This window comes from Diceros bicornis, chromosome 28 (genome assembly GCF_020826845.1).
Source record: "Diceros bicornis minor isolate mBicDic1 chromosome 28, mDicBic1.mat.cur, whole genome shotgun sequence".
NCBI lineage: Eukaryota > Metazoa > Chordata > Mammalia > Perissodactyla > Rhinocerotidae > Diceros > Diceros bicornis.
In genome coordinates, this window is record NC_080767.1 from 29,233,569 (window position 1) to 29,303,792 (window position 70,224).

Here is a 70,224-nt window from a genome sequence, read left to right on the forward strand (position 1 = left end):
AGGAAATCTATTTGTCTGAGATGTCGGATGGGGAAGAGAGTTGAGACTTCAACATATGTCAACAGACACACCCAAGGAGCTGTCTCAGGTAACAAAGCCTTTCCTCTACACCATCACTTCTCCCTGATCTTACGTGGCTCCCCTGCCACACTGGTGAATGGCTTCTTAGAGAGAGAGGAAGAGGCAGGACCACAAGAAGAAAAAGCCAAGGAAAGTCATCTTTAGAGGCCAAAGGTTATATAAAACATAATAAAATACAACTGTTTCCTTTAAAATTTTTAATGGCCAGGAAATGGTATAGAATAACTGCCAAGTCACATAAATTAACTTTTTTGTTAATGTTTGTGATCCAGGAAAGAACACTCTATCGGTCGATGCAAACTGCGTGGGAGCTTTCAGTCGTCGTTGTCTGGGCGCATGACTGAGCGTGGGCCACAGACCCATCTTTACTGGGTCCAGAAAAAAAGGCGGCTGCCATGTTTGGCAGGCTTCAGGTCTCCTTCCACCTCAGGGTTGGGCTCTGGTCTTGGTCTTGAGTGATAGGGATTCTCCGGTAAAGGTCGATCTGTTTTCACTTTGGTGACCTGTGAGGGGTGGAGAGGAAAGAGGCACAGATGAATATGAGGTGGAGTAGTTGTGACCATAAACCCACTTCCCAGCGTTTCCTCTCCTGCTGCCCCAACTACCCTCTTCTTTAAAGCCCCCGCAAATCACATTTAGACTCAGTTAACCCTTGAATACACATTTCAGAAAGCAGACTTTGTGTCATTCCACGTGGCAGAAGTTAGAGATACAGAAGGGAATAAGACAGGCACTGTCCTCAAGGGGCTCACAGTCTAGTGAGGGAGCCAGACAAGAAAATCAACCAAGACTTCTTATTGGAATTACCAAAATGAGGCAGGAACCGAGCGCCAGGGGAACAATGACTCTGCCCACCTAACCCACCCTGAAGGCCAGGGGCCTGGGCTATTTCTGAGGGGGGTAACATTTAGCTTAATCTTGAAGGATGATCAGGAGCCAGCTGGAAGATTAGGGAGGGAAAGACATTCCAAGTAAACGGTACGTATGAAGACAGAGAGGCACGTCTTTAGAATGGCTGAGGCAAAGGCTGCCTGAATAGTGGAGGGAGATGAAGCACCTAACCAGGCACGATGCTGAGCACATTATTCCATTTCATTCTCACATTCCCAGGAGGTCATTTTGCAGGGGTTCACTGAGGCCACCAAGCTAAGGGGAAGACCTAGTTCTCAAAGCCAGATCTGCCCAGTCCAAAGCCTGAGCTTTTAAATAACATGCTACACTGGTAGGCAGGGGTCGGATGACAAAGCATACTGAATGATATGCAGAGGTGTTTGAGTTTTAACAAAGCAGGGAAGTAACTCAATCACATCTGCAGGCTGGAAGGTGCAAACTAGACTGGAGAGGGGCAAGACCAGGAGTGGCGAGTAGAGCCAACAGGCCAGGTGAGATGGTGGAGCACTGAACTACAGTACCAAGGAGAGAGACGGAAGGTGTTTAATCCCACATTAACCCCCGATGGTACAAAAATCTCCATCAGAAACCCAGCAGAAATTATTCTCATTTTAAAGATGAGGAAACAGGCCCACAAAAGTAGAAAGACATAAGGCCATAGTTATTAACAGTCTGGTTATTTAGTGATCTGAACTCTAAGCCACTCCATGTAATATGACCAGATTAGTCTTCCCATATGTACAAATTCAAAAACCATTTATTGTCAACAGAGCTTTTGTGTACACAATCGCACAATTACTACTACAACCACACTGTGAGGCATTACTATCTCTAGTTCATAGATGAGGACCACGGAGGCTGACTTGTCTAAGACAAAGATACTGGTAAATGTCAGAGCTGGAGCCCGAACCCAAGTTTTCTGACTACAAGTCCAGAGTAGTCTTTTGTTTGTTTTTACAACAGTGTTCTCATCTCTCTGCTATAATTAGAGATCACTAATGGTTCCTTATTGCTTGATAGAGTAGTTCCAAATGCCTCCAGCAGGTATTTGAAGCTCCTTTAAGGAAGTGAAGATGTCTATGAAATAAACCTAGAAAAATGGGGTTTCTCAAACTTAAAGTAATAAAAAGACCCCTTTAAAAGACAAATTTTTGTGGAAAGAACAATAAGAAAAACTTCTTCTTCTGCACCACACTCAAAGAGAAAAAGAACAGAAGCATGTGGTCAAACTAATTGCTGGGTAAATGACCCTGGGCAGCTTGCTTGACCTTCAATCTCCCACCTCTAAAATGGGGCTATTAACTCACAGGTTATTAGGATAATATCCACAAAGTGCCTGACGCATAGCAGGTGCTCCGTAAGTTATCTTCAATATTAGTATTATCAGGATGATGGGATTACAGGTGAGAGGGAGTATTCTGCCTAGGAAAATCAGAAACCTCAAAGAAGAACATGACATCTGAACTGAGACTAGACGAGGGAGTAGGAATTCACTAGCGGATGCAGAAGGGAGGGCAATTCATTGAAAACAGGACGCAAAAGTGAATGACACTAAAATGTAGGCTGTATCCAGCTGGTATCACCTTCCTAGAAAGAGACTGGATGCTGATTTTAAGTATAACTAAAACTGATAATCTTCTTAAAGAAATACACTTTTGGAAAGAGTTAAGGCAACAATACTTTTTTTATTTTATAGGTTTTTAAATGTTAATACAAAGATTCAGGTATAAATATGCTTTCTTAACAGCATGATTTGTTAATATTCCTTTCATGAGAGATAGAAATGAGGAAAGGTAGTTTTAGTTATTAAATGTATAAGTTCCACCACTTTCCAATTTAGAATTATCAACTATTTAAAATAATTTGTTCACTGCAGCAAAAGAAGGTATCTGAAATAATCAAGCCAGATACAAAAAACAAACAAAAATCACTGCTGGGCCATTCATCCACTTATGACACCAAGCTTAAGACCCAACAGTCCACAGACACTATACACAAAGGGAAGGGAACGAAGGTTAATTGCAGACCTATGTGCCAGGCACTAGGCTGGAGATGCACATAGGCTCTCTAGATCCATCCTCACAGAAAACTAAGGATTAATCCCAGTCTCACTTTGTAGATGTGCTGGGATAGGAAATATTAAGCAATTTGCTCAGGATCCCATAGCAATTAAGTAGTGGAACCAAGATTCAAATCTACTGTCGGTCTCCATTCAAAACCTGCGTTTTTTCCTTCATGCCTTGCTACCTATGTTGTCCCAGACGGAATGGAGGGTGATGAGGCTCAAGAAGCAGGGATGGGTCAGATCCTAAGGGGCCTTGTATGCCAGGATATGGAGAGGATGCTTTATCTTGTGGGGAGCCTCTGAAAGGTTTTTAAAAACAAAGTGATATTTGATTTATATTCCACGCAGATCATGCCTATAGTGAAGATGTAATTATATCTTAAATTCTTCAATTTCAGAGGATGCACTGCCTTCTAAAATCCAAATTGATCCCCACCCCCGTCCCAGAAATTCATGTGGCCCAGGTTAAGTACTCCTGTCCAAGAAGTGGGGACAGTGAGAGCACTGAAAAAATATTCCAGGGGCCAGCCCCGTGGCGTAGTGGTTAAGTCCGGCATGATTTGCTTTGGTGCCCCGGGTTAGCAGGTTCAGATCCTGGGCGTGAACCTACACCACTCATCAACCCATGCTATGGAGGCATCCCACACACAAAATAGAGGAAGACTGGCAACAGATGCTAGCTCAGAGCACATCTTCCTCACTAACAATAACAACAACAAAATATTCCAGGAGATGCTGATCTAGAGGAACTGATGACTGTATAAAAGAAGAAAGGGTGGGAAGTGAAGAAAAAAGACATTCAGGTTTCTAGCTCTGATGTTTCAACAGACGGTGGTGTCACAACTGAAATAGGAAATACAGGAGAAAGAGTAAGAAAACATTCTTTTTAAACTACAGGCATGTACTTTTTTATCTTAAGCATGTTCCTGAGAAACCTGGCATAACTCTAATCCTGTTTCCCACCGGATTCCACAATAACCTCAATGTTTTCACCAACAGTGTCCCCTAACATTTTCTTATCCTCATCTATTCCTTTCTGTTCTTCTATTAGCTAATGAACCAAAACCAAATCTGCACATGCCAAAAGATCTATTTAAAAGAATATTTCTATTAAATAAATTCCCTTCTGGATTGTGTGCAGTTACTCTAATTAACCTGTTTGTAAACGTGGATTTCTCACATCATCCTGTACTCACAGAAGACCCTTTTCTGCTGCCACCTGCCTTTACCCCACCTTAGTGAGAGAGGGAGACCACCAGCAGGAAGCCTCTGTTACCTTCGACAGCTCCCCCAGGTCAGGCCGCACCCAGCCCAGCTTGTCCAGCACACACTCGTCAAACTTGGCCTGCTGCTTGCGGCAGTGACGGAATAACTGCAGGCTGGAGTAATCGAGGCAGGTCCAGTACTCGGTAAAGGGCTCCGCACAGTGCAGCTTTATCTGCCTGGAAAAGAGGGCGGGTTTAGGGGCAGCTCTGTGCAAAACAACGAAAACCAGAGAAGTGGGGGAAAAAATAGGTACAGACCTCAAACACACAGCCCCGCTTTCTGAAAGGTATGGGGGTAAATACTCTTACCTCACTTACAAGACAACCTGCACATCCTCAGGTTGAGAACCAATAAGTAAATCAAGATTTCCGAGGAAGATGACCTAATTTCTTTGAGGAAGATGACCTAATTTCTTTATGTAGCAAAAATAAATGAAAAGAAATGCCAAAAGATTGTGGTCTAAGGTGCATACATTTTACTCAGAGGAGAACTCCTCACTTGGGGCCTTTTCTTTTCTTTAGATCCAATTCTAAACATTATCAGCTTAGCAAATTTAGAAGAAAAGGAGACGTAATCAGAGATGGGCATGCTGACAGAAGTCACAGGTGACAGACAATGGCAAAGGAGGAGACAGAAGTATAAAAAGCAAATACACAAACTAACAAGCAGAAGATGCTGGGTCATTCAGGGGAGAGGCAAACTGCCCTACACTCCTCAAAGCTCAAGGTCCTCCTTCTATTAATGCAGTCAAGAAACCAGAGGCTAATCCTTGTCATTAAGAAAGTTAAATTATATTTGGTGCTCTCTGTTAAGAAGCAAGGTAGGATATAATCCACTTTGTGACCACCAAAAATGGTTAAAGAAAAAGTAGCTTTTGTGCATAAAAAGCATAAACCTCAACTATTTTGCAAAATTCCCCTTCTTACCATTCAACCTTGCTAGTAATCAAATATACGCAAGAATAAAATACGATTATTTTATGTACAAGCCATATCTGAGGCAGTGGAAGAACTGCAGAGCACCTCTACTCCCCAGTGGAATAATAATTATGAAGTGCTTGCTTGTCACACTCCAAGAATCTAGCTACACTCAGCACAGGAATCTTACTTAACCTGGCGCAGGAAGAACCTCCGAGATGTCAAAGGAAATACATAGTGAAAACTCTGCTTTCCATTCCTGCTCAGTTCCTCTCCTGGGAGGCAACCAATGTTACCAGTTTCTTACATACCCTTCCAGGTATTCTGAATATAACCCTAGGGTTGGCGGGGTGTGCAACACGACCGAAGAAGGACTCGCAAAGCCTTCAAGAGCTTTTCTGAATCACCTCCAGCCTCACTGAGCTGGATTTCCATGGTACAAAATCACACCCACCTAACCTCCACTTGAGAATTGCTCTGTAGTGAGCTACCGTTTCCAAACGGAGTCTTGTGTTCCTTCAATGTGCTGCGGCAGAAGAAGGGCTGCAAACCACGCTTCTAGTACTTGGTCTCTGTTCTGGAGCCTGTTACCCTGGCACCTACACCCAATGGACAATGATCTACCAATGCCAACAAGGAGCAATGGCAGCAGTGAGAAATTCCTCTCATGAAGGCAGTTAGGTACCTGGGGAGCTTGTGAAATCCAAACATTTCCCACTTAAACATACCACCTCTGGACCAAAGCAGAAAGGCTTTGCCAAAGTTCTCTTAGAAAATAAAAAATTTTTAAATAAACACACATTCAAGCTTGTTAACAATCAAATCAATGCAAATTCAAGCAAGAATAAAATACGATTTTGTACCTATCAAATATTTAAATAACATGCAATGCTGGTGAGGTATACCAAGATACAGTGCTTAGGACAGACTAAACTGACCCAACTTTAAACAAAACAGCAACTATAGTTCAAGAGCCATTAAATAATGTTCAAAGCCTTTTATGGAATAATCCCAACGCTGGGAAATTTATGCCAAGGAATTAATTAAAAAATGAAAAAGATCTACATACAAAAGTAATCACTGCAGATTTATCCAAAACTGGAATCAACAACGATGTTTAATAACAGGAATGGGTCAGGTACATTATGGCTGGTTTATCTACTGATGGAATTTTATATAGCCATTAAAAATGATTATCATGAAGACAACATAGCAACTTGAAAGAATGTTCCCAACAATTTCAAGCGAAAAATGAATTTTAAAATGTATACACACTACGACTTTAACCACAAAAATATCTTTGCATGTGGACAAAGACAGAAGCAAGAAAGAAGGAAAGCAGCTATCATGCGAAGGAATTTGATTTTTCCCTCTAATGTCACTGTAGTGGACATCTGTGGGTTTTACCTAGCCAGCAGTCATTCCCCATTCTTCTGTAATATCCTTCTAACTCTCCTTTGGGGAATAACCCCTCCCTATCTTTCAGCAATGTGGTTTAGATGAATCTAAGTCTACTCCCACTTCACGCCTGACCAATCACAGCATCTTATCTCCCAAAACACAACGGATTCAAACATACGTATATGAAATTTACCAGCCAGGCCAATCAGACTCAGTCCCGGGACCTCTGCTCACACTCCTGGAGAACTGGCCCTCTTGGTCTATGTCTGCTAAGCAAGCTGCACACCAGCTTGGAGCAAGTGGTGGCCATTTTTGCTACAGCAAGGAAAGAGTCTCTCTGAAAATGAGACTAAGAGAAATAAGCAGAACTAAGAGACTACGGGGAGAAAAGGAGAGGAAAAAGATACTGAGTAGTTGTGAAATTATTTAAGCCCTTGAATCCAGGCCTGCCTGAAGCTAGGCCTATATCTGGACTTTACAGTTACATGAGCCAATTCCCCTTGAGTTGAGTTTCTGTCCCTTTTAATAGAGTTCTGATTAATGTGGTTGTTAAAACATTTTTCTACAATTACAATTTAGATTTTTTACTTAGAGCACCAAGCACAGTGACCTACCTAAAACTTGACTCTCAACATACTTTTCCTTCCATCCTAATTGTGTGTTCTGCAGTAATGATAAGGGTAACAATCTACTGAATACCTGCTAGCAAGCACCGTGCTGTGTTGTCTCTATGCGCCTTTTCAAATTTTCATAACAATCTTGTATAAGATTGGCATTAGTCTACAATTTGGAGATCGAGATTCATGGAGATTAAAGAACTTGCCAAACAATAAAAAAAACAACAAAAATAACTATCATTTCTTGTGTGCTTACTTTGGTCTATCTGATTTCAAAGCCTTGCATTTCCTACTAAAATTATCCTTCCATTTAATTAGTTGGATGTTTACCAAGATACATATACCTCGATGTTTCAACCAAACAGGCACTGATGTGAAAAGATTTTTACCTAAAGAAGTCCAGAGCACACTTGTTGACGAGCTTGCCTTCCTCTAAACAACGCCTCGGGTCTTTCTCTTCCCAGCGGCAGAGCATGAACTCTTTGTTGGGCTTGTCACACTGTGCTCCATAGTGATGGGCTGCGGCCTTCAGCACAGAAGAACTGACCTTCACCTGGGGAAAGGAACAGTGGGAGAGAGACCAGACTGATGACCAGGACAGCACTTCCCAACTTTACCTCATGCTGGTCAAAACAGAGGGAACACAAAAGGAGCACTGTTCTCACTTTGCCAAGAAAATTAAAGACAGGGACTGCCACAATAATCCCTTATGGTCTATAGTGCTTTAGAGATGACACGTGATTTTCTACACCTTCATAGTAATTTCATTAGGTTGATATTACTATCTCCATCTTAGACATAAGGAAACAGCAGTCCTAACAGAATCCTTAGATTTTTACAACAGAGAAAGTGGAGCTCTGAAGGAAGACGGAGGTTTCTGGGATGTAAGGGGAGGACCCAACTCTGGGGAGCTTGGATGAGTCTCCTATCCAGGAAAAAAAGAGTAGACAGAATTCCCAAAAGACTACAGAATCAAAGAGGATGAGAGACTGGAAGGGATCAGTAAGAGCATCTGTCCAGCAACTTATTACTCATAATAAAGTAGTAAAATTTGTGAATTTTTTAAAATTAGAGAGTATATCCCAGGTAGCCATCCCTGAACTATGTCAGTCTCACTCACTTGCATTCCAGTACATTTTCTTAAGAAACGAAGCATAGTTAGAGCTAGCTCACAGGGAACGGCACACAGTCCAGGGCCTACCTCATAGCTGCTGGTGCGAGGGTCCTACTGGCTGCTTTCCGTACCACCCTTTTCTGAGCCAATATCACAATGTTTTAATTACGGTAACTTAACAGACCATTTTGTTATCTGGGAAGACCATCCTCGTTATTCTTTCTTTTCAAAATCATCTCGGCTATTTTTCCAGATGAATACCCCTCCCCCCCAATAATTCACATTGGAATTGCATCAAGTTTAGTTATATTGAATTTGGAGGGAATGGGCACTTTTACAACACTGGGTCTCTGCTCAAATTTTATCTCCTCAGAGAGTCTCTCCATAACCATCTTACATAAGCAAGCATCAGTGGTCAGCCTTTGTGTGACCACTAGAACGTAAGCTCCAAGAGGGTAGGGATTTTGTTTTCAACAGAGATCCACCACTGTAAAGATGTCAATTCTCCTTAAATAAAAGCATGATTAAATGTAACGTTTACTATGGTTCACCAAGCACCCAAAATAGTGTCTAGTACAAGCAGCTGTTGAGCACTCACTCTGGGCAGGTACTGGGATACAACAGTTACAAAAGAGAGAAGCATGACATGAATTATGCCTTCTCATCCAGAACACAGTCTCTCTCTCCATTTATTCAGGTCATTCTTAGGTCCTTCAGTTACAGTTTCCTTCATATAGGAACCTTGCATATTTCTGGTTTATTCCTCAATATTTTAACATTTCTGATACCATCTAAACAGGATATTTTTTCTATTAGATTTTTAAATTGGTTACACTGTATCTTCTCTCTAGCCACCGTAGTGAACACTTGTCAGTTGCTACAAAACTCAAGACGATTAATGGAAAAACTCTATTTACAAATAAAAACTGCCTCCCTTCCTTTCTGATATTTGTATCTTTTTTTCATCTTTTTCTTTTTTCCTCTCTTATTGCTCTGACCAAAACCTCCAGGATAACACAGATGAACAGCGATGGCAGCAGGCATCCTTGTCTTTTCCTAAACTTTAAAGCACCATTTGGTATGCTATTTGCTGTTGGTGTCTGGGATACAGTTGTTTAGATATTCCTCATTAAGGAAGTTTCTTTCTAATCCTAACTGGCTTTGTTTTACTGTTGTTTTCTCCAGGAAAGACTGAAATTTTCAGGTTTCTTTTTCATTAATCTATAAATGTAATGAAGAGCACTAACAGATTTTCTAAAATGGACCCATTGTATCTAGAATAAAATCTAGTCTGTCATAGCGTATTACACTTTAAGATACCACTGGATATGATTTGCAAATATTTTATTAAGGATTTTTAAGTGAGAATAATTTTATAATTATTTTTATAATAATAAAAATTTTATAATTTTGTTTTTTTATGAATTTCACACAGCTTAGGTTAAATTATTATGAAGATAAAAGGCAAGGAAAGGGCCGGCCCCGTGGCTTAGCGGTTGAGTGCGTGCGCTCCGCTGCTGGCGGCCCGGGTTCGGATCCCGGGTGCGCACTGACGCACCGCTTCTCTGGCCATGCTGAGGCCGCGTCCCACATACAGCAACTAGAAGGATGTGCAACTATGACATACAACTATCTACTGGGGCTTTGGAGAGAAAAAAAAAAAAAAAAGGAGGAGGATTGACAATAGATATTAGCTCAGAGCCAGTCTTCCTCAGCAAAAAGAGGAGGATTAGCACGGATGTTAGCTCAGGGCTGATCTTCCTCACACACACAAAAAAAAAGGCAAGGAAAGATGAAGAGAATAATTCATCTACACAATACAGGAAGAAGAGAATAAACTGTTAGAATTACCAAAGCAAAGGTGGACTTATGATGTAACTGATATTTGCCATGACAATTCTAATAAATTTGTTAAAAAAAATCAATAAAATTTTATATTACAGTTTTTGATAATAAGAGTTTATTTATGTTAATTGAGTGGTACATGCTTGCTATATTACCTATAAAGAACTCGGAGAATAAAAATCAAGATTTGAATTTTTTTTAAAGCTTAATATAGTTTAAAAATTAACTTTGCTATATTTACTTCCATGTCAAATGCCTTAAAATATCTTTAAGTGGTTGATTTAATTACTCAAAGGCCTTCATAGCTATTATGCCCAAAAGACCCTATGGCATTCTTTGCTTTACTTTCCTACAAATGTAGAGGTCTTATCAAAACCTAGGTACACCTACGTTGTTGAGCATGTAAAATATGCTCGTCACAGGGAAATAAAGGATGAGAACCACTCACTGAATCTATTTCCTGAGGAAAAAGAGAGATGTGCTCAAGATCCCACAGCAGGTCAGAACTGGAATCCAGACTGACCTCCAATCAGACCTCTTCCCATCACATCACCATCGCTGAAGTGGCAAAGGACTTCCGATGTCACCATTGCCCCTCATCTGCTTCTTCTCTAAGACTGATGAGACTCAGCAGCAACAACATCCTCTCACAGCTGCTTACTGTGAATACCCTCCCAAATCCATTCAGCTCCCTTTGTCCCAAAGAACACAGGCTTTCAACGTCCTTCCTCACTTATCCTCACAACAGCCTCAGTGCACAGCACGTTTATACAGTCTGCAGGTGTGGAAAGGGAGGCAGAAAAAGTCTTACAATCTACAACCAATCTTCCAGTCTGTTCCTCTTCCTTAAACCACGTCTGCACTTATTAGAGTACTCAATTTATACCACACCTTATATTTTACTTAATTTATATAAAATGAAGGATAATGATACTTATTTGATAGACCTGTTATGAGGATTAAATGAGTTAATACATATAAAAATATTAGGAACAGTGCCTAACACATAGAAAGCACATCATAAATATTAGCTATTATTTTTACTCAAAATTGTCCATGTGCACAGGAGTTTCCAGCCCAAAGCTTCTGACTTTTTCCACAGGGATGTGTCATAATTCCAAAGTCAATGAGGTCCAAAATATGTCTAACTGCTCCTTCTGGCTTCCCCAGTCCTACTTCAGATTGCAAATCTGACATTGATTCCTCAACCTTTCCTGCCTCTGATATCCAACTCGTTGCTAAGTCTGATCGATTCCAGATAAATTTGTTCTTTCCTCTCTGTAAGCATAGTCACCAATTATGTTGTGGTTATTAATATCTTCCACAATTATTTCAACAGCCACCAAGGCTAGTCTCCCTGCTTTTCTTTTCCTCTCTTCAATCCACTGTTCACAGAGCTGCTGGAGTGATCTTCCTAAAAGACGATTCCTATTTCACTCTGCTATTAAAACAAATTAGCAACAAAACCTTCGAAGGATTCAGCCTTCACAGCAGAATAAAGCCTAAACTTCTTACTGGGTATTGAAATCCTTTTGAATCCAAACTCTTTCCAGCCTTCTCACCCATGACCTTTCAAAAAGGGACTATCTGCTCTTCTCTCAGAACAGTGAACTCATGTTCCCAGAACTCATTTTTGGCCTGCTGTATTTTCCCATTTCCTTACCTTTGCTCAGATTCTACCCTTACTTAGAAAGTTCTCTCCATCTCTGCCTACAAAGGCCATTTTTTTTTTTTTTTGTGAGGAAGACTAGCCCTGAGCTAACATCCAATGCCAATCCTCCTCTTTTCTGCTGAGGAAGATTGACCCTGGGCTAACATCCGTGCCCATCTTCCTCCACTTTATATGGGACGCCGCCACAGCATGGCTTGACAGGTGGTGCATCTGTGCGCACCTGGGATCCAAACCTGCGAACCCCGGGCCACCACAGCGGAGCGCGCACACTTGACCGCTGCGCCACCAGGCCGGCCCCTAAAGGCCATTCTTCAAATGCCATGTAGCCAAGTCTTACATTATGCCCAAGTGCATTCTCTGTTCCCTTTATAGCCTCAGAGAATTATACAGCTGGAATCACTTCATCTTACAAATAAAATAAATGTGTCTGCAAATGCTAAAAGTGACTAATCAAGGTAACCAAGCAGTTAGGCCTAGAATTTAGATCCAACTTCAAATCCTACTTTCTTTTCTTAAACCATGTGTGCCCCTCTTCCATAGCGTCTAATCATACTTTGTGTTGTATTTTAGTTATTTATGTAATTATCTGTTTCTCAATTCAACTGTGTGAACCCTCAGGGCAAATTTATTCCAGATATAGAATACTTGCGGTAAGCAGAACCTCAGATGTTCGTTGAACCAAATTAAAGTTCCAATGAAAAAGACAACAACTCAAGAGTAACCCAGCTTCACAGTGGAGCAAGCAACAAAAAACTTGACTGTTGGCAGCAGCCCCCAACTCTTAGTAAATGTCACTTTATTATAAAGTCCCTGAACCACCTAAAAATGTCTTCATCTGAGAAAAATAATACTTGTCATTCTCACAGGCATCTAAGAAGATTAAGTGAAGTAATGCAGATAAAACAACACAGTGCCAGGGATATAATTTCTGGCATAATTTTTAGTCTTGCCCGCCCTCTCCTCCAATCTAGCCTGATCTTTCTACCATTCAGTCCTGCCGTGCCACTCCTCTGCCTTAAAATTTCCACTTCTCCCCACCACCTCACTTACAGGATAAAGTCTGACCTTGTGGAATGTGCTCCCCAGTCCTGTCTAGGCCTTCCCACCAATAGTAGAGTCACGTCAAACAGCACCTTCTCCCTAAACACAAATTTTCTGCTAAGCCTTCTCACTCTTTTAAGCTTTTGCCCATAATACAGTAGTTTAAAAGCCTGGGTTTTAAACTCAGACCTGGATTCACACTCCCTCTCTACCACTTAACTAGGGATGCGACCTTGGGCAAATCGCTTCTACTCTCAGGACCTGTTTCCTTATCTAGAACATGGAGAGACCAGTTATATCCTTCCTTATAGTGGTGCTGGCAGGATTTGACGAATTAATGCATGCAATTAGCATCCTGCCTGACATCCAGAAAAGGCCTGACCGTGTTTGCTATAATTAGTATTAATCTGTCTTCACTTCACTTCTCATACTACTCACCACACTGCACTGTAACTACCTCTTTATAGGTCTCCTCCCCATGAGATTACAAACTCTATGAGGGCAAGAACTACATCTCTTATTTTCCAGTGTATGTGCCTGTGGTCATTATTCAAGTGGTATCTCTTGAATAAATGAATGCTTTAAATGTCTAATAACCAAACACCTTCCCAGGGCTGACAGCAACGTCACTCTCCAATATCAGCTCCCTTTTCTGCGGTTTCCTAGCCCGCCTGTAACGTACTTTGCACCGATGATGCTACTTTAAGGTCACTGTCTCTCTCCCTGGACTGGGAGCACCGGGGGTTGCATACTCACTTCGCAGGGAGGTTTGAGTATTAAGTGACTTTTAATAAAGTAAGTACAGTGGCCCTGGCTGGTGCTTAATAAAAAGTACCACTAATATTCACGTAAAGAAGCTGATCGCTCTGGGTGAGGGGGGAAGGAGAGGAGAGTTCTAGAGCCACTGCAGGATGGGGTGGGAGGGAGGCGATTCCTGGAGCTGAGAAGGGGGCGTCCAGGGACCGACCTGTGCACGTATTGGGGTGCATGGGGTGGAGTGCGGGCCCGGGGCCCAGGGTCCACTGAGTCGAAGCAGGGCTGGGCCCAGGCCAGGGAAGCTGCAGCCCTATGTCCCGCTTGCCTGTCCTCCGGACGAGCCTCACCTCCTGCACTTTCAGATCCTCCAGAGTGGGCAGCTCAACTATCCCCGGCATGATGGCGGTAGCCCCGACCCGGAGGAGGCGACAGCAGCCCCGTCGCCCCCGTCTCCTTGAACTCCCCTTTCGACCGCCGAGGGCCGCCTAGTGCCTGCGCATGCGCAGCAGGCAGCACGCAGGCGCACTACTCTGCCCAAACGCGAGCCACGGAGCGTGCGCAAGGCCAGGAAGTCCTGCGGTCTCTGGGGGCGGGGCTTCGCGTCAGCTCCGCCCATCCTTCCTGGTTGTCATAGTGAGGCGAGATACACTGAGACTCCGGGACCCAAAGGCTGAAGCTAGAGGCGGGTGTCATGGAGTACACGGGGAGCCAATATATTGGGGAATATATAGATGGGAGGTAAGGCCTCATTTGACCCACTATGTCTTGAGCATCTGTGACTGGGAAAGACGGCCGTCTTTTTGCCTTTGCAAAGGACCTTGTACCAGACAGTTTCACAAACTTTATCCATTTTAACCTTCAGGACAACCCTTTCGGGTAGGATTGTTTGTTGCCATTTTACAGTTCAGGAAAATGAGACCCAGAGAAGTAAAGTAACTTGCTCAAGAACACATGCCTAATAAGCGGCAGAGCCGAGATACGTTCATTCCGTATATGTATTTGTGTGTGTGTGTTTGCTATCGGCCAGTTTTAGACATGGGGATAAGAATATAAAAAATGTCAAGATTCTTGCTTTCATGGAGCTTATAGTCTATTTGGTGTATTGCCAATAAACAAATAAATGAGAAGATAATTTCAAATAGTGGCTTTGCCTGAATCTTCCCATCTTCACAGCAGCACTGTGAAATAGATATCATTATCGCCATTTTACAGATGGAAAAAGTGAGGCTCAGAGTGATTACATAACTTGCCCAGAGTCACCTAGTGACATTCGGCAGAGCAGAGATCAAAACCTAGGTCTGACCTCAAAGCCCGCGTGCTTTCTACTATAGAGCCATGCTGCTGGGCACCCACAGAGGAGGCGTCCAGTCAGGGCAGTCCTTGCAGGCTTTATGGAGGAGGTAATATTTGAAACGGGCCCTGAAGGTTGGGTAGGATTTAGGTGGGTGGAGAAGCAAGGTGAAGAATGTTTCCAGGCAGAGGGAACAACACGAGCAATAGCTAAGAGGGCTTATAAGGGGAGGAGCAGGCGGTTCAGTTTGGCTGGAGTGTAGGATGTGCCTAGAGAGGGAGCGGGGAAGCTAGAAATGTGGGTCTGTGCTCTGCAGTAGAGAGATTTGAATACTGTGCACAATTCTGTGGGCAAAAGGAGCCACTGATAGATTCTTGGTAGGGCTGGGCATTAGGAAATCTAATTTATTTCATCTCTGTATCCCTCCTCATAGGGCATATGCCTGGTAGGCACTCGGTAAATATTGGCTGAATGAATGAATGATATTTGAGATATGGTAATTATATCCTCATTATGGATTGAAACCTTCATTATAAAGTAGCTTTCTTTGTTCTTTTTAACTTACTTTTAATTTAGGATGAAGGCTTTCTCCTTGAATGAATAGAAGAAGAATAGAAGGGAAGGACAGAGGGCTGAAGGGAAGGAGGGAAAGAGGGAGGGAGACTGAGTGGACATGGGGAGATCAAGTCAGAGCCCATTGCAGGTGTCCCATTAAGAGGCAACAGGACCCTGCGCCAAGGCAGAGGCAGTGGGGCTGCAGGAAAGAGGAAAATGTAGGCGAAGTTTGGAGATTTCATTGCCAGGACTTGGCAGCTGATTGGCTCCTGGTCCCACTCAGAGACTGGCTGGGTACCCAGCCCAGTACCCAATGCCAGGCTTTCAACCTGGAGGACTCTGATACCACTCATGGAAATTGAGAACTCTGAGCAGGGGCTCCTTTGGAGGAGGAGAGGATGAGTTCCATTTTGGGTGAGCTGGACATGTCTGTAGAAGGTCTGAACAATGATGTACAGTTTGCAGTTTAAAAAAAGAGGGCTGAGTCTAATCTCGAAGAAGGGTTTAGATGGAAACTGTTCTTAGAAATGATAGATGTGATCTCAAGAAAGAGGTGGAGGAAAGAAGAAGAGGAGTTCTGTCTCCTCCCACGTCTTGCAGTAGAATAGAAGCAAAATAGTTTTTGAGCTCTTACTATAAGCCAGGCATTCTGCTATTGTTTCATAGCCATTATTTCATTCAATTATCTCAACAACTTTGGGGGGATGTTGTCATTATCCCCATTTTACAGATGAGAAAGGCTCAGAGAGGTGAAGGAGCTTGCCCAAGTTCACACAGGCACAGAGAGGTGGAGCCAGGTCTGGACACCAGATCTGCATGGTTCAGAAGCTGCGCCTTCAGCACAGCGCTCCCCTGCTCGAGGCCTGTGCCACAGTGTCATCTTCTGTCATCCATCCAGTCAGTTCACTGGCCCTTCTGTTTCCTTCCTTCCTTATTCAGTAGATGTTGATGGAGCACCTGTTTAAGAAGAGATGTGATTCTAAGAGTGAAGATTCCAAGGTCTTCCTCTCAAGAAGCTTTGATTAAATAAGGGATATGAGGTATACAGTTCAATGCAAGGCAGAAAGTGCTAGCGTCCAACAGAGGTACAAGCAAAAGCCTAAAGAATTTCAGAGTTGGGAGCAGTGACTTCCAGCTAGTGGGAAGAATGGAGAAGGAATAAAGGATTGAAGCAGTGAATGAAAGCATATTTCATAAGCACTCCCTATATGTCAGCTCCTTTACTAGGAAAACTGTTATACGTTATCTGGGTTAATCTTGGGCATTAATCTCAGCCATTTCACACATGAAGTAAATGGTTGAGCTGGGTGTCCCTGCCCTGTGCTCCTGTAGGGCCCTGTCTTCCCCCTGCTGGCACTTACCACACATTATATAATTGTTTAACTGTGTCCCCCCCAGACTGTGAGCCCCCTTGAGGGCAGGACTGCATCTGCCTTGAGCACTGTTGTGTCCTTGTCGTATCCAGCAGAGCAGACGCAGCACATGTGGTAGTGCTGATATATTGTAGGTGTTCTGTAAATATTTGATGGAAAAAAGGAAGGAAGGAAGGAAGGAAGGAAAATGAAGGAAGGAAGGAAGGGAGGAAGGAAGGGAGGGAGGCAGGAAGGAAGGAAAACAGACAAAGAGGTTTACGGAAGTCTCCAAGATGATACATCTAGGAAATGGTGAAGTAAGATTTAAACCCATGTCTCCTGTCAAAATTTCATATTTTGCCAAATTTCCTGCTTGTGGTGTAAAGGGCAGGGGTGGGCTGGTCTGGAAGACAGGGAAGATGCAGAACTAGCTGCCAGGAAATCTGGCCCTAGTCTCTTCACAGTGCTTACTGTGTGGCTTTGGGCACATCCCTCCCCTCTCTGGGCCCACCAAGGGGTGTTTCCGGGGACAACGTGAACTCCAGGACAGCCTCTAGGTGAGGGGGAGGACAAACAGACCAAACTCTGCCCCCCACCACCTTCAACAACACAGACCCTCTCATTTTTGAACCTGTGAGGGAAACAAAACAAAAATTTTGTTTTTCAAGAGAGTATTGCTGAGACAGTAATGTCTGAGGACCCTGAGGATGAGGTTCCCACTCTTGACCTGCGCCTGCCAGCTCTATCCTCCAGCAGCCATATGGCGCTTAATGATCTCCCTTTGTTCTTACAGGATGGAGGGCGAAGCTGAATACATCCTCCCTACGGAAACAAGATATGTTGGGGAAATGAAGGACGGCATGTTTCATGGCCAAGGAACCCTGTACTTCCCCAACGGGAGTCGATACGATGCCGTTTGGGAAAAGGGATTGGTCGTAAAGGTAATCAGCCTGGGGAGGGGGGCTGCAGAGGGGAAAGCCTGGGACAGGAAGAGCCCTGCTGAGCCCCTGCCCTCCCTGTCTGGTGCCCTCTTCTCCCCTCCTCTTGATCTCCCAGGACTCTGGATCTCTCCCCCTTCTCTTCCTCTAGAGAGGCCATGATGCATTTGAATCCTATTATGCCACTAACTGTGTGACCTTGGGCCCGTGACTTCCCCTTTCTGAGATTGAAGTTTCTTGTCTATAAACTGGGGACGATAGTTGTATTAGTTTCATATTGCTGCTATAACAAATGACTATAAACTCAGAGCCTTAAAACAACAGAAACTTATTATCTTACAGTTCTGGAAGTCGGAAGTCTAAAATAGGTCAGCAGTGCTGCGTTCCTCTCAGAGGCTCTATGGGAGGATCCATTTCCTTGCCTTCTCCAGCTTCTAGAAGCTGCCTACATTCTTGGCTCGTGGCCACACATCACTCTGACCTCCGCTTCCATCATCACATCTCCTCCTCTCCTTCTGCTTCTGTCATCACTTCGTCTTCCATCACTGTGACCCTTCTATCACTTCTGCAGCTGTGACCCTCCTGTTTTCCTCTTATAAGGACCCTCATGATTATGTTGGGCCCACCCAGATAATCCAGGATAATCTCCCCATTTCAAGATCCTTAATTTAATCACATCTTCAAAGTCCCTTTTGTCATGTAAGTTTAACTTATTCAGAGGTTACAGCAATTAGACGTGGACATCTTGGGGGACCATTATTCAGCCTGCCACCGTAGTACGAGGCACTTCCTAGGATGGTTGTGAGAGTAAATGAAACAATACATGTCAGTGCTTTACTCAGTACCTGGCATCCAGTAGGCACTGCTATTCAAGGGTTCTTAACCTGGGATTTGTGGGCCATGGAAACAATTCAGGGACTATATTTATCTCTGAGGAAAGACCTATAGCTCTCATCAGTTTCACCCAGGGTGTATACAGGCTGGATCATGACCTAAAAAAAGTTAAGAAACATTCCTTGTTTTATAGCTTGGAAAATCTAAGCCCCAGGAAGGGGATGTGACTTATCCAAGGTCACACAGTGAATTAATAGTATTGGAATTTCCACTCATGTTTCCTGATGCCCAGGCCAATGTGATGTCCACATCCTGGGGCTTCCCTTAGCACTAAGGCAGCAAAAGCAGAATGTAGGTGTTTGGACAAAGGGCCGTGACTGATGGCTCTGAAAATTTTTAGCTATGATAATAATAAAAGAATAATAATAACATTTATTGACTACTAACTAATATGCCAGGCACTATACTAAATACTTTACATCTACTATCTCATTGAATCTCATTGAATCAACCCTATGAAATAGATAGCATTATTATCATCCAATTTCACAAATGAGGAAACCACGGCCAGAGAGGGTAGGTCATCTGCCCAAGGTCACACACATGAATTGCCGTATTTTGAGTGCCAAGCCCGGAGCTCAGCACTTTTTATCCATTCCTTCTAATCATCATAGCCATAATAATTGTAGTAGTTGGCGCTCCTTTTCTGTGGCAATGAGAAAGCCACCTCTTCCCCTGACATCTGTCCTTCTTGGCAAAAGAAGGGCTTCCACAGACCTGCGTGTGTGCCCCTTGTCTTCCAGGGCAGGTACACCTTCGCGGATGGGCTGCAGTATGACGGGGAGAACTGGCATTACTGCGACGGCTATGATCGGAGGTTTTACACGGAGATCTGCTACGGCTTGAAGCCTGCAGGTACCCGGCCCCCTGCCTCTCCCTCACACCCAAACTGAGAGGGAAACAAAAGACAGTTTTCAATAAGTGGGCCGTGGCCTATTGAAGTAACCCAGAAGAGAGCAGGAATTGAGCAAAGGCTGCAGAATGCAAAAGAGCCAGGTTCTGGAGCCAGAGAGGCCAGTCCTCAAACCTCAGCTGGGGACGGTAGTAGCCAGGGACCATGGGCAGGGCATTCACCTCTCTATGCCTCAGTTACTGTCCTGCAAAATGGGACAATAGCATCATCTACCTCACAAGTCTGTAGTAAATAAGAGAATACATGTAAAGTGTTTACAACAGTGTCTTGCACACACAGTAGGTACATGGTACGTCTCAGCTGTTGTTTCTCGTAGTACCAACAGTAATGCTGAAATTGAGCAGCTCTGAAGGAGCATGTGCCCTGTGTATGAGGTGCTGGTGAGGCTCTGTAATCTCTGATCTCATAGAATCTCCAGATGACCCTGCTGTGTCTGTCTTCCTAGCCCCATGGCATAGAGGAGGAACTGAGGCCACAGAATCCCAATGCATTTCCCAGTGGCAGAGCTTACGTTGGAGCCCAAGTCTTCCTCTCTGAGATCCCCTGTGTCACGCTATCTCCCTGCAAAAGTCATGTTCCGTCACAGAGGGTCACATCTGGGCCTAGAGTCTGGATTCAGAGTCTGGATTCAGGGAGGGACAGCTTAAGGGGCTCATCTGTGTTTCTGAGACTCATGTGAGGTCAGCTGAACCTCAAGGGCATAGTGTTTGGCCCAGCTGAGACAATATATCCAAAATGGTGGATGGGAAAATGACTTTGCAAACTGTCAAAATAAACCGTAGCTCATGAGATAATGTGGTGTAGCTAACAGCGTGGAGCCGGAAGGTCTGGGTTTGAGTCCTGGCATTCCCTCTCAATAGCGGGAAGAGCCTGGGCAAGTCAACCTCCGTGAGGGCAGAAGCCTCCAGAAAGCACCCAGGGTTGGAGTCAGCAGACCTGAGCTCACACCCTGGCTTTGGGACCTTGGGTCAGTTAGTTGACGAGGTGAGCCTTCTCTTTTCCCTTTGGCTCTTTTCCCAGCTCTTCTTCCCCCAAGCATTAATTTTGGAGTTCTCCAGGGCTCTCTGGCCTGAGGCCCTCTTCTGTTATCATTCTGTACCCTTTCCCTAAACAAGTTGATTCACTTCTAATCCTTCATTTACCATCAGCTTCCAAACTGAAATCAAAATCCCTGCCTTCAGCTTCCCCAACACCTATTTTTGGTCATCCCTCAACTGGTCTGCACTGAATTCATTACCTCTCCCCGGTCCTACCCTGCTCAGTGATCCCTCCCTCAGAGACCATCACTCCCGTCCACCTAGGTAAGCCTAATTCTACCATCTCCTTCCTCCGTGTGCAATCCAACACTGGTCCTATTGGTTCTGCCTCTTTTTTTTTTTTTTTAAGATATTTTATTTCATTTTTTTTGTGAGGAAGATCAGCCCTGAGCTAACGTCCATGCTAATCCTCCTCTTTTTGCTGAGGAAGACCGGCTCTGAGCTAACATCTATTGCCAATCCTCCTCCTTTTTTTCCCCAAAGCCCCAGTAGATAGTTGTATATCATAGTTGCACATCCTTCTAGTTGCTGTATGTGGGACACAGCTGCAGCATGGCCGGAGAAGCAGTGCGTGGGTGCGTGCCCGGGATCCGAACCCAGGCCGCCAGTAGCGGAGCACGCGCACTTAACCGCTAAGCCACAGGGCCACCCCTTGGTTCTGCCTCTTAAATATATTCATTCATTTGTTCATTAGACAGTTACCTACTGAGAACCTCCATGTGCGAAGCTGAGTTTCCTTCATCCTCTCTGCCACTGCCCTATTCCAGACCTCTATCCTCTTCCATCGACTATCTGGTCTCCTGAGGTCCACACTTGAGCTCCTGGCCTGGTCTCCACTCTGCAGTCAGTTTCATCTTTGAAAAACGTGAATCTGATTGCCACCCCCTGACACACACACACACACACACACACACACACACACACACACACTCTTCAGGGCCTTCTCATGACCCTGAGGATAAGGTTCCAAATTCTTAAAGCGACTTGCATTCTCTGGTTTATGCTGATATCCCCAACCTCATACTAGCTCTACTTGGATTTTTCTTTCTCCTTTCTTGCCACGCTTGCTTTCTCTCTGTTCCTTGAAGAGACCTGCTCTTTCCTGCCATTCCCTCTGCCTGGAGGAATGCTTCAACCCTCTCACTTCACCCAAATAACTCCCTCCCATCCTTCAGGTCTCAGGTTAATGTCCCTTGTTCTGGGACCCCATCCCTGAATTTCCAGATGAGGCAAGGTCTCCCTGTGGCCTATCAGAGAGCAGCCACGGTTCTCCTCCAGGGCTCTGTCATGAGTGCTCAGTATCTCTCTTCCCGAGCCAACTGTGAACTCTATGAGGGCAGGGGCTCCGTCTCACTCACTGCTGTGTCCCCAGTGCCCAGCACATTGCCTGCCACATAGTAGGTGCTCAATAAGCAGGGACGATAATATTGACATCACAGCTGGAGGTGAGAGGGTGCACTTAGGGGAGTTAAGGTAACGACATTAATGAACATTTCCTGAGCACCTACTCTGTGTCAGACACTGGCTGGGCCCTGGAGGACTGAGAGCTGAGAGGACGCATTCTTTGCCTTGAGAGAGCTACCAGTCTAGATGCCACTTGTAAATGGCTTGTAAATGGCTCCTCTTGGGTTAGCTATGACGGGGCCCAGACTTTGTCACGGGCTCTTCACCCCAACTGAGGCCTGTAGGCAAAGAGCTCTGGCCTCAGGCCTCAGCTCTCACGGAGCGGCTGGTTTTGCCACAGCTGGGGCTCTGCCAGTCTCGAAGGCAGTGCGGCGACCTTCCAGGCAGCCTTCCCTTCTCCTCCAGCGACTCCCAGCAGAGCAGCTTTATCCTAAGTGTCCACTTCCTGCCCAAGTGACTCGGCACTTTGCAGACCAGCAGCCACCTCTCAGCCTCCGGAGGCAGGCATTGTTAGGGCAGGGTGAGGGTCAAGGCTGCCCCTTTTCTTCTCTGAGCATCTGTGAGATGGGCATTGGCATGAGGCTTCAGGGAGAGAAGGACTGTAAAGCGCCTGGTGTGGAGTAAGCACTCAGAAATTGTGAGCCAATAGTATACCTAGTTGTTATTGTTAACCAACATAAGGGCACCTACTGTGTAGAGGACTCTGAGCTGTAAGTATCCAGCCCTCAGTCCAGAGGACAGGGAATTATAGGAACCACAGCTTAGAAGGAACCTGAGAAGTTATTTATTCCAACCTTGTACCCTTTATTCAGGCCTTAGCATTCCAACATGTACAACGCACAGGATGGCATAGGCTAAATGACACACCAGCTCCTCTTTCTTTCCTGGTGGTTCCAGTGTCCCCAGTCCTGGAGTGGTGCCCAGGCCTACTCCTCCCCGGATGTCAGCAGTTTAACATATAGGTTACAGAGCTGGGTATCTAGCTGCTTCCTAGCTGCATAACCTTGGGCAAGTTACTTGACCTCTCTGAGCCTCAGTCTACATATCTGTAAAACGGGGCCACAGGGCTGCTGTGAGAATTAAGTGAAATAGTAGGAGTCAAGCACTGAACACCATGCCTGGCACGTTATAAGCACTCAGGCTGCTGTTCTCATAATTTTGGTGAGAGTCAAGGTTCTCCATTCGCTGATCCTTGCCCACTTGACCCATTTTTTTCCTACTGTTCTCCTCATATGTGCCTTGCTTCACAAGGTTTCCTGAGTGAGGCACGATGGCTCATGTCTCTGGCCTCTGCCCGCACCTTGAGTGCCATCCTTGTCCTAGACATGCCTTTCTATCCACACATCAACTCTGATGTGTCCTCAGGGTTTCTTTGTCTCCAGAACCGGTGCCCTTCTCATGGTGTCCCTAGAAATGGAGGATGGGGTCAAGGAAGAAGACAGGGGTCTAGTTCCCAAGACCCTGCTCACAGAGCCGTTTTCAGGAAGCTCCTTTGGGGCACTGCTCGGGCTGCTCCTGCTCCGTGCCCTCAACAGGGAGCAGTGGAGCCAGATACTCAGATGAGCAACCAGCCAAAAGTGGATTTTAAGGGGGCACTGGGTTTGGATTTGGCCTCGGTGGTGAGTTAATTATCCATTATATCCTTTCAAGGTATCTCTCAACTCACCAATATGGACCCACCTAGAAAAATCCCTAAAGGCTGTTATGATTGTGGGGACGGCTTCTATAACCCAGTGACGAGGATAGTCAAGGACTATCGGAATCGCTTCCTGAGAAATGCAGGTATGGTTATTCTGACACCCTGCAGCACAGGTTTCCTCTTGTCTCATCCACACATAGGGTTGTGCATATGTCTCACATACACGCATGCATTTGGTGAGAAAGACGCTTTTGCTGATAAAGGACAAAAGTTGGTTATCTAAGTGTTTCACCATTTGGAATTCTCATGGCTGACATGTCTACACATCGTCACACAGTAAAGTAAAGGACATTAGTGGTCTAACTATGACAGCACATAAATGTAGCACTGAAAGGATTAAAGTACTTATTTTTTCATGCTTCCCTTCAACTAGTATTTAATGAACACCTACTGTATGCCAGACACTATGCTTGGTGTGGGCTCCAAAGCAGGGCAAAGGTAAACACAAACCCTGACCAAGATAGCTTCTAGTTTGACAGGTAGAAGACAAGTACTTTATAAACAGTTGATTACATTATGGAATAAGCACGGTGAAAGGGAAAAACATGGCCCTAGTTGGGGGTGGGGGAGAGGTGGGGATCCCAGAGAGGTGGGAGTGATGCTGTGGGGGCACAAAGAAGGGGCACTTGATCCAGAATTGGCAATTCAGGAAAGGTTTCAAGAAGGGAGTGACAGCTAAGCTGAGACCTGAAGAATAATTGGGAATTGACCATAAGGTATGGGGAGAGATTTTCCAGCCAACTAGAGGTGAGTGATACCATGCAGTCCAAGAAGGCCGGCTGGCCCCTCACCAGAGGAGTACCTTGGAGGATCTAGAACCTCAGTTTGGTGAGTGAATGCAAGCTGATCAGACTGAGAAGGACTGACTTACAGTGACCAAACTTGCAGGAGGCCAATGTACAAATAAGAACAGGAAGATTTTCCTTTAATTCAATGATTCCTAACTTTTGTCTTTTCTAGAGTCACAATCCTGCTAGGAATAACAAGAACTATGGACTCTCTTCCTAGAAAAATGCCTATATATGCACAGGCGTGCGCGCGCGCGCACACACACACACACGTTTTGCATAGTCTTAAGGGGTTGATGGTCCATCTAAAAATCCAGGTCAAGAAACCCTGCTCTATAATAAGAAAGAACTGCCAGGTAGACCAGAAGGCCTGGGCTGATTGATGCGAGTGTTCTGTCCCCATAGGGAAATTGACTCAGTAAGTCAATGCTGATCAGAAAGTTGCCTGTGGTGCTGGAATAAGAGCGAAGGGAAGGTCAGCTGACTTTGTGGTGGAATCCTGGAGCTGAGGTACCCCTAACCCACTGGTGCCCCGGAGGAACAGGGCACATGCTCCACTCCAAGTCCCCTGGCGGTTTTCCTTTACTGACTTCCCACTATCCATCAACAGAGTGTGCTGTGTAGAACACTAATCCTGCTGGATGTTAATAGGCTCACCAGGAAGTTTCTTGATCAAATAAGCTTAAGGAGATACTGAATTAAACAATGCTAAACAGTTTTATTTACTGAAGGACTTCTCAGGGCCTTTAATATGCTAATATACCTCGTTCTTTTCCTTCCAAGCACTGTTTCAACTGTAATTAAGTAGTCATTTGTGTAATTAATTGCTTAACGCCTCTCCCACTAGTCTGTAAGATCCAGGTGGGCGGGGACTCTGTCTGTCTTGTCTCTACTTGTATCAATCAGAAAAACAGAAAGGATTGACTACCAGGAAATCAGTTAAATAGGTATTGGAGAACTGAAAAAGCAAAAGGCGGACATTGAGGAACAGAGAAAGTAACTGCAGGAAGCAGCTACCACCTCAAGAACTGGAGGGGAAAGCAAGAGACTGGGTGATTAGAACCTAGAAGGTCGATAGAAGGACCCCCCAGGAGCTGCGAACTCTTGCGGGGTCAGGGGTTGGGAGGGGTTGAGGGGGGTGTGGCACACTGCCCAGCAGGGCCTCTGGAGAAAGATAGATGAATCTGATTCTAGGAGTGTGGAAAAAACTGGAAACTGGAAGTGAAACACCATTGCTGGGGCAACACTGACACTGACATGAGCAGCAAGCAAAACAGAAAAGTCTGTGTTCCTTCTCCCTCCGTCTGCCTTACAGCGCCTACCTGGGGGCCAGCTGGCAAAGTAGAAATGTCATTCACATAGTCCCAGTCCCAACATCACAAGGAGAGTACAGAAAGGTAGGTGTGGGGCTGAGAGACAGTAGCTTCATAACCGGCACCCCTTTCGTTGCTCAGTATCTTCTATGCTACACTCTTCTATACTACAAAGATAACATAGTTATGCCTTTTTGTATAACAAGTTGCAACTATCCTGCATACAAATACAAAGATACTCTCACCTTCTCCTCCAAGAGGGGAGATATAAAGCCCCAATGGACATTGTATCCATCTTTGAGAGAATTTAGTCCTTGACAGTCCTGCCTAAATAATCTGTAACCTACGAGCCACTGCCAATAATCCTTCTATAAAATAATAAGGGGAAAAGAGGACATAAAAGAAAAGAAATTATTTAATAAAAACAAATGTGTTGATAGATAGATGATATAGATACAGCTATACATACACATACAAGCAAGGAAGAAAAGCTGCATCACTGCTACAGTCCTTTCTGTAAGTGGTCTTGAGGCTGTAGTTAATATTTCTAAATTCCTTCTTCCATCATCCATTCTATGTGCCCTTTGCTTTCAGCCTGCACTTCAATTAGTCTGGTTTTTTCCTGGTAGGGCGACCCAAACCTTCGTTCTTGAAGGGTCTGAATCCTTACCGGTCATGCCTTTTTTGTTTGTTGTTTGGTTTGGTTCTTCATTGACTTGTACTATTGGCAGTGGAAGTACTAAGAGGTGCCCTAGAGAACCCCCCGGGTTCCAGACAGCGTCCCCTTTCCCCCACTGTACAGCAGCAACCCAGTTTCCCTCCCCCGCCATCAGGATCAGTCACTCCAGCCAATACAGTATTTCCCTTCTTTGCCTGTTGTTTCAGTGGCACAAGGAGCCAAAATGGCCAGGTGACTGTTTCAACTTCCAGGTCAATTGAACCATCATTGTATCACCTGGTGGGACCATTTATCCTTGAGAACTAAGACCTTTGAACTAGAAAAGTTCAAAGTTATAGGAAAGGAAGCAAACATTTTGTTTAAAAATTGGTGCACTGCTATAGTCCCAGTACCAAGCATAGGCCCAGGCCCATAGTAGGTGCCTATTGAGTACATATGAAAGAAATAAATTAAGGAATGAGTGTGTACTGTGGATCTCTGCCAGGGAGATACATTTGTATCATCTCCCAAACTTGTTTGACCATAAAATTAGTTGCAAGATGGGGCAGCAGGGAGCATTTTTAAGGAACTACGGTTCCATGGAGTGTATTTTGGGGAATTCTGTATTAGTATAATCTTTCTTCAATTGTGGTAAGTGCAGCTGATTCATTGTCAGCTTTTTAGGTTTGAATTGTATCCCAGTCTTGCCTCACTGAGATGACATCCTGGTACCCTGGAGATTCACAGTCTAGTGGTAGAAACAGATACAGAAACATACCATCACAATATAATGTGATGGAGGCCCCGGTGCAGAGGGGCCCTGGAGGATGCGGGGGGATGAGGAGGGGGAACTGGCCATCTCTCCCACTAGACTGTAAGATTCAGGTGGACAGAGACTCTGTCTGTCTTGTCTCCACTTGTATCGGTCAGAGTCCAGTCAGTAAAACAGAAAGAATTGAATATCAGGAAATCAGTTAAATAAGCTGGGTTGGAGGGTGTCAGTCAGGAAAAGACTCCGAGAACTGATGGGTCTTAAAGAATGAAGAGGAGTTTCATAAACAGAAATGTTGGGGAAGGGCATTCCAGGCAGAGGGGACAGCATGTGCAAAGATACAGAGACATGAAAAAGCACGGTGTGACTGGGGAATCAGAAATTGTGGTTCCCAGAATCCTGGGGGCAAAAGCCATGCTTGATGATAAACTTTAAAATGTGTCCTGGGGATGAATAGATGGAGCACAGAGGAATTTTAGGGCAGTAAAATTACTCTGTATGATACTGTAATGGTGGATATATGTCATTATACCTTTGTCCAAACTCATAGAATGTACACCACTAAGAGTGAACCCTGATGTAAACTGTGGACTTTGGGTGATTGTGATGTGTCAATGTGGGTTCATTGATTGTAACTCATGTTCCACTCTGGTGGGGGATGTTGATAATGGGGGAGGCTATGCACGTGGGAGGCAAGGGGTATATGGGAAATCTCTGTACCTTCCTCTCAATTTTGTTGTGAACCTAAAACTGCTCTAAAAAAATAAAGTCTTTAAAAAATGCATCGTGGGAAGGGAAGGCTATTCTTAGGAAGTTTGGAGAAGGACAGACACTGATGATTGGTCAACAAATATTTATTGACTACTTGCTATGGGTCTGGCTTTGTGATAGGCATAAAGGTGATAGCAGTGTCATAGAATCTTCTCTCGGGGAGCAGGAGAAACTGACAGTTTACTGCCAGTAAAATGCATCATAACAACGTGGAGTTGCTGCAAGAGAACCTAGTAGGGATACCTAACCCTGGAGATCAGCAGGCCAGCGAGGTTTCCTGGAAAAAGCAAGATCTAATGTGAAACCTAAATAAGAGCAGACAAGAGCAGCAGGGTTGGGAAGAGTGTTAAAGGCAGAGGGAACAGCATGTGCAAAGGATTAGAGATGGAGGAGAACACTGCACATCCAGGAGGCTACAAATAGGTGAGGAGCATGAGATAACAATATGTCTGGGGAAGAAGGGCGAGAGAGGAAGCCCGAGAGGTGGCAAGGGTGAGGGCATAGGAAAGACCATGGGTGTCTTGTCCCCTGAGGGCAGTGCGGGAGCAAGGGAAGATTTCAGGCAGGCAGGGTGGTAACTGATGTGTCCTTTAGACAGATTTCTCTGGTAACATATAGAAAAGGGGCCAAAGGGGGTGAGATTAGATAGGGGATCCTTCTGGAAGCATGGCCAGAGAGGGGCATGTGAAGGACCACAGGCCCCAGGGAGGTGGGACAGAGACCTGGGTTCTGAGTTCTGGCCCCGGCTCTCAGGCTGCCTGCTGGCTGACCCTGGGCTGGGGCCTTCCCTCTCTGGGCCCCTTTCTCTTCATCTGTCAAATGAGGGAGTTGGGCTGGATAATTTCTAGGGTCCTTTCAACCTTAAGAGTCTATGATGGAGGAGAAAGGTAGCCAAGGGGTATTTTGGTCCAGATATTACAGGACAGATCAAGATCGGAGTGTCCTGAAAACCACTAAGAGGGGGTCTCTGTCAGTGGCCACCTAGTCATTACCCTTGACTCACCTCACCCTGCCTGGGACTGATGCGGACTTCTGTCCATCTTCTGCTTTCCCCGGGGGCCCTCTCTCCCCTGCATTCCGGTCTGCCCCTATAAACAGTGCTTCCTGTTGGTAGGACTGCTGGCCGTGTGGGCCTGAGGTGGGTGACTGAGGCCATCCCAGAGTAAACACAGCGGCCTGAGCCACTGCTATTATGAAGCACATGCCACCTGGGTGGGTCAGAGCCTGGGACGCTTATTTTATAGGGGGTCACAGGCTGGGGCACCAGCAGAAGGGTCGCCGTTGGTTCACCTTGGAGCCTTTCTGAACTGCCTTGGCTCCTCCCCATCTTGTGCTGGCTTCTTTTCCCCAGGCACAGAAGCCTGCTTTAGGCCTGACTGGAAAGCCCTGGACCACTAAGTGGCAAATTGCTGAACTCCAAACATACTTGACAAATCCGGGTTTGCTAGACTTGGGTTTTTGAGAAGGCCTCTCTTACCTGGGGAGGATGGTACCTGCTTGCTGGATTGTGGTGAGAACTGAAATCCATCCTTCCGCTCATTGGCAAGTCTTTGAATGGGGAGCCAGCCTGATGGCATAGTGGTTAATTTCATGTGTTCCGCTTTGCCAGCCTGGGGTTCGCAGGTTCAGATTCCGGGTGCGGACCTGGACACCACTCATCAAGCCATGCTGTGGCAGCATCCCACATACAAAATAGAGGAAGATGGGCACCAATGTTAGCTCAGGGGCAATCTTCCTCAAGCAAAAAGAGGAGGATTGGCAACAGACATTAGCTCAGAGCCGATCTCCCTCACCAAAAAAAAAAGTCTTTGAATGCCTACTGTGTGCCAGGCTTTGGGGATCAAGGCAGGCAAGAATTCCCTAGAACTGTGGCTCTCAAACCTTTGGACCCTGGCTTGCAGTCAGGAATGATTTACAGCATGACCCAGTACACACACTAACACACACACATGCATGTATTGGTTCTCTGTACATGCGGTGTGCTAGGATATTTTCTATTCAGTTTTTTAAAATGCTGGTTGCTATGCACTAAATTGATTTCACAACCTTCTTAAAGGTCTGGACCAGCCATTGGTGGACCATTGTTCCAGACAGCCCTCCCTGACCAACCTCTCCCTCCCATCCTCCCTCCCTCCACTGCTCTGTCTGAGTTAGACGTCTCTTCTCTGTGCCCCCACAACCCTCCCTAACATCACTTAGCCCACGACAGCAGAACTATCTTTATTTGCCTATCACCCCCAATAGACTGATAGCTTCCTGAGGGTGGGGACCACGTGACTATGTCTGATTCATCACTGGGTCCCCTGCAACTCATGCAGGTCTCACGAGTTGGAGCTGATTAAATGTTTGTGAAAGAGAAGCAGACAGGCGGGCAGAGGACCTGCCTACAAGTTCCTTACATTCTTCAACATATTATACAAAATTCAGCTGTAATTCAAAATTAAAAGCTTAAGCATCAGAGGTTTCAAACCAGTGGCTCTCGGGCCAGAGTTTTTCTTTGGCCAGCACAATGCTTGAAATTGCTTGGGTTTGGGCAGCTACGTGGAGCTTGCACTGCCCAGGTCCCCACCACTCCCTGCTGTCTGATCCCCGGTGGCATTAGTCATTTCTGGTACCCACCTTAAAGCCTTTGAGCTCATGAGCCCTGCACCTCATCTGAACTTCCCATGCATCCAGTGAGCTGGGAAGAGTGGTGGTGATAGTGACAGACTGGTGATGGTGAAGCTGGAAGTTAAACCCACTCCTATCTTATTACAAGTCCAGTGGTCTTTCCACTTCCTGGCTGCTGCCTCTTTTGGGACCATAAAACCATAAAAGATAGCAACTCAATGCAGGCACTATTCCAATCAATACAGCAAACACAAAACAAAACAGAGACTGAGTTAGGACCTCCCTCCCACAGGAGGCTTGAGAGCTGGAAGAGGTCAGAGAGACAGCGTTGCATGGTGGGTAAAAGCCCAGGGTCTGGAATCCACACCTCTGGCTATCCTCTGGTCCTGGATGCACCACTGGCCAGCTGTGTGACCATGGGTAGCTTACTTCTCATCTCCTCCTGGAGCCTCAGTTTCCTCATCTGTAAAATGGGCATTATAGTAGTACTCAATCTGGAGGAACTGTGGTCAGGGAAAATGAGCTTAAGTATGCAAAGCAGGTAGCGCAGGACCCAGCACAAGGCACACGTCCAGTGATTGGCAGCTGTGGCTGTTTAGTCATCACGATGATCACTGACTCAGGCTGGAGGAGAGAGAAGAGAGGTAGGCCTTGGGATTTGCTGTGATTTCTTTAGGTGCTCGAGAGCAAAGAAGGCTCTGGGGAGACATCTGATTGGATACGCTAGGTCTTTCTGCCTCCTCAGGGGTTTTGCTTGGGAAATGAAATGCTGCTGAAACTTTGGGGTCTGCAGGCTCTTGAGTAGAGTGTTCAGAGTCCCATTCCACCTTCCACCCTCCTGTCTCTTCCGCCCCATGTTCCAGCCCAACCAGACTAGCTGCCGTCCATTGATAAACACATCTCTATTGTCACCTCATGTATTCCCCCAGCCCAGAATGCCCTTCCCCTTTTCTCCAGCTGTCACAGTCCTCCTCATCTCTCCATGCTAAGCACATAGCAGAAGGCCATGAAGTCTTCACCTGTAACCCCGGGGGGAATGGCATGTGGCTTTACCTGTACATCCACAGCTCAGGGAAATGAAGCTGGAAAAGGAATGAGCATCATGGAGGACCTTTGCCAGGCCCTTGCTAAGCACCTTACCTGCTCATCTCCTCTGCCCTTTCCTACCATCCCAAGGGGGTAATTTTCAGGAGCCACAGTTTGCAGTGAGGACACCTGGTCTCAGATAGGTTAATAACTTGCTCCTGGTCACACAGCTGGTGACAGAGTCAGAGTTGAACCCAACTCTGCCCAAACTCTGTTCTGTTCATTCTTCTTGCCAGCTTTGTGTCAGCTATCTTCCCTTCTAGACAGGGCCATCTCTCATTCACAGCCGTTCCTCTGCCAAGCACAGTTCCTGGCACCCAGCAGGAGCTGGATGATGTTCCTAAAGGAATGAAAAGGTCCATTTTAGAGTTTTAAGACAAAACCCCACAGTCCCCCAAATGAGCTGCTACCTTATTTGCTAAGGGGTCCTTTACACACTGTGGGCCAATAAGGAAGCATTTGAAGATACTGGGATAATTACCTTTAATATGGTGGGAAATTGGGAGATTAATGCTCACCCTTCCCCCTCCTACATGTCCTTTCATTCCTCTCTGGGAAGATAAGCCAGAGCCGTGTTAGCAGTTTGTACGTGTGTCTCTTCATGTAGCCGTCGCTTGCCTCAACGTTACTAGTAGGAATCATTTGCAAAATAACTGCACTACTAATCCTTACTCCCTCCCCACAATTAATGACACCCCATGCGACTGTCTCAGATGAAAGGCACATTATTAATATTCAAAGGAAAAAACCCTCATAACCATTTTAACATATACAACTAACAATGAACTAAATTTGCTTTGTGGAAGACAGAGAGTGAGCATCCCAAATTAGTTGATGTAAAAGCTGAAATTCTTCCCCGAAAGGTCTCAGTACCATCCTCAAAGAATATCCTGATCATCAGAAATGCCGTCAAGATTCCCGCCAACATTATCCCCTTTGTTGTCTGAAATGTCGAATCAAGCACATCTGGCAAATGTCCTCGAGCTCACACATCTTTCAAACAGCGTATAATTCCCAGTGGTTAAAGAGATAACGCCACCGCTTAATCGTGCTGCTCTTCAAAATAGCACCAACTTTCCTTCAATCAGAAACAATGGCTTTGGCTTCTTAAAAATATCACATAGCAGTGATTATTTGCAGAGAGGGCCCCTTTGCGTTTGAACCTGTGCGTTCCAGACAGAATTTAAAATCAAGATCACAAGCCTCATTTGAATGTATGCTCAATTCAACGGACAATGGGAAGAAGGGGTGTGCCTTGGGGTTCCAAAGGGTGACCTGGCCTGTGTTGTTCGGAGTCTTTGGGAGGTGGCTTCACCAGAATGAGGATGGAGAGGGTGAAGCTGATGATGTGGTGAGAGCTGACACTGATAGAGCATTGACCATGCACCAGACACTCAACTAAGGGGGAAGGGAGTATTTGCATGATCCCTGTTTGACAAATGAGGAAACCGAGGTTCAGTGAGGTTAAAGAATTTCCCCAGGAAATTTGGCAGGAACTGGGATTCACACTTGGGTTCGTCTGCCTCCAGAGATTTTCCTCTTTCCACTTTGCCAGGCCACCTCCAAGATCATCTATCCACAGAGGCACAGGCGTGGAGCTCCCAGACATCATTGCTTTAAAAAAGTTGTGTAGTGAACACCTATAAATGAAAACCCACTTGGTCTTCTAAAGTTTCTCTGGCATTATTAAACAGTAGAAAACTGGAAACATCCCAAATGTCCAACAAGAGGGGACTGATTGAATAATGTATGGTATATTCTTACAAGAAAATACCATGCAGCCATTGAAATGGCAGTGAAGGCATGGATCCATTGATATACAAACATGCCCATATTTTATTTCAGGTGAAAAAGCAGAATAATAATAATAATCAGCATTTACCGAATGCTTATTATGTTCTAGGCACTGGTTTAAGAACTTCACATATTTTATTTTATTTCATCTCATCCTCACAGTAACCCTGTGAAATGGTTGTCTTTATTATCCCCACTTTACAGATGGTGAAACTGAGGCGAGCTACAATGCTTTGCCCAAACTTACACAGGTAATAAGTGACAGAGCTGGAATTTAACCCAAGGTCTAGCGACTCAAAGGTGGATCCAGCGAGAAGCTGGAGTTTACTAGGGAGAGAAAGAAGGAAACGAGGGCCTTCCTTGTAGCCCAGAGATATAAAAAGTACACACCCAAGGAGTGTACGTTTGCAGTGGTGGTTCTTTCCCCACTTTTTTTGCTCAAGAACTAGACAAAGAGTAAGAAAAAATCTTTCAAAGTCACCAACAAACCAAGACTCCTCTAATCGTGAAGCCACTGCCTTTGCCTGACAGGTGATAAACCTGAGTCCCAGCAGAGGCAAATCGCCCACCCGACCGCACCCTGTCTGTGGTAGAGCTGGGGCTGGAGTCCGCTTTCCCACTGCCCGCCAGGGCTCCTTCCGCAAACCCAGGCTGCCTCTCCACGATGCTTCCCTTGTGGTTTCTGCAAAATGGCTGGGCGAGTCTCCTGCACAGCCTCCTCCCGCCGTCATCTCTCTGCGAGACAAAAGGCAATTTACCCAGATGTTATAATCACCTGGAGGCTGGCACGCCGGGGCATCCCTGCCTTATCTGTGGTATTGTTAGCAGCGCCGTAATGAAGGCTTTGTGGAGAGATAATATCACACTTGTAACTGCCAAATAAAATGCCCACACGGCTCACACAACCCCGCCGGCAGCTTGGGCATCTGCTTCAAGCAAAAGGAGTAGGAAGGGAAATTATGAGTATTGAATGCCGCCACTGTGCCAGCGACTTACCACATCCCGATCCTTGGAGGAATGTACGATTATCTCTATTTGGCAGATGGGGAAACTGAGGCTCAGAGAGTAAGTTGTTTACTGACAGATGCAGCTAGTAAAGGGAAGAATCGGGACTGAACCCAGATGTCTGACAGCAGAGGCCATTCTCTGAACCAGTGAGATATGCTGTGGCCTTTTCTGAGTCATGAACCTCTCTGAGAATCTAGGCAAAGCTATGACCTTCTCCCCAGAGAAATACTCTAGAACCCATCCACAGGACTTTGCCTACAGAGGGCGGAATAATAGCCGGCCCGGCCCGCTGCCTCTCCCCGACCTGCGGGAATTGCCCAGGGCCCCCCTCTCTCCCCACCCCAATTCCAAAGGCCCTGGAAATTCCCCTTCCAGCCGTGGTGCCCATCGGATTCTGGTAACAATATGTCCCCCACCCCCACAGCAGCCTCCTGGAAGCATCCAGAGGACACAGCTTCCCCTTCCGTGGCTGGAGTCAACCCCGGCCAGCGCTGTGATGATTTGTTTTGTCTCCTTTAATAGAAGTGAATACAAGGCCAGAGCCCAGGGGCCAGGGGCCTCTGTCTTCCTCAGCCCAAGCTCTGGAACTCAGGGCAGTTGGCTGAGAGCCCTGCTTGACCTCAGGTCCAGGAGAGGCGGGAAGGTTACGGGCCAGCTTTAGAGTTAGCCAGATCTGCCGTCAGATCCCAGCTCTGCCATTTGCCAGCTGTGTAACCTCAAGCTGGTCTCTTAACTTCTCTGAACTTCGATTTACTCATCTGAAAAATGGGGAGAGCAATAGGAGCTTTCTTACAGGGTTGTGCTGAGCGTTATTGAGATGATGCAGGGGATACAGCCAGCCCTGGCCTGTCCCTTGAGGATCTTAATGCATGACCACAATTGTGATTATTTTACACCCCAGGGTGGCGGGGGGAGACAGGGGGTGTCATTGAGAAGCAGGGGCCTCCTTAACTCCACGCGCTGAAAGGACGAGCCAGTGTCACCTGGGCAAACTGCCCTCCAGCCTCCTCCTACCCACCTTTGATGCCATTTTCAAGACTGGACCAAAGCCCCCAAGGTCCCTGGTCTCTCTGTCCAGCCCATGGCATCGTTCTGGATGTGTTCCTCATCATCTTCATCATTTCTTATCCACCTAGAGCCTAAGACTCCTCCCAGACACAGGCCTTCACGGAGCCCCTGCAGATGCCAGGGTCTCACTTGGGGGCCAGACTCGGTGCCTGCCCCCCAAACCAGTACAGGGCAGGGGGAGCAGACGCATAAACTGTCCCAGGATCTGGGATGGGTGCTCTCTGGACAGAAGCCTAGGGCCTTAGGGAGCCTCAGTGCTCAAAAGACTGGAGTCAACTGCCCACCCCTCAAAGTATAGTTCAGAAATAAAAATAACATCAACCATAAAAATGAGTATATGGAAGAAAGTCCAGCATAATTCTATATTCCCTATGGTGTTCATGTTAATGTTTAACTTGAAATATCAGATATGAGATTCTTTTTCCAAAACACTAGGAGTGGCCCTGCTTTGCTGGTGCCAAGAGCCAGAAGCAGTGAGCCAGGGGAGCATAGAGAAGAGCGTGTGTGTGTCCCGAGTGTAGTTGAGACGATGTCCTGGAAAAGATGGTGTTTGGCTGGCCTTAAAGGATGAGAGGTGGGTTTCGCTGCATGGAAGGGAAGGAACAAAGCACAGAGAGCAAAGGCACAGAGACATGCAGGGGCACAAGGTACTCAAGACGGAGCACCTGAGACCGGCTTGTGTGCTGGGGGACGGAGGAAGAGGCAAGGGAGGTCTGCCTCAGGCAGTGATGGACACACGGGGCTTTGACAGGTGTGTGGGAGTGTGTCTGAGCTGGGCATTCAAGGCAGACCCAGTGAGGGCTGGAGAGAGCCTTGACTGCCAGGTTAGGGAGCTTAGTTTCCATCCTTCAGACGGTGAGCGGCAGTTGCAGAAAGGTTTTTCAGGGCAATGAGGGCTGCAGCTCCAGAGATAGACTTGGGTATGAGCTTGCGCCCACTCACTAGCTGAGCGAGCTTGGCAGATGGCTTCACCTCTCTGAGCCTCAGGACCCTTCCCTGTGAAACGGGCTAGTAACATTGACTTTGCAAGACTGCGGTGAGGATTAAATGAGTTCTAGTCTGTTACCATGAATAGCAGCACAGCATTGTCTGATACAGCGCTGGAAGGTAAGAGGATGGTGCAAAAAGACCGGGCAGGGTTCTGCTTTGCTGTACACAGGGTTTCTAGGAGTCAGAATCGACTAGAAGTCACTAACAACAAAGTCTGTTACTGACTTCTGCAGATCCTTAACATCCTAACATCCCTCCTGGCTGTCCCCACTGCCCCAGCCTTAATTCAGCCTCAGCATCTGCCAACTGGAGCACAGAGGTCTCAACTGCCAGGCCTGTCCCCTTCGGTCCATCATCCACATGCAGCTGGAGAGCAGGGGCAGAAGGGAGCAGAGGTCAGAGCAAAGCCTGTGGGGGTCAGGCCCACCCAGTGACCTTGGCCTCTGCACATTGCTTCCCTGTGCTGCCTGTGTACTGTGGCTAGGCCTCATGAATGTGTTTAGTGAACATAAATTCAATTACAAGTGCTTGAAAAATAGAATTGGGGGTTGGGGAAGCCAGAAGAATAGCAATATAACGGGTGTTGATGATTTGGCCTCCTCCATTCCCTCAGCACACGCTCGCTCTGCAGTGAGTGTGGGAGACGTGAATGTGCCTCCTGTCGTGTGAGCGCCTTGCCACACACAGGATGATTCTAGTAGTTAAGGATATGTATTTTTTACCACTGTGGCCCATAAACACAAGCCAGCTATGCATCTGGACCTCAACAGATAGGAGTCACTGTTTCAACAATGTCAGAATACTGACTTGGTGGCACTTAATGAGATATCCTTCTCCAGCAGGGACCTTCCTAAGAGATGCCCAAGGGTCATCATGACTGGGAGCACTTTTCCCTTTACCCACCAACGGGAGCACCTAGAACTCCCACCCTAGACAACACCAGCTGTGCATACGACGGAGGTGTTTATGAGGATTGCAGGACATCTGGCATGCGAAGTGCAGGCCATTGTGCCTGGCACACGGAAGTGCTTCCTGGTACCAGTTAGCGCATTTCTGCCCAGACTCACCCTCCCCAGCCCTAGCCCTAATCCAGCCACAGGTCTGACCTTGGAGGCCTCACCCCAATCATTTCAACATACTAACACAAAACGGATCCACATTTCCACATTAAATGTAATTTTTTTGCTGTTAAAACTTTGAAAGGATTTTTAAAACTTTGCTCAGTAAATTGTTGGACTACAAGTCTTTAACAATCGGCTGTGATTTCTTGAGAGCCATGTGCATACTGGAGAATTCTTGCAAAATGAGGAAACCAAGCCTACAAATTGATTTCAAGTGTAATAAAATTGTTGTGATTTCTAAATTTAATAATTAATTAAGCCTGAATGCATTAATTATAACATTTATTAATTTCAGGGTTGCGGTTTCTCTTTTTAAATGTTAGAGTCAGTCATTTTTTCCCAAGCCTCTTACATTTGAATAGGCCTTGAAAAGCTTGTGGGTGTTCAGCCCTGCACCTCTAGTTCCCAGTGGGTGCAGCAGCCTGGCCTAATCCACCCCCCGCCCCCAAGCCCTCCACCCACCCAGCCCAGAAGAAGCTCCTTTAGAGGGAAAAACAAGAGCAGCCCCAAGGCCTCCCCTCCTGCCCGGTGGTAGGCTCTGCCTGGGCAACAACTCCTCAGTCACTATAGGCAATGCCGCGGCCTTGGCCTCTGGCCATCACCACTGCCTGCCAAGTTCAAAGCCTCTTTCTTGTCAAGAGTTGTGACGGAGATGCCTGGGCGTTACCGCCCTCACTGCGGCACTGGCTCCGCTCAGGGCCATGGTCCTGCCCTACCGGCTCACGCAGCCCTACATTTGCACAGAGGGTGTGGCTGGGCTTTGGGGACGGCACCTGCCCACCCACAGGCTGAGGTGCCGGGTTTGCCATGCACCTCCCATCCCAGCCTGGAGCCAGGGTTCCCACAGGAGTGGTCTGAGAGAAGGCCTTGACCCCAGGAAAAGAGGGCAGCCCTCACGACAGAGCCTCCTAACCCAGGGCCCCGCCCGGCCTGGCATTTGGGATGAGCACTGGGCTGTCACTGTGGGTTGGACGTGCCTCCTCCCTCGGCATCTGATCACACACACTCAAGACTTCAGCTACTCACGCACTGCCACTCACCCAGCCACACACTGCATGTCACACTCATGCTGAGCATCCTGTGCACATGCTCTCTCCTCTTCACCCTGCATCTCAGACACTGCCACCTGCACACTCACAGCACACACCTATTGACACTCACACTTAGGTATGTTCTCACACACGTTCACCCAGTTGGATGGAAACAGGCCCATTTACGCCCATGCACACACAGCCTCGCTGAGTGTGAGTTTCGCACCAGCACACCGAGCCCTTCCCTCTGCCCTGCTGCAATGAAGTGGGGCAAATTGGTTCACCCCGCTAAGCCTCAGTTTCCTCACTCACTGAGGAGAGGACAGACATGACTCTCTTCCCGCAGAGCCAGGCTCCTCCTACGTGCTCCTCAAGAGTGAGCCTCTTCCCTTCTCCCGAGGCTAGACGCCTTGTTTCATCTTGGTCTCCTCCGGTTCCCAGTCCCCACCCGAGGCCCCCCACACAGGGTGGAAGCTGCATGGCGGTGGTGACCGCAGGCGTGCTGGCCCAAGGGCGTGCCGAGAAGTAGCAGAATCTGGCTGATGGGTGCCCAATAACCTGAATCTGCCAGTTTTCCCTCTCTGGGCTCGCCTGCCCCGGCCTGCCCACCTCGCTTTGAACAAAAATCATTAGCTGAGCTGTGGCTCTTGATCCTTACGATGCTGATCCTTGTGTAAAGACTTCCTCCTCCCCTGGATCCTCCTTCCACCCCGCAGGGACTCAGAAGTCCCAAGGATGCTCTGAGTGAGTCCCTTAAGAACGCTCCCTTGAAGGCATCCAGTTTGGGAATTAAAGACCCGTCAAGATGATGATCATAACTCCCACTTCCTGGGTGCCCACCTCGAGCCATTCATCCTGGCCAGTCCTCACTCTGCCCTCTGCAGGAGATCTGGTTAAACCCGCTGTAAGACAAGGAGCCCGGCTCGGAGAGGAGCAGTGACTTGTTCAGATCACCCAGCAAGTTGGCGGCAGGGGTCAGCACGAGACCCAGAACCCCTTCCAGTCTGTGCTGTGCTCTCACATGTGCCCTGCCGTCTCACCTCGCAGAGACCACTGCTGCATCTCTTTTGGTTTTTGGCACATCCTGTGCACCAAGCACTGTGCTAAGAACTTTTCAGGAAAGATCTCACTTGATCCTCATAGGAAACCTTCCAGGCAGGCACCTTTGTAGATGAGGAAACCAAACCAGGGAGGTGCGAGGCCACTTGCCCAAGGTCTCCGAGCTAGAGGTGGCCAAGCTCCAAAGCCTGTGCTCCTAACCATCATGCACACTGCCTCCCTGCCAGCTGTCAGGGGAACCAATATTGCCTGGCATCTGCTGTGAGATTTTCAGGATCCATTCTTCTCCAGCACTGTGCCGACCTGCAGACTGCACCAGTGACACCCTCGGTGACCTGGGCCCCACTGGGTGGCCTGTGCAGGCCTGCCCCTCCTGCCCTCACTGTGAGGCAGGCCCCAGGCCAGCCAGGGCTTTGAGCTTTCTGAGTGTGGTTGGCGCCCAGGATGAGCCCAGACAACCCATCCTCTCCGTGTGGTCGGGCTCCTCATTCCATGGCCTCAAGACAAAAAAGGACACAGCAGCCAGTGGCCCTGGCCCTGCACTTGGCATGTCTGCTGCGCCCTCTCCGGAGCTCTGTTTGCTGAGGGTGGGGAAGAAATCCTTCTCCCTTTGTCCAATTCCCACAGGGTAAACCTATTACTTTCATGTTTCCAAATTTACATCTTTATTCATACATTCACTATATATTTATTAAATACTTTTTAAGTGACGGATCTGCACTAGGCCCTGAAAACCTGAAGTGAGTGGGACATGGCTGCCTCTGGCTGGAGGGGGGTGACCATGACTGACGCCATGACCGACACCATGACCTCGACCTGGGTCGGGGGAAGTGACATCCAGGCAGTGTCCATGAGGTGGAGGGCAGCCAGAAGAGCGCTGGGCCCTGGCCAGACACATTCACGAGGTGCCTTAAGCTCCGACTGTGACAGGACAGAAAGAACACCATGTTCCTGAGACAACTCTAACTCACCCCCTTTCCTGACCACGCCGCCTGTGCACTGTGGATTTACACTCCTTTGAAAGAAATCCTGGAATAACACACGTTACATTTGGTTATTGGTGTTAAAAGCATTAATTTGTCAAATGTACATGTTTAAAATATATTCCAACTGTTATCCTCTTGGTTAGGCCTTCCTTCACTTTTATGTACACTACGCCCAGCAATGGGAAGTGCTCTGAGCGGCCCTGCGCCGAAGCGGGTTCTGAAAGGAAGAGTGTCCCCCCACAGCGTGCACAGAAGCACAGAGGCTGGTGAGCACACGCCATGGGCAACCGCAGGGCGTCAGAGTGGCTGCATCCTCCATGGTGAGGCGAGTGGGGAGGGAGCAGGCTGGAAAGCAGGAAGCTCTGGAGGGGCCTGAAGTCCTGGGGAAGGAGTGGGGAGCCTTTTCAGGGAAGGCCTCTCAGCAGGGGAGCCCAGGGTCACGTGTGGGGCCTCTCTTGCAGCAAGTTCCTTCTCTTCTCTGTAAGAAGCCCAGTTCTCCTCCTGATGGGTGAGATTCGCGGGGGTGGGGGGTGGGAGGTGGGTATGCAGGGGGAGGTGAGGTCACTTCCAAACCTCCAGGACCAGAATTAAGAAATCTTTTTGAGGGCCGGCCCTGTGGCTTGGCAGTTAAGTGTGCGCGCTCTGCTGCTGGCGGCCCGGGGTTCGGATCCCGGGCGCGCACCGCTTCTCTGGCCATGCTGAGGCTGCGTCCCACATACAGCAACTGGAAGGATGTGCAGCTGTGACATACAACTATCTACTGGGGCTTTGGGGGGGAAAAATAAATAAATAAAATCTTTAAAAAAAAAAAAAAAGAAATCTTTTTGCCCCAAAGGCTACAGACCTCTACCTGGAGTGCCTGAGTCCAGCCTCTGGACAAGGCTCCCTGCTGCGTCTCAGTCCCTTCTGTCCCTCAGCACTGGGCACGGGGCTGGCTACAGGACTGGGCCTGTTGATTCATCCATCTGTTCATTCAATCATTCATTCATTAGATATGACCAGACACCATGTGCCAGACACTCGTCTAAGCTCTGGTAATACCACCCTGAACAAGCAGATGAGGCTCCTGGTTTCACGGGAGCTTGAGGTTTGGATGGGGGAAACAGACAACATATAAATAAACAAGAAAATTGCAGAGAGAGGCATATGCTACGAAGAAGATAAAATGAAGATGGGACAGAGTGACAGAGAGTGAAGGCAGTTAGATTAGGGACCACCAAGGAAGTGACATTTGAGTGGAGACCTGGATGCCAAGAAATAGGTGCTCAGGGAAAGTTTGTTGATGGCGATCAAGGCAAGTCAGAACAAACAGGCTTATTCCAGACTTCAAGTGGCAAAGCATTTATTGGTCACCTACTGTATGCTGGGTCCAGTGGTCAACAAGCAGACATGGTCCCTGCATTGAGAGCTTACAGCCTCTTGGGAGAGAAAAAGGTATAAGGAAATACATGAATAAGTATAGATTCATCAATTGTGAGAGGAAGGGCCAGGAGAGAGAAAAAGGTGTCAAAGACTTTATTTTGGATGGTGGGCGTGTGAAGAGGCTTCCACTCCCCTTGGAGAACATGATGATCTCGCCTTTTAGGGAGCATACTGGATTTTCATGCATTTTTTAAAATAAATGTTTTATTTTAGAACAATTTCAGATTTACAGAATCACTGCAAAGATAGTACAGAGAGTTCCCGGTACACCTCACATCAGTTCCCCTGTTATTAACATCTGCCATTGTGTGGTGCATCTGTCACAATCAATGAACAATACTGATACATTGTTATTAACTAAAGCCAGTACTGCATTCAGACTTCATCAGTCCTTCCCTAATGTCCTTTTTCTGATCCAGAATCCCACCACATTACATTTTGTTGTCATGTCACCTTAGGCTCCTCTTGGCTGTGACAGTTTCTCAGACTTTCCTTGTCTTTTTTTTGTGTGTGTGTGTGTGAGGAAGATTGGCCCTGAGCTAACATTTGTTGCCAATCTTCTCTTTTTGGCTTGAGGAAGATGGTCCCTGGGCTAACATCTGTGCCAGTCTTCCTCTACTTTGTATATGGGATGCCACCACAGCACGGCTTGATGAGCAGTGTGTAAGTCTGAGCTTGGGATCCAAACCCACGAACCCTGGGCCACAGAAGCAGAGCATGCGAACTTAACCACTACACCACCAGCCCAGCCCCCACACTTTCCTTGTTTTTGATGACAGTTTTGAGGAGGACTGGTCAGGTATTTTGTAAAATGTCCATTGACTGGAATTTGATGTTTTTCTTATGATTAGACTGGGGTTATGGGTGTGGGGAGGAAGACCACAGAGATGACATGCCATTTTCATCAAGTCACATCAAGGCTACCTGCTATCCACATGACTGATCACCTTTGATGTTGACCTTGAGCATTTGGATGAGGGGTGTTTGCCAGGTGTCTTTTTTTTACTTCCTTTCTATACTGTCCTCTCTGGGGGGAAGTGACTCTGCAGCCCACACCTAATAGTGGGGAGTTATGCTCTATCTCCTTGAGGGCAGAGTATCCACATAAATTATTTAGAATTCTTCTGCACAGGAGATTTGTCTATTTTCTGATTTTTATGCATTTTAACCAATATTTTTATGCTTGATCTTTTGACTTTTTAGAAGTTCAAGAACTTCACTGGTGTCTCTAGGAACCGAGAAATATTTTATTTGAATTACTAAAATGCATGAAATTACCAACGCATTACATTGGAGGGTAGGAAAAAACTAATAATTATTTTTATTTTTTCTGTTGTCAATACACATTAATGAAAGATTTGGGAAATACCAAAAACAGAAGAACCTCTCTAGTCCCACTGCTCAGAGCTGACCATTACTCACATTCAATTTATTTTAAATTTTTCTTCTGTGCACAGTTTTTACATAGATTATACTGCCTATATATAATGTTTGTTTCTTGCCTGTTTCTACCTTTTTTTTTTGGTTATTATCATACCAAAATCATTTCTCCTGTGTTGCTTTACAGACTTCATAACCATATTTTTTTAATAGCTGCTAAATATCCCCTCACGTGGCCCAGTGTCCTCCTGCCCAAACTTAGCATGATGCCTGGCACATAGTCAGTGTTTAGGAATTATTCTTGAACGAATATATAGCAAAGTAATCACTCTCTTGTTTTTAGAAATGTAGGTTATTTCAGTTTTCTTGATTCTAAATAGTACTGAGACAAATAGATTATCCCCTTAGGATAGTATCCCAGACTGGAATTACTGGGCCAAGAGGGGCCAAAACTTTTCAAGATAAATGCACCAAACCAGAAATCTGCCTCCCCTTCCCTTCTGAACCACTGGCAATTGTGCGGAGGGTAATAATTTACAATTGATTAAAGAGTTTGTGGGGTGGTTTTTTTCCCCATCTTTTTCTTCCCCTCCTCTTCCCCTCCCCTCCTGCCAAAAAGGGGGGAAATTATCCGAGAAGGTGAAGATGTTCTCAGACAATCATATTAACATATTCCAACAATCGCAATTTGCAAAATAGTAATCACAACTCCCGGGATCTGGGAGGCATTAATCAAAGCGGCAGGTTTAATTCCATTTTAAATATTGATGAAATGTGCTTCGGCAGCCTCACCCTGGTGTGGCAGGGCCAGGGGAGCCGCCATGCAGCGCAGGGGAGGTGGAGGGAGGGTTGGTGAGCAGCTGCCCGGAGGGGAGGCATCTGTGATTCAAATTGGTGGTTGTGCAGCCAGGTAGAGAGTGAAAGGGGTAGTGAAGAGGGCTGTTAAGTCCCTTGCTGTCAATTTGTAACGATCAGGGAGGGGCCGGAGGACTGGTTCAGCACAATAAACCCGGTTTGTCTGGTTTCAGGGGTTACCACTGAAGAGGTTGCAGCTGCACTGATTCGAATAGCCTGGAGACTTCAGAACTGTAATTATCAACCAGGCTGCTCGCGGTGTGGCAAAAGTGGGCTTCACCAGCGCTTAACTCCTTGTGTGCCGCCGCTCTCCCCGCCCCCGGGTTGGCAGCCGCGCTCCGATTCCCAGGCAGCCTCTCCAGGGGAAACTGAGGTCCACTGGCTTCTTAGGGCAGTCTTCCAAGCCCAGAGTGTGCTGGGCAGCAAACCTTTTCCTTAGGTCACATACAAAGAAATAGCGGAGGCGGGGCCAGAGGAGGCTACCTCTATGGGGGCAGCCTCGCCTTCTGGCACCATCACATCTGCCCTGATGTGGGAAGTCAGGCTTCAGAGTCTGATGAGCCTTGGTTTGAATTCCACTGGCAGTAGACATGGGGCAAGGCTCATCTCCTCTATAAAATGGGGGTGATCTCCCCTACCCTTCTGGGCTATCACAAAGACTCAATGAGACCCAGTGTTTGTAAAGCACGGAGCACACATGAGCCTGTCAAGACGCCTCCATCTCCCCGATCCAGGGCCTGGGCCTTTCCCAGAAGAGGAAGGGGTTCCTGGGCAGGGGGATCTGACTCAGAGGGCAGGATTTCTGCTGGCCCTCCATGTTTCAGCTCTCAGGGAGTCCCCTTGTTCCTCTGCCACTGCCATTTGTCACCAAAGGTGGGTAGTCCCACCCTCCCATCTCTGCTGGGAGGCACTGGGTGAGGAGAGGGAAAAGCTCCTCCAGTGCTGTAGCCCCAAGGAGAACTGCTGGAGGGCAGGGGCTGGGCTAGTCCTTTCTGTCCCCAGGGCATGGCACAGAGGGAAGGCAGGAATGAGGGAGGGACAGCAGGCAGTGTGGTGTCACAAAAAGAACACAGGCTTAGCTAGGAGTCCTGGTGAGTGAAGTATGTGGACTCCGCGACCATCCTACTGGAATATAACCCCAGGAGAATTCTTCCACAAATTCACGAAGGGATGTGCCCAAGACTGTTTGTCCCAGCTTTATTCCTGGTAACTGCGTGTCCATCGCTGGGAGGATGAATAGTAAAATGTGGCAGAAGCCCACCATGGAATGTTAGGCAGTAGTAAGAAGCAAAGAACTAGAAGCACATGTAGCAACAAGAATAGATCTTGAAAATGTAGTGTTGAGTGAAAAAAAATTAAGACAATGAAATTCACAACACCATGCCATGTATGTAAATTAAAACCACATTTGCACACAAAACAACAGTACATATTTTACAGAGCTACATGCATTTTTAGGGGTATATATCCCACCATTAGAGTGGGTCTCTGTCGTGGTTGGGAGAGGGGCTGGGTGTGGGTTTTGGGGGTAAAGGGGAAAAATAAAAATAAAGTCAATCCACAGAAGGGCCTGGCACAGAGAGATGACAGCCGTGTGCCGTGGGCTGAAGAATGTGTTTCACTCAACTCTTTCTATCAGAGGTTTAAAAAACAGCACAGGCCTTGTAGGCAGAGAAGCCCAGGTTCAAGCTCTGGGCTCTCCCACGTACTAACCCTGTGGCTGTGGACAAGTGACTTGACCTCTCTGAGCCTGTTTGTTCATCTGTAGAATGGTGGGATTGCTGCCGTCAGATGGTCACAAGGATTAAATTAAGGGAGATGCGTGAGTGTAGGGCCTCCAGGAACATCAGGTCTTCCTCTCCATTCCCCACTGAAAGGGCCTGAATAACAGGGTGTCAGGTCCCTGGGGAGCCATGGGTTCTCTGAAGGGTCCTGGATGGAAAGCCCGGAAAGGAAACTAAGATCTGAAGGCTCTGGCTCCTAGCATTACTGGTGAGGCCTGGCCCGGCTATCCTGGGGGTGCTCTGTGGGTGTGTGGATGTCCAACTGGGCAAGTGCCCGAGCGAGCTGCTCTCTGAGTGCCTGTCGGGGCTGCCCAGCTCAGAGGGGCCAGACGATGTCACGGCTGCCTCCATCAGCAACATCCGCCATCTGTAAACCCTTTTGTGTTCCATTTCCCCAAGACCAGGCACTCACAGGCAACTGAAGCATTTGGTTTTAGTGAAGTATCTGTTCCTTCCCAACACAGAGCTAAAGAGACTGGCCACCAAGGCCACCACCCTGTGCTGGAATGCATCCCAGTCCTGAGACCCCACCTGGGGTCTCCCAATCAGGGAAGGCCCAGCGAGCACCCGGCCTGATCAGCTCTTCCTCTTCCCCTGCAGATGACGATGAGCACGAGTGGATCATCCGGAAGTGTCGGAAGGGCTGGGACGAGATCGTGGGTCACAGGCCCAGGCCGTGAGCTCTGCAGCCACCTCCGCCAGAGTTTCCTTCTGCACCACTGGCACTGCTGGCCCACGGGGCAGGCTGTTGTTCTAGAACCTGACTTTTGACTCAGGAATAAAGACTTTCTGCAGTCAGCGGCCCCAAGGGTACCTTCCTTAGACTGTTTCTTGGACCGGGCTTCTCATTTCACCTGCATCAGTCACTTGGGCAAGATTGTGAACTAGGTATTCCTGGACCCCACCCTGAAGCTGCTCATCAGAATCTCTGGGAAGGGGGTGTAGCAATTTGCTTTCCCAGGTATTTCTTATGCACATGGGAGTATAAGAACCATCACCTTATAATGATAGCTATAGGTAATTCAGTGAGCAACTAATATGTGCAGGCAGTGTGTGTGGATTATCTCAGCTCCTCACAACAGCCTTGCAAGAGAGGGCGTAGCATCACCTTTTACAGATGGGGAATCTGAGGTTCAGAGAGACTGAGTGACTTGCCCTAGGGCACACAGCATTTGAATCCAAGTCCCTCTGAAGACAAAGCTCAGCTGCTTTTTTTACTACTAGTTGCCCGCCTTACCGGTCTTGACCTTACAGGGCAGTAGGACAGGATGACCGCCCAGACTCACAGCTGGTACCTTCCTGTAGGCCCAGGACTGCCTCTCCCTCTTGGAAGCTCCCCTATCTGAGCCTCATACTCTCAGCACAGAATCGGTGTGGTGCCAAAGAAAGAATGTGGCTTTGGCATCATACACATGTGGGTTCAAATCCCAGCTCAATGACAGGTATCATGTAATCTTGGGCAAGTCACTTCACTTCTCTGAGCTCAGTCTCGTCATCTGTAAAATGGGTATAATGATGCTTAAACCATCAGAGTAGCTGAGTGGATTGAAAGAGACAATAGAAGTAAAGGAGCTGGCACTTAGCAGGTACTCAATATGTGCGTGCTTTAAAGAATAATTTGTTAGCGGTGCATACAAAGTAATTATTCCTCAAAATCACCCCCAAGATCACGTGTCAGCTGAAAACCAGAAGAGGAAGTGGTGACATGTTCCAGGGCCACACTTGGGCCACAGCATCCTGGATCATTGCTACATAAGTGTCCCTCCTTAGAGGCTGTTGGATCCTGCAGCCACTCGGGCCCTGTGCCCTGGCTCATCAAGAGCTACCCAGGAGAGGGAGTCAGGCCTGGGAGGGCTCTGTTGGGATCCAGAGTTGGCATGCTGGGGCAAAGCCAGAGGGAGGCCTGGGCCCACTCAGCTGTGCCATGGAGGAGTCCTAGGGGGTCACCTCTCCCCTCCGAGGCAACAGTCACCTCAGCAGAATGATAGGGTTAAGCTCCACTGGGGGTTTCCAAACTGTGTTTGCAAACAGAAGGTACATTCATGTAAAGAAACAAGACAGACACAAAATTGAAACTAAACTATTTTCAAAGATACATGTATATCTAAACCAACACTTGATACATGGATTGGAAGAGTAGAGGGGGAGGGGCAGAGATGGGGGATGCGACATCTAAAAAGAAAAAGAAAGAGGGGCCCTGCAGGGGGGATGACCACGCCCACCGTGAGCTGAGGCTGCTGAGCTGCTCTGTGCAGGGCTGTGGGGCAGGGGGTGGGGGCGCTGCAGAAGCCTCTGCATTGGATAGGGCCACTCCACTCGCCTTCCCTCAAGCTTTGGCTTGAAGGAACAGTTCTGCTGCTAACAGAAAATTTGGCAACCAGCAGAAAGATGCTCTCTCTCACTCCTCAGATTATGTGGTCGCTTTGGAACCCAGCACGGCCAGTATGAGACCCAGACTTGTGCTGAAGCTGGAGCCCTGTCTCCCTGTCTCCCATCCTATATTCCCTTCGCTTCACCATATCAAATTCTCCCCCATCTTCCAAACAGGCTCTCTGCACCTCCCTTCCTGGCCCTCCAACATCTCCTCTTTTGCACCTATTATGTGAATTTCTCATCTCATAGGATCCAGCTCAAATGCCCCCGAGCCCCGCCCCCACAGCATGTTGGAAGGATCCGTCTGTTTACAACCAGACTAAGAGTCCCCTAGGGCAGATTCCGGTGGGGGCCCTTCTCTGAGCCTGTGGAGCCAACACAGGGCCCAGCGGAGAGCATGTGTTCAGGAGTGGGCCAGAGGACAGCAGCCCCCCTGATTTCCTGTGAAGCTTAGATTAGAGAAGAAACCTGCCATCGTGCCTTCACAACGCCCAGTTCACTAACTGGGAAAACAGTACCAGCTCTCCAGGAAAGGGTGTACACTGTCCAGCAGCCCAGATACTCTGGGGGCCGGGGCCCGAGCCCTTAACCAGAGAGCAGGAAAGAAATGGAATCCCATCGCCTTCTGGATTTAAGTGCCAGCACTTCTACTTGCGTTAACTTTATTTATTACACAAATAAGACATTTACAAAGCACAACATGAAAGGTATGTAACAAAACAGACATTGGTTTTACAAAAAAAGTGCTTACAATTTTTTTTCCGTGTGTGTGTGTGTGTTTTCCCCTTTTGTTTTGTATTTAAATAAATAGTCTTGATGGCCTGTACATTCCCAGGCTGCTCTAACAGGCTAGTGGAGACATGTCTGAACTGCAACATGCTACGACCACGTGACCCACGCAAGGAACAGACCCCAGGGGGAGGCTCAAGGCAGAGTGGGTGACCCTGGGCAGGGCTCGGCTGGCCACTGACCACATGGTTGTGCTTGGGGCTTTGATCATTAGGAGCAAAAATAAAAGGAAGGATGAGAGCCCTCCAGTCACCAGGGATCAGGCTTAAGCTGCTCCTGTTACCATCAGTACCCAGCGCAGGGCCTGGTAACAGTATTCACTGGATGAGCCCTGGACTGAGCTGCACTGACCACATTGTGAGTGATGCCTTCTCTTTGCCCTGAGTCAGCTGGAACCATCTTCAGAAGGGACAGGAAGCAGGTTCCCTTCTTGGGCTGCACCCCGTGCCTAGCCCTCCCCCTGGACCCAGAGCAAGAATGGCATATAGGTTTTCATTTGAAGTGCCAGCTTCAAGCATTTGGATTCTGAAACCTTATCCAGACTCAGTGAGATAGACAGTGCTGCAATCGATTAGTGATGTCTGCCACGGGTGAAACCAGGGACAGCAGATACATATGTACCATGACCTTGCTGTCCTTGTCCCAGAGTCTCCTTCCAAAAGCAACGTTATCAGGTTAACCAGAGCAGGAAGGAGGACTTGGGCTAAAACATGCTTATTAGCAGCCTCTAGTGGGAAATGCATTAGGACACCAAGTAATTCTAAAATTACAGGACAAGCTTGGGACAAATGGGCATCCCCTGAAAACATAAATCATGGTCTTGTGCAGCCCAAGCCCTTTTGTTTGAGGTGGAAGAGTTGCAGCAGTGTAGGGAGGATGTGAGCACAGCTGTGTCTGGCCTCCATTCTCAGGAGTGGGTGGGGCTGGCTCTGGGCAGGGCTGGTGGGGAGGCCCAGAAGCGCCAGCTAGAATCCTGGGCTTGGCACACTCACCTAGGCAGCGGCACCCTCTCCTACTCAGAGATGGGTCCAGGATGAACATTCTGACTGCCATTTCCTTGGGCTCTGTTTCCAAGCCCCCCATGAGCGGTCCCCCCAAAGAAGACGTGGCCCAAGCACCCCTATCAGGAGTCAACAAGTAGCCAACAAGGGCCCCCGATTCTAACCTGCCCAAACATTCAGAAATGTCATCAAACAGATCAAACACCTTCTCTGCTGTGTCTCCAGGTATGTGCTGGATAACTAGGTGTGCATTACCCCACACACCCCAGGTTTTCTCTTTCCTCTCCTTAAAATGGCTAGTGCCTCTCCCAGCCCAATGTGCCACATCCTTCTTGATCTCCAAACCAATGAGGATCTCTGTTCCCGCAGCCCCCGCCCATCCCCCTGCCTCTTGGTCTGGGCAGGCCTCCATCTCTGCCCTATTGGGCCTCTCAGGGTTGGTCACTGTCTCTTCTCTCTCTGAATTAACTTGACATAACCAGACAGATGGAAATGATAAAATTAGAACATAGCTTTCCTTTGGGGACATCCCACAAACACTGTAGAGTTTTCCAGACAAAAGCGACAGAGTGGATAACATTGGGGGTTGTCGGATATTCAGAATTCAGAGATGGTTCCAAGGAAGTAGTAAATAAAGGCCAATGGGGCGGGAAAGAAAACCTGTAAATTAGGAGGCTGTTGGCGTCACACAATTCAATTTCACCTTTTGCTATTGTAATCAGCTTAAGTTGAAGATGACTCTTGTCTACGTGGGAAAAAATGGGCTGTTCTTTTCACCCTGATTCCAAATTTCAGGGAGCTCTGCCTTCTGAGAGGAAGACTCTGCGGTGCTCCTGGTGGGTTCTGGTTCTCAGCAGGAGAGGGGAAGGCCAGGCCCAGGGGCCCAGCTGGTTGCGGGCAGGATGGCGGACGAGGGGTGGATGTGGAGCAGGTGATCCCTGGCAGCGGCTTGGACACTGGATCAGCGGCTGAGGGGCAGCTGTGGGGTGCCCATGGACAGGTGCGGAAGGGCCGGCAGTGTTAGTACTGAAAAAGGATGACCTGCAAGAGGAGGGCATGGGAGGTGGCTGAGCTGGGGGCCAGCCCCACTCAGCAGCCCCCCAGAGGTCTTTGAAGGCATGGAGAATGAGGGTGGCTCAGGGCCCAGATCTGGGTTCAAATTCTGGCTCTGTCACTTACTTGCTGTGGGACCTTGGGCAACTCACTTCACCTCTCTGAGCCTGTTTCCTCACTGTAAAACGGGGATGACAAAACCTCTCTCTCAGAAAGGGGGGATTCAGTGAGATACAAGAGCAGCAGCAAATGTCTCAGGGGCACTGGACACTGCACCCGGCACCGGGTAAAGTGCCGTACGTGCATTATTTCACAGCAGCCTCATCTCCACTCCACGAGGGCATCCCACCATTATGTCCATTTTACAGGGGAAGACACTGAGGCTCAGGGAGGTGAAAATCAGCGAGCCCACAATCACAGAGCTAGGAAGAGGTGGGCCCAGCACTGCAACGCAGGCCTGGCTCCAGAGCAAGCTCTCTTCATTACACCATATGCCTCTACCTCTCCAAGGCCACCACAGTCATTGACGCTTACTGCACACCAGGTGATGGGGCAAGCACTTCACGTGCACTCCGTCTCCACAGAGTGGAGAGGCAGGTGCTGCGACGTGCCAGGTGCCTGATGCACAGTGGGTGATCAGGGACGATCTGCCCCTTTCCCTCTCCCTCTTCCACCTAAAGCCTCTCAGCGCCGCCAACACAGCCAGTCCACTGAAGCTCAGGTCAAGGCTTACTGGCTGTCTGGTCAATGGGATGTGCCTTTTCATAGTAAAGTGTCAGGAGGAGGTTTCAAGTGGCCCAGGGACATCAAGTGGGTACAGCCGTATGGCTGTTCCATTTTCTGATCAGGAATGTAACTTGCCCACGTCGGTTATCACAAGGAGGAGGCGGAGGAAAGCCACGAGAGTAATCAAAGTAATAACCAGCATCTCCGGAGCCCTTTCTGTGTACCAGGCTCTGTGTGAGGCTCTCTACATACATTATTGCATTTGCTCTCAACAACAACCTTTGCTTGTGGCAACTACTACTGTCCCCATTTTGTAGATGCAGGAACTGAGGCTCGGAGAAGCTAATTGTGTTCCCAGGTCTCAAAGTGAGAAGGTAGAGCTGGGATTCCAAGTCTTCCTGACTCCAGAGTGCAGTGCTCATAGCACATTGCCTCCCCACTCACCCAACCTTGGGCAATGCTCTCCTCTGGCCTCTGGGATGCCTGGCTTTGGGCTCTTATTAAGATAAGCTCTCTCGAGAGGGATGACTCTGGTAAGATCCTTCCCCTCTGTGGGTCTCAGTCTCTCCATCTGATCAATGACAGGTTGGCCCTGATTTCTAAGAGCCTTCCAAGTTCTGAAATTGTGGGATCAGGGGCCATGACCGGGAAGAAATGTGGTCTGGAAACCCACAGGCACGTGTGGCCAAATGGTGATGTGGCAGAGGCAGAGGGTTCTACCCCCGAATGCTCAGAGCACCGTTCTCCTGGCCAGGCCAGCGCTGGTCTTGATGAGTGGGTTCAGGGGCCTGCCCTGGGGGCACTGAGTCTCCTCAGAGCTACGCTGGCTCAGGCCTGGAGGGACCTGGGAGAAAGGCCATGCAGTCCTGCACGGACACAGCCCAATAGGCCCCGATTGGTCAAATAGGTTTGACAAGATGTGGACACAAAAGGTTTCTGGGAGCCGGCAGGAAGGCCCGACAGTGCAAGGGCGGAAGGTCATGAAGAAGAGGGAGATATTTTTCTGCAGAGCTGCTGGATATCAAGTTGGAGATGCAGCCCAGCAAGAGAGAACTCTGACTCAGCAGCCAAACCCAGGGCCAGAAACCTTCCACAGCCAAAGCTGCCAGACCCCAGACCAGCTCATCCCTCAGGCTGAACCAAACATAACCACAAGCTTAGCTGAGCAACCAGGAGACAAGGGCTCATCTGCAAGCGCTGAGCCCAGCCCCAGACACTTCCAAGGCTCCCTCTGCCCTCCAGATAATGGCCAAGCCCCTCACTCAACAGTCCAAGCCCTTCATTATGTGACCTCTGTCAGCTCCCTCCACCTCCCCGGGTCTCGGCCACACTAAACAGCCCGTAGTCCTTCAAAGCCAGGCTCCCCCATGCCTCTGTGCCTTGGCACGTGCTCTTCCCTCAACGCAGAGTGCCCTTCTTCTCTCCGCTGCGTCTCCCCTAGAGCTCGTCACTCCCTCTTCTGGGTCCTCGAAGGCCGTGCTCATCCCTCACCTCACCTGCCCTGTCATCCTGGAGTGTAGCTGCCTCCTGCTCTCAGCCACACACCTCCTGAGGACAAGGACTGTGCCAGTTTGTCTCTGCAGTCCCTGTGCCAGGTCTGACAGGACGAATGCCCTCCCGCAGGAGCGGGCAGCTCTGAAGCAGGTCCTAGGATCGAGGCCAGCTCTACCCACGCTCCCTGTGTGACCCCGGGCGAGCTACTGCTCTGTCTGAGCCCCAGTTCCTGCAGGTATGAAATGGAGTCAGTCATAATCATCCTCCCAGGGAGGCTGTGAAAGGTGAGGTCAGAGAGAGCACTGTGTAAACTGTAAAGTGCTGCACAAAAGGAAGTGATTACTGAACTAGGCAGACTTCAGAGTCCAACAGCGCTGCATCCCTGGACAAGTCGTGTCACCTCTCTGAGCCTCTGTTTCTGTATCTTTACCATGAGGACACCATCCTCATATCCACAAAGTGACTGGGAGGCATCAGATAACATGTGTAACGTGCCTGCCGTGAACAGCAGCTCTCACTGTGAGCATGACAATCTCAGGCGGAACGTGCCTGGGGTGTGTTCACCCACCACTGGGTTCTGTGGGATTCTGCGCTGAGTCCTACCATTTACTTATAAACCTATCTGTCCAACTAGGCTCTCTGTACCTCCGCACCATATACTTTTTATACCATATACTGTGTGTCTTCCAGCACAGAGCCTGGCACATAGTAGGTGCTCAACCAGGAGGCAGAGTAAGAAGGGCTGTCCTGGAGGAGTGGTCCCCACCCCTGGCTGCCTGTCAGAGTCATGTGGAGTGGGTATTACACTCACAGATCCCTGGGCCCGACCGCAGACCTCCCCATCAGCTCTCTAGGAATGAGGCTGGGGAATCGGCATCCTTACAAGCAGCCCGGGTGATTCTGAGGCACACCAAGACTTCGCTCTGTTGGACTGGAGGGGCCTTGGGGGCCCTTCCAGCTCCAAGGCCCTGGCCCTCTCTCCCTGGTCCCATACCCACTGACTCCTGGGGGCTCCCTGCCTCTCTGAGAACCGCTACAGTGATGTTTCTGAAGGACGCTCCAGGGCCCCGCACTGCCCCAGGACAAAGTCCACACTCTTCCACCTGGCAGCCCGAGACCCCGCCTCTCACTCTTCTTCCTCCCAAGCCTGTGCCAACGACACCAACTTGCTCAGGGTTCCCTAAGAGCCATGGTGGTGCATGCCTTCCCTGACGAACTCTGATTCGGCCTTCAGGCCTGGGCTCAGACCTTGCCTTCCTCCAGGAAGTCTTCCTTGTGTCTCTCCTGAGCTGCACCTGCACTCCCCAACTCCCTTGGCTCCCCCGTCACAGTTTAATCACACTGTGGTATAACTGTTGGGGTGTGTCTCGCCCTCCAGACTATGGCCTCCCCAAGGGCAGGGTCCATGCTTTCCTCACCTCTGTGCTCCTGGCAACTGACTCGGGGGTCCCGGGCACAGACAGTACATAGCAAATGTCAGCTGAATAAATGAATAAGTGGATGAACGAATGCACAGGTTCTCATTCAGGCTCTGTGACCTTGAGCCACCTGGGCCTCAATGGCCCCATTTCTAAAATGAGAGGGTGCCTTAGAGCAGTGGCTTTCAAGGCTGACTGCGAGGTATCTTGGAGCTGAGAGAGAGGTGGTGGTCCTGTCCCTCTGCGGTTTCACCCACAGCAGCTCCACCCTCCTTCATCTGCATTATGGGTTATGGAAAAGATGAAACAAAGGGTTCCAGTGCATAAAAACAAAGCTTTCAAGCCACTGGACTCGTGATGGCTAAGCACCCTTCTGGATGTTGAGTCCTGATGCTTGAGACAACTAGAGATCCGATTCCACAAAGGAGGCCTTGCCGGTTGACCAAGGTCACTTGCTGACCTGCTATCCCTGGGCCCCACTGGCTCAGGATATTCACTCCCAACAGACAGGAATAAAAGGAGGAAGCAGGAGGAACCAGTGAGACAGTGGGAGGCAGGGTGGTGCGTGATATAAGCCCTCCCTGGAACCACAAAGTTTGAGCCAAGTAACTAAATTCACAAGTCTGAGAAAGAGATGGCCAGCTGTTGGTGGGGGCACTGCCTCTGGAGCAGCCACGCACACAGAACACACTGGCACCTGCTCCACTGACTGCCTCGGGGGCACAGTGGGGGCCCGAGTACGCTGGACAGAGGGGGTCTGTCACAAAGTGGTGTGGTGCCTGCTGAGTGACGAGGAATGCTGCCAGAAACCCATCCCCGGCAGGGTGGCTCGGACCCACCAGACCCAGCCTGGCACCATTTACCTTCTCACCCCGGTTGGAGAGCGGCCCATCCATATCGGCTTTGAGGTGGACGGGGGGCGCGGTGTAAGGCAGCCGGCAGTGCACCTGCCCGCACTGTACCTGACCTGTGGACGAGAGGACGCCTTGGAGCCCATCTCCCAGCCTCCATGCAGGATCCCACCTGCCTGTGCTCCACAGGCTGGAGCCCTGGGACCAGTTTCACCTCCGCCACTTACCAGCTGGGTGGCCCTGAGCACAACTTCAATAGGGTTGGTTGCAATGCTCTAGGTGAAAATCTTTGTAATCTATAATGTGCTGTATGATAACTGTCCAGCTCACTGATAAACACACACTCAGAAATGAATATGTACTGAACACCTCCTACGTGCAAGGCGGCACCCCACCTATGAAGATCCTCCCTTCGCGCCTTGTACCCTCTTATCTCGCAGGTATCACCAGGGCTTTACCCCCCGTACCTCCTCGAGGACTCTGCACTCATGTCACCTTCTTCATGACGCCCTCCCCGACCAGCCTATTTACAATCGCAACCCAGCACCCACGCCCACTCCCACTGCCCTCCTTCCCAGCTTTATTTTCCCTCCCTAGCACTTACTATCATCTGACTTACGTATACTTTTATTGTTTATTTGATATCTGTCTTTGCCAACTAGATTGCAACTCCAATGAGGGCAGGAATTTTTGTCTGTTTTCTAGATTCTAGATCTTTGTGGATTTCCAGCACCTAGAATGAGGCATGGCATCTAGTAGGTACTCTTTATATTTGTTGAACAAATCTCTGTACCCTATTCCCACACCTAAAACTGTGGGGGAAAGTCCATCCTTATATCTGACCCAAATCTCTCATGCACCAGCCTCTTTACCACTACAGTGGAGAAGTCCACGGCCTCTCTCTTCCCTGCACTTAATCCTCTTTGGTCACAGGGGAAAGAGCCCTGTACAGAGACTTAAAATTGATATGTAACTTGGGACAAGCCTCTGTGCCTTTCTGAGCCACAGTTACCTCATCTCTAGAATAAAGTGACTGTATAAGATTGGGGATTCTTAGCCTGGGATGTTCTAGGAGTACGTAAACAGCCTGAGATTACATGGGAAACTCGATGTGTATGTACATTTTTCTGGGGTCTGGTTCCGATGCTTTTTATCAGGTTCCAAGCTCTAGGGCTCCAGGAAACTCAGCATCTTGTGAATTTAGTTAATTGCAAAGCAAACTGCTGAGGTGACCATCAGTCATGCAGCAAGAGGCAGCAGGTCCAAACACCCTGACACCTCCTACCCCAAGCTGGGTTCCACCTCAAGGGGAAGAGGCGTCAAAGACAGCCCCTTCTCTAGGCATCAAAGACAGATCCAGGCTTGGTCAATAAAGTATGTGGGCAGAGTCCTGGCATGACTCTAGAGGCCACAGCCCTGCTCCCAAGGAGGTCACCTAGATCCATTACCAACTCCACAGCAAGTGCAGGCTGGTAGCCCAGGTTCCTGGTACCTAGAGAGCCCCTGGTCCTTGGCACTTTTAACAGATGAACTAGATCTTCAACAGGCTCTGTGCAGCCTGAATATAAATCATTGTTTAGAAAAGAAAGAGAGAAAAAGTCCTTTCTACTGAGCAGACAGTTCAGAAATGGAACAGAACCAAGAGACATGGTTTCCAACTGGCAGCCTGGTGCAGTAGGCAGGACTCTGCACTCCCAGCTCTGCCAACCAGAACCACCACCACCATCACAAGAGCAGCTAATTCTTACCCAGCACTTACTAAACGCTGAGGACTTTAAGTCAATGATCTCATTTGATGTTCACAGCACTGCTTTGAGACCGGTATTCTTATTGCCCTCATTTTTACTGAGGAGGAAACTGGTATTCAGAGAAGCTACGAAGCTCGCTCAATGTCACACAGCTAGTAAGCAGCAGGGATGGATTTGAAGGCCAACAGTCTGACACCAAAGCCCACACACACTTGATCGTTAAAGAATACTGGCTCCCGCTAACCTACTGTGGGCCCTTGGTTTCCTCCTCTGTGCAATGGGATAGCGATCTCTGATGTTTAGAAACATGGTTAATACAGTGTCCGGCCCGTGGCCGGGGCTCAGTACACAGCAGTGCTCTCTCTAACCTCCCTTCTCTTTCCCTTTTACTTGGAGCCAGAGAAGGCAGGATTCGAGTTTGTGGGTATGTTGCAGCCACTTCTAATTTTTCTGGTCATGCCTAGCTTTGAGGAAACAATCAATGGAAACAACCTCAAAGCGAAAGAAAATCTGTGATCAGCACCTGCTCAACAGCAGATTCACTGAATGCTCATCCCCCAGGAGGCACAAGGCTACTCCCTCTCCTCCAGGTTCCTGCTCAAAGGTCACTCCGCCATGACCTGCCCCCCATCTCCCCACAGTGCTCAGTCCCCACTGACATGCCTGCCCTCCCTCCTTTATTAGTTTACTGTCTCTCCACCCACCTCCCATGGAACGTGAGCCCCAGGGGCACACAGGCTTTGGTCTATTGTGTTTTACGTTGTATCCCAATGCTCAGGACACAGAAGGTACTCCAAAAATATTTACTGAACACATGAGTGGATTCTCACAACCCTACGCGGTAGGCATTATTAATGTCCCAGTTCATAGATGAGGAAATTGAGGTTCAAGGAGGTTAGATGACCTGCCCACGGCCTCACAGCCCGAGGTACTCACTGTGGCCACATTGGCCTTCTGCAACCTCACATGCACCCGTGCCATCGTGCATTCTGTGGCAGGCTGTAGGTCTGCCTACATTCGGTTCCTCTGCCACCCTACTTCCCCACTCCCTGTGTCTCACCCATCCTACCCATCTTTCCAGTCTCAGCTTGCTGAGAGGCGGCATCTCCAGATCCTCCCATCCAGCACCTTTCCTATAGGAATCATCGCAATTCAAACCGCACGCTCATCTATCTGGTTATTGTTCCATGTCGTCTCTCCCACCAGGACGCAGGCTCCACCAGGGCAAGGACTTTACCCATCTTGTTCTTTCCCTAGTCCTCAGGCCCTAGTACAGAGTGGGTGCTTGGAAAGTATTCTTTGAATGGCTGAATGGCTTGATTCTGTTAAGGATCCAGCCCCCTTGAAGCAGAGCCAGGGAACTTAACCCCTGTCTCCAACCCCTAGATCTGAGTGTCTGCGGAGCCCACATCTTCACCCACGAGGCTCCGTAAGGCCTCCCCACGCCTCCACAGCTCACGCGCGCTCCTCCGTGCTCCCCTCTCCCGCAGGCCGGGGGGCCTGGGTGTCGCGGTCACTTACTCTCAATGTAGCCGTGCAGAGTGACCATGCGCGCCCGCTCGGGGCTGCTGAACGGGGAGTAGTGGATGTCGTCGGACAGGGCGGAGGGGAGGCGGGACGGCGGCGCCCCGGAGGGCGGGACGGGATGCTGAGGTGTGTGCTTTTTATGACGCGCCCGGCAGTTTTGAAACCACACCTGGAACGACAGCCTCAGCAGCCTCAGCCTCGTGGAAAAGGGCCTCACGCGCCGCCGGGGGACCCCACAGGGACTGCCTGGTCGCCTCCCGAGGAAGGGCGGCCACGTGCGTCCTGGACCAGTGGCTCCGCAACCCCGCGAAGGCGCTCGAGGGCCCGCCCCCAGGTCCCTAGGCCCCGCCCCAGACCCGAACGCCCCGCCCCCCGGCCCCACCTGGATGACCCTCCGGCTGAGGCCCGTCATGTCCGCAAGCTTCTGCAGCGTCTGCGCGTCGGGGTTGTTGTCCTGCGCGAACTGCGCCTGCATAACCTGCCGGCGCCGGGGGGCGGTGAGGCTCGAGCGCGGAGGTCGCCAAGGCCCCGGGCCAATCAGAGGCTCCAGCCCGGAGGCCACGCCCCAGACAGCTACAGCCCCTCCCCGCCACCCGCGGGTCCGGACGGAGGGGGCGGAGTCAGGAGCCCCTCTCAGCCGCGCCCACTACTAGGTCCCGCCCACCCTGCCCCTCCTGGCCGGCCCGGGTACCTGCAACTGCTCGGCGGTGAAGGACGTCCGCGCGCGCTTGGCCGGCTTGGGCTGACTGTCCTGTTCCGAGGGCACTGCCCCCTCCAGCGTGAGGCCATTCCCTGGGGGCGACAGAAGTGGCTGACCACGCGTCCCCATCTCTTCTAGTGGCAGCCTGGAAAGGACGGGGGTGGGGGGAGCTGGTCCCTGGAAGGGTCAGGAGCGGAGTTGGCTGGGGGCGGGGACCCCAGGGTCCTAGTGCCTGAGCTCAGTCTTTGGGGAAGGGGCTTCCACTTCTGAGGGTCCGCTCAGTACCAGACGCTTCTCTTTCGGTGTGCCCTTTATGTCTCACAGCCCTGAGGACGGGCGACATTATCCTCGTTTTACAGCGGAGGAAACTAAGGCTGAGATAAGCAACCTAGTATTCTCACAGCTGGCTGACGCTCGCGCCCCGAACTGGGCTCCCTCGTAGCTGAACTGGGGAAACCAAAGGCCAGTGGAGACAGAAGCAAGCAGGTTACAGAACTGTGATCCTAACTTTGTAAAAACAGGTGGAAGCAAAAAGGTTGAAACGATAAACACCAAAGTGTCAGCAGTGGTTACGTCTGAGGAGTGCCATTATGGACATTCTACTTTCAATATTTCTGTAACTTTTGAGGTTTTTACAAAAATCATATGTCATCTTATTTCCCTAAGGTTTAATTTTTTAACTGGAGTATGTTAGCTTTTCTCTTTCCACTTATATTACTTTTGCAGTCACACTAAATATATTCCCATTTTATTTTTTAATACCTCGTTTTTCTGAATACAAAGGTAATGTATGCTCCTTATCAAAAACTCATAAAACTCAGATAGCACAAAGAAGAAAATAAAAATCACCAGTAATTCCACCATGGTTCACAATTTTTTTTTTTTAATTAGGAAAAATACTATGTTGAAAGAAAAAACAAACACTCCAACACACATATATAGAACAACATCTGGGAGAATATATACTAAAATACGAGGGGTGGTGGCATTTGGAGTGATCTTTATTTTCTTCTTTGTGCTTAACTGTCTTTTCTCAATTTCCTATAATGGGTATGTGTGTGTTTAAGTTTAAAAAGTAAAACAGTAGCCACAATTGAGGGCTGGTCAGTAAAGGAGATCTGAGGCCTCAAGCCTTCAAGCTCACCTGCATGGTAGCAGTCTGGGGTCTCACCTGGCTGTGAGAGCTAGTATAACTGACAAGGCTGTGCTAAGAGTGGTCCCGGTTGGTCCAGGTATTGAAGGAGCCTGGGGTCACTGATGGGTCATGGTGTAGGGGAACCTCTGACTCCCGGGGTTTCCATCCAGGTCCACTGGGCTAACTTGGCCAGTTACTTGTAGGTAACTTCATAGCACCCCAGCTTCACTTGCCCCCCACCTAGGCCCACTTAGCCTTGATCCTGGCAGGAGAAAGTGGTGGCCCTGGTATGGCCATGGCCAAGAACACTATGGGGATTCCTGACTAGTCCTCAGGCTGGAAATTGAGGCAAGGTGGTCCATACTCCTCCTCAGAGGCACTGGGGATGGGACAGACACTTTGTGACTCAGCCCTTACAATCCCTGGAAGACCTGGACCCTGTGCCTGGGCCTACGTGTGTGGGGAATCACAGTATCAGAGCCAGAAGAGATTTAGGAATCTTTCTAGTCTAACATCCATCGGCTGAGGCCCAGAGAGAAAAGGAAACTTCACGTGCCAGAAGCAAAGCTCAGATCTCCAGACTCAAAGGCCTTTCTCCTTACAGTCCAGGATGAAACCCCCATCCTTAAACCTCTGGCTTGGAGCTGCTGGAGTGGGAGTTGGGAGAATAGGGTCACATCATCTCTCCAGGACTGGCCCAAGGCTGGTTGCAGGCAGCTGGAGGGGAAGAGCCCCCAGGCAAACCAGAGCTGTCCAAAGGTGGAATAGGCTGCCCCATTATGAGAATCATCTCTAGGGTTCGTTGAGTGTCTCCTGGCTTTACAACACATCGGCTCATCTATCTTTGAGAAGGTGTCCTATCATTAGCCTCATTTTACAGATGAGGAAACAGTTGCAGGGACAGGCAGTGACTTCTGACTCCGGAGCAAATGGTGGAGCCAGAAGCGCATGCTCCGTGCACAGCCCCCACCCCCGCCGCTGCCTCCAGGCGATAAAGGGAGCGCTAGTCCCTAGCGGAGTGTGGACATTCCCTGGGGTGCTGGGGAGGGGTGGGGCAGGAGAGGGCTTGGGGCAGAGGTGAGGCAGGGTGCTGGGCGGGGCGGGTTGGGTACCGTTCTCGGCCGCCCTCTTGAGGTTCTCGATCATGGTGTCGTAGTGGATGCGGCACAGCACCTTCTCCTCGACCAGGCCAAACTCCTCGCCCGTAGACAGCTGGCGCTTGCACGAGAAACAGGCGAAGCAGGCCAGATGGTAGGCGTTGCCGCGCGCCCGACGCACCCAATCGCTGGCGTAGATCTGTCGGCCGCACCTTGCGCACTTGGTCCCAAATCGGCTGCGGAACATCGGGGCAGGGAAGGGGGTGGCGCGGCTCAGACAGGCCATCTGTACCCGCCTCCAAACCCCAGTGGCCTGCCCTTGCCCAGGTTCCTGGCCTCAGGGCCTTGGCTCAGGAATTTTCCTTTGTCTGGATCCACCACCCTCTACAGCCAAGTCCCACCTAGAAGGTGAGCTGGTGGATGGTTTTTATTTTCTTCTTGGTGCTTTTCTGAGCGTCCCAAATTTTCTGCTATGATCACTTACATTTATATAGAAGATTAATCTTCTCTTTAAAGCATATCACGTCAAGGGATAATATTAAAATACTAGGGAAAATATAAAAATATTAATAATAATAAGCAAATTTTTGAGCACTTTCCCCATGCCCAGCCAGAGTCTGTGTTTTATATTCATGACCCCAATTTTCATTTTGCAGATGAGGAAAATGGGGACCAGAGAAGGAAAGTAACTTGCACAAGGTCACACAGCTTGCAAGGATAGAAACCCTAGCCAGTCTGTCTCCAGAGATGAATAAACTGTATCCCCCGGTATAGTGAAGCTCTCAGTTTCTTGGAAGAATAGACAGCTATGTACTTCCTGGCTTTGTAACCCTGGGCAAATTGTTGAACCCCTCTGAGTTCTCATTTTTCTTGCTCTGAGCTGAACTAGATGACAACAGCAATGACTACCACTATTTTTTCAGTGCTTTGCAGTCTGTTAAGTAACCAGCTAGTCCCAGACTCTGGAGCCCTGTGATAGTCTAACAGTAAATGTCAAAAACACAAAAAAGCCCAAATCCAATGGCCCCTTCCCCCTTAAGCCTTCCTTGATTCTGCCTCTTCTCCTCCTTCCTCCTGCTTTGTGGTGTGGCTACTTGGGGGCGGCTCCCACCACCACCAGACTGGGAGCCCCTCCAGGAAGCAGCAGAGTTTATTTCGCCCTGTCTCAGAAGTCAGCCCCAGGTCTGACCCCTGAGCACTAGGGAAGACTTGTTCTTTACGTGGATGACTCACCCTGTGACCCTGTCCCAACCCTCAGGACCTCAGTTTCCTCTGGGGCACACTCTATTTCAGGGAATGGTGCCACCACTCATCCAGCTCCTCAAGCTTAGAAACCTAAATCATACACTCCTCCCTGTTCTCAACTCCACATCCAACCAACCATCAGGCACTGTTGATTCCCTTCCCTAAGTATCTCTGGGACCCATCTCCTCCTCTCCTTCCATACTGTTGCTTTCCTCAGCCAGGCTCCCATTATGTACCCCTCACTGCCAGTCTCCACCTGATCTCCCAGTGCCACCCTTGCCAACCCATCCTCTACACAGTGGCCACAGCGAAGTTTCCAGCATGCACACTGAATCCTGTCCCTGCCCTGCTTAAAATCCTTTGGTGGCTCAACTCTACCCTCAGGATCTGGCCCAAGATCCAACAGACCACATCCTCTCAGGCTCATCATCCTCCCTAACCTTCCTCAAGATCCCCCACCCCACACCCAAGCGTAAGTCCCACTCAGCCTCAATGGAAGTTCACTCCCCAGGTCTTTATGGCCCCCTCTGAAGCACTTTCTCACCCCGGGCCTTTGAGGGGCTGTTCCCTCTTCCCACGTGCTCTCCCGGGAGAGTCCCACGGCTGAGCACCGTGGGAGCTGGGAACCAGATGGAGGTCTGGTTCCTTGGCTCTCCCTTCCATCCCTGGCATTCCTGGGAGAGGACCAAGATTTGCCTCTGTGAACCCAGGGCCGGCACACTTCCACCCCGAGGAGAATTCCGCAACGCCTGTGAGTACGTGGAGGAACCAGACCAGCAAACGCGCTCTGGTTACAGCTTTGCCTGCCTTGCAAAGGCAAGCAACTGCCGGTTGAATAAACGGTCTTGAGTTGAACTGAGCGCGGAGCGCGGAGGCCTCGGCCAGCCCCGGCTGTCAAACGTAACCCCGACGCCACTCTCTCCGACAACGAGTGAAGAGGACCCTGCCGCCCACGGCGCGGTTAGCTTAGGCAGCGCTGCGCGCCTTTGCCGGTCAACCGTCCCCTAAACAGAGGCAGTTCCCGACCTCGGAAACTCAGCTCCCCTAGGGGAGAGCCCCGCACAGCCTGTGGTCTCTGTTCCCAATCTCTCAGTAAAGGGTAGAGGAAACCGCTTTGCCCACCTTAGCCTACTCCCGCCGTGGGGCCGACCCCGGGTTCCGATGCCCAGCTCCCGATTGTGAGCGCTTTCTGGCCTCCCAGAGGAGGAAGAAGGGCCAGCTGTATGCAGAGCCCTCGCTGCGGTCCGGGATCCTGGGGTGGAACTCTTTCATTGCACCGCCCCAGTTTCACCGCAACCGCGCGAGGTGGGGACCCTGGCACCCACTTTGCGCACGTGGAATCAGAGGGTCAGGGTGGAAAAGTGACTTGCCCAGGACCACACAGAGTGTGGGGCCGGGGTTGAGGTTTTTTCCGAGGTTCAAAACGGCCCTAGGCCCTGCGGAAGCAGCCGGACGCGAGACGAGTAGAGTTGAGTACTGGATGTATGAACAGGCAAGGGACCTGGTCTGATCGCGTCGCGTCTCCACTCCCGACCGCGGATCCTGGAAACTCCCGCGGGCAGGGCCTGGGACCCAGCCGGCTCGGGAAGGTGGGGAATGCGTTCCCAAGGAGCGGGAGGAGCTGGGGAAGGGAAGGTCCCGGCCTTCAGAGGCCAGGTGAGAACGGCTGCGTCTCTCGCCCGTGGTCTCCGCGCGCCCAGGGCCTGTGCGCTGCGCCAGAGTGTACGTTCCCGAGTCCTGGGGCTTGGCTCTGCAGGATTCCTCGTCCCTGGCCAGGAATGCGTCCAAGACTCCCCGCGCACCCCTGATCTTCCCGCTCCACGAGTCCCGGACGCCCGACGTTCTGCGCCTACACTGGCGCTCACAGTGCTTCCATCCCATTGCTCCCAGGCGGGAGCCGCTAGTGATCTCTGAGCAACTTTGTCACTCTCCTCGCGTCATCCCAAATGCGAAGAGCTGTCCCCAGCCCTAGGATCTCCCTGCGCTTGCCGTAGCTCAGCCCAGTTAACGAATTCACCCTCGCACTGGATCCTTGCATGGGGGTGGGGCGTCACTATGCAGTTTTGAATGTGTTGCGGGCCTCTCCTGAAGCGCGTCCCCCACCCAGGGCAGGGGTCAGTGGCACAAACAAGGGGCAGGAGGAGGATTACGGATCGAGGCTCTGACAAACCAACAGACTCCTTCCCAGGCGGGCCGCGGGGTCCGAGCCGCCGGATTCCGGAAGCAGCGAAATCGGCGGCGGAGACAACGAAACCTCAAGAAAGGGGTGTTCGGGAGCTGCGAAGGGAGGCCAAAGGGATTAGGGGGCACCGATACCGCCCCTCACCCCAAGCATTGTGCGTGCCCTGAGTCCCGGCGCGCCGGTGGGGCCAGGGCGCAAAGGACAGAGGCGCTTTGGGGATGGAGAGGCGTCCGACAGATGCGCATCCTCGCAACTACTGCAGGGAGCAGGGTCGGCATCTCCTTGCTCTCTCTCCCCTGAATAGGGAGCAGAGATAACTGGGTACTCTTGGCTGTGCAGAGGGAACTGTGTGCCCTTGACCAAGTCAGGCTCACTCTGCCGGCCTCCTGCCCCTGGATACCGAGTAGGCGCTGAGTAATTATTTGTTGGATGAATGAGCCTCAACGAAAGAGCCCATCGGAGCTTCACTGCGACCTCTTCCCTTATTATTAAGCTACCCCTTTTCTGCATGAGGAAACCGAAGCTCAGAGTGGGGAGGCCAATGCTAGTTAGGAAGCTAGCGAGCCAGAGTGCTGAAATTCAAACCAGGGTTCACCGTGTTTTGCGTTCAGGACGCTCACTTGACGGCCTTAGAGAGATCTATGAGGCAAACAACAGGATCGCAGGTGGAGCCCTTCCTATCTCCTCTGCTCCTTCCCTTCCGGGCAAACCCTTAAGCCCCAAAAAACAGCACCAGCAATTAAGAGGTTAAAACGCCCTGTGCCTCGGAGGTCCCGGCCTGAGGCCCCTCCCCCGAACGCCCCTCTACGCTCTCCTCAACATCTGTCCCCCAACAGCTGGCGGCCGCTGGGCCGCTCTCTGCCGCGGTAGGGGGCCGCTTCCCAGCTCTGAGCCTCCCCGGGGACCCTCGCTTTGGGGGAGGGGGAGGGTTCTCCCGCCGGAGCCCGCGGTCGGAGCTTGGGCTCAAGGCGGAAGAAGGAAGGCTGGGGGCTTGCCCTAACTCACTTGGGCCAAGCAGGGGACAGGAACTTCAGCCGGCAGCCTCCATGGCCCAGCCCAGGGCACTCTCTGAATCCCACCCCCATAAACGGGAGGAGAGGTAGTTAACCCTTTACTCCCCACTCCCGTGGCCAGGAGGCAAGTGGGCCAGAGACCATGGTGACCTGATCCTGGCACAGTTACTCCGGTCACAGCCTCTGAGGAGGTCACTAGTGCTCCCAGGGCCCACCTAGGGAGAGTCATATGTCAGAGCACACAGTGGGTGCTCCCTGTGTGAAGCCAACCAAACGGGGCAGGGAATCTTAGGGCCAGCAGAGGGGGTCTTTGCCATTCCATGGGCCCCACCTTGCAGAGGAGCTGCTGGCATATCTCACCTCTAGAAGAGTATTGAACGTTTAGACATGGAGATGGTGGAATCAGGCAGCCATGGGGCTTATGCAGACCCTGCCACTTATTAGCTGTGTGACCTCACCTTTGAGGGCCTCAGTTTCCCCTCCTATAATGTGGGGATTATGAGAGTATCGTACTGACTGGGTGGACCTGAGGATTCAATGCCATACAACATGTAAAGCGTTAACACGGTTTCTGGCTTAGAGAAGAGCCCCACACATTCTCAGGAAGAGTGTCCTCACCCCTGCCCAGCCCCTCTTCCACTCTCTCTCACTGTGTGACCCTGGGCACATCATTTCCCACTCTCCCAGACCTCGGTCTCCCCAACTATACAATGAGCACGGTGCTCCAGGAGGCTGAGGGAGCCAGGAGGGCGCTGCAGATCAGCCTGTGCCCCCTTTGGGAGCAGCAGCTGCAGGTCGGTGGATGAGGGGGAAGCTGTCTGGGGTTGTGATTGCTGAGGCCATGGAGATGCTCCCAGAAAGGAACACTATTTTTTTCCCAGGACTTTTCTTCACTTCTTGAAAGAAAATAAAAAGAAAAATGGTCTTAACAAAAAAAAGTGAAGAAATTAAAAACAATATCACATTTCCCTGGTGGTAATTTTTTTTCTGCTAGGACTCAGGGAGTGAGGGGAGGTGGGAATCTGGTTGAACCCATAAGGGCTGGTGAGGTCCCTGTTTGGAGGGAGAGTTGGAGAAACTGAGGCAGAGAGGTCCAGTGACCTTGCCAAGGGCACAGAGCCAGTAGAAAACCAACCCCTCTCAATAATGCAACAGAGCAGGGGCAGCCTGGGACCTCCGGACTCCCCCGACCTCCATGCTCTGCAGCCTCCCGCCCTGGAGAGCTTGGAGTGCCTTCCTAAACTTCTAACTTCCTGAGCCCCCAAGGCCGCCAGCTCTGCCAAGGGAGACTGAAGGAGGGTCTACAAGATGGTGACAAGGAGGGGCAAGATGTGGGATAGAACTGAGGAGAAACCCTCCCTTGGGGGATAAGACCAGAGGCCATAGGACCAAGAGAGCCCTCAGTGCCTCCTCCATGGGGTCTTGATCACTCCCTCCCTCCCCCATCCCCATTGAGAGATCTTGATCTTGACCTCTTTTTGGACAAAGTGCTCCAGTCCATATCCCATCAGACTCTTGACCCTGGGCTTCAGGAAACAGAGGGCTGGAGAAACTCAGCACATGGGCCCTCCTTGAGCCCCAGATCTAGAGAGGGGAACTCTGCCTCCCACGCCACCATTCATGCTCTCTCCAGGAAGAGCTCCCTTATAGCAGCCACCAGGAGCCTGGGCTGCTGCTCAGAGCAGACAATAGTCCCCGCCTGGCGCTCTGCCGGCTTTTTCTTTCCCTTTTTGTGGGTTTTATTATTTTTGTTACAGGTGGGGCTGCCAGGGACGGGTTATGCCCACAGGGAAACCTGGCTGGGGGAGAAATGTTCAGAAGAGCCACAATTCTTCCCTCATCCCAGGGAATGCGAGCTTTGATTCCCTTCATTTTCTTAAAATGAAGAGCTGTTTTAGTTTTGCTTTTGGGGCTCTCGTCACTGGAAAAGGATTAAGGCTCAGGGAGCTTGCAGCCCAGAAATGGCTTGGTCCCATCCCTGCTCCCCAAACTGCCTGAGGAAATGCCAACAGGGGATTGTGCCTGGAATCCACCGACAATGGTGAAAATGGGGATTATTGTGGCACCCATAGCACCTGCCATTTAGGGAGCATCTACTGAGCCTTCCTCCATTTCCTGGCCTCCTTGGCAGCCTAGAGAGATAACCCTGAAAGTAAGACACTGAGAGCAGAGAGATGCAGTGATCTGCCCAAGGTCACACAGTGATTCAGTGTTGGCCTGATGAGGCCCAGTCTCTGCCTCCCCCATAACAGCTACACATCCCATCCTTCACTCCATCCTCCACGCTGGAAGGGGGGCTCCAGTGGAGGCTCTGAACAGTGGGGTCAGGATGTGAGTTTTGACCAATCCTTGAAGGTCTGGTGAAGCACAGCATCCAAGGAGGCTCGGTCAAGTCTGGCCATGACCTGGGACTGAAGAAGCAGCTAGGAATTGTGGTCAAGTGGCTCATAGGGCTGCCAGGTCAGTCGTCACCAGGAGAGCCAGGAGAGGGGTCCAGCCCCGCCTTGCTCTCCAGGAGAAGGCCAAGATATCATCATACTGGGTTCCCTAGGCTGGAGCCCTGTCCCTGGCTAGCTGAGGAGCCCAAAGAGCCCCTAAATGACAGCTGGCTTGTTTTTTACCAACTGGAGTCAGGCCTAGAGTAGGGAATTGTCTAGATAGGGACTCTACCCTCCATTTCCTGCCCTGGCCAGCCAATAGGACAGTGGGGCAGGGGGAGGAGATCTCACACTCTGGTTACACACCACACAATGATAACCCTGCTCTGAAACACACACACACAGCAGCCCACAAATCCACAAATCCATGTTCACATCACACCCTTGAGCCCTGGGTGCCTAGGTTAAGACCTTAAGCAGGAATGCCCTCTGGGGGGTGGTGGGAATGACAGGATTTCAGAATCCTCACTCTCTCACCTCCAGATCCCTGTCCAGATGTAATCTCGTCCTGCCCACCTTGCACAAAACACACACACACACACCGAGTCCCAACATGCACACACAGACACACACTCTGGACACTCATGCATGAACTAAAGGACAAATGCTGGTCATAAAGGAACACCACGCTGCCCACACACCCCTGACCCTGCTCAGTGATACATTTCCCCAAGGCCACTGCACAGATCCAACCACAGATCCATACACTCACACACACTCCTTGCACCCTGAGTCCTAGGCCACCTGGTAGAGCCCCCCCATGCACACCCTTTCACACCCCTACACAAAAGAAGAGCCCACCTCTTGAACCATGTTTCCTATGGTTTCCCCAGAGTACCCCAGCCCAAAATGCTGCAAACTTCCTCCTAGATTCAAGGTCCTCTCTTTCCAAGTCCCCAGAGACTCAATGCCAGGGGGACGGGGCTGGGCATCGCCTTCCACCACAATCACTGACTCTCAGGGGATCTTTCTGGGGCTGGAGTCTTCAGGAAGACTGAAGACATGACCTCTCCCGAGGCAAGGATGGGAAGGACGTCTGTGGGTTGGGGGGAGGCGGGAGTTAGGGGAGTAGCTTTCTCCATTTCCTGAGAAGCCCCTTGGGAACAGGCGCCCATCCCAGCAACCAATCCCACTCCACTTTCTTCGGACTCCGCAGGCCTGGTGGGCCGCATCAAGCCTGGTACACACT

The 70,224-nt window shown here is 49.3% G+C and overlaps 3 protein-coding genes across 5 annotated transcripts in view; 1 reads left to right on the forward strand and 2 right to left on the reverse strand.

Moving 5' to 3' along the window:
- Positions 1–263: 263 nt before the first annotated feature.
- Positions 264–14,150, reverse strand: NDUFA8 (NADH:ubiquinone oxidoreductase subunit A8). 2 transcript variants are annotated; one of them, XM_058523937.1, is made up of 4 exons: positions 14,014–14,149; positions 7,628–7,791; positions 4,314–4,479; positions 264–584 (listed from the first exon to the last, which is right to left on the reverse strand). In XM_058523937.1, the coding sequence occupies exons 1-4, from the start codon at positions 14,062–14,064 to the stop codon at positions 447–449; spliced, it is 519 nt and encodes a 172-aa protein (XP_058379920.1). In that variant the 5' UTR covers positions 14,065–14,149; the 3' UTR covers positions 264–446. The 2 variants fall into 2 exon arrangements, with proteins under 2 accessions (XP_058379920.1, XP_058379921.1); XM_058523938.1 differs by lacking the exon at positions 264–584 and adding an exon at positions 2,638–3,880 and having other exon boundaries at positions 14,014–14,150.
- A 200-nt stretch (positions 14,151–14,350) lies between these two features.
- Positions 14,351–47,033, forward strand: MORN5 (MORN repeat containing 5). The gene is made up of 5 exons (XM_058524746.1): positions 14,351–14,404; positions 17,658–17,805; positions 19,440–19,551; positions 23,701–23,832; positions 46,846–47,033. The coding sequence occupies exons 1-5, from the start codon at positions 14,358–14,360 to the stop codon at positions 46,923–46,925; spliced, it is 519 nt and encodes a 172-aa protein (XP_058380729.1). The 5' UTR covers positions 14,351–14,357; the 3' UTR covers positions 46,926–47,033.
- A 2,230-nt stretch (positions 47,034–49,263) lies between these two features.
- Positions 49,264–70,224, reverse strand: part of LHX6 (LIM homeobox 6) — a 24,396-nt gene continuing 3,435 nt past the window's right edge. Inside the window, exons 5-10 of one of the 2 annotated variants that reach the window (XM_058523939.1) lie at positions 62,173–62,393; positions 59,917–60,017; positions 59,608–59,703; positions 59,220–59,394; positions 55,963–56,066; positions 49,264–51,449 (exon numbers count right to left, since the gene is read on the reverse strand). In XM_058523939.1, the coding sequence (XP_058379922.1) occupies positions 51,429–51,449; positions 55,963–56,066; positions 59,220–59,394; positions 59,608–59,703; positions 59,917–60,017; positions 62,173–62,393 (718 nt within the window). In that variant the 3' untranslated portion in view covers positions 49,264–51,428. The remainder of the gene's footprint in view (positions 51,450–55,962; positions 56,067–59,219; positions 59,395–59,607; positions 59,704–59,916; positions 60,018–62,172; positions 62,394–70,224) is intronic. The other variant, XM_058523940.1, reaches the window with a different exon arrangement.

Coding starts and splice junctions, on each gene's coding strand:
- NDUFA8 (XM_058523937.1), bottom strand. CDS start 14,064: ATGCCGGGGATAGTTGAGCTGCCCACTCTGGAGGATCTGAAAGTGCAG. Junction 7,792..14,013: donor AGGATCTGAAAGTGCAGGAG/GTGAGGCTCGTC, acceptor TCCTTTCCCCAG/GTGAAGGTCAGTTCTTCTGT. Junction 4,480..7,627: donor TGTGCTCTGGACTTCTTTAG/GTAAAAATCTTT, acceptor CCTCTTTTCCAG/GCAGATAAAGCTGCACTGTG.
- MORN5 (XM_058524746.1), top strand. CDS start 14,358: ATGGAGTACACGGGGAGCCAATATATTGGGGAATATATAGATGGGAG. Junction 17,806..19,439: donor AAAAGGGATTGGTCGTAAAG/GTAATCAGCCTG, acceptor CTTGTCTTCCAG/GGCAGGTACACCTTCGCGGA. Junction 19,552..23,700: donor CTACGGCTTGAAGCCTGCAG/GTACCCGGCCCC, acceptor TATCCTTTCAAG/GTATCTCTCAACTCACCAAT.